Here is a 72089-nt window from a genome sequence, read left to right as displayed (position 1 = left end):
AGTTCAAATCCCCAGCCTGCTGTGAAGCTTGCTGGGTAAACTTGGGCGAGTCATTCAGCCAAGGCACCTCACAGGGTGGTTGTGAGGATAAAAAGGAGGAGGAGAGAATGAGGACTGCAGCTCTGAGCAACTTGGAGGAAACACGGGATAAAAATATACTAAATAACTACAATAACTGAAAATGTACCAAATTAGAAAGAATTAATAGTGTTTATTATTGCCAGGTAGGGCTGTTGAAAAAAAATATTCGGTGAAATTCGGATTCGGCAAAATTCAGCCCGTTTTAATTCGGGAAATGCCAACGTCCGAACTCCCCCGATTCGGATCCATGGAATTCTGCGCCAAGTTCCGAGTTCGAGGAAAAATTTGGCCAAATAAAGCCATTAAAAACACATTCGTGCCTCTCTGCGGCTCCGGGGGGGCATTTTTGGGGGTAGAGGTCCCAAACTTTCAGGGTAGCTTGAGGGGACCCTTCTTGCAAGAACCCCCAGGTTTTGTGAAGATTGGACCAGCGGGTCCCGAGATATGGGGCCTGGAAGGGGTCGCCCCCCAAAATTGCCAATTGGAATAAAGCCACTTAAAGCACATTGTTCGGTGATTGCCCCGAACTTGCGGAATTCGGCTCTTCGTTTTCCTGCCTTTTTTGAATTTGGTTCAGTCCGAACTGAAAACCCCCGAATCAGGGAGAATTCGGCTGTTTTTTCAGTTCGGATGAACCGAATCGACAGCCCTATTGCCAGGTCCCTTCTGTCACCTGGCGGGGGATGGGAGGGAGGTGAGATTCAGGTTGGGAAACTGGGAGATCTGTGGGGGTGGAGCTCGGGGAGGACGGGGACTTCAGTGGGGTACAATGCCATAGAATCCAACCTCCAAAACATACATTTTCTCCAGGGGAAGTGATCTCTGTAGTCTGGAAAGGAGTTATAATTCCAGGGGATTACCAGATCGCACCCGGAGGCTGGTATCCCTATGGCTGGCCCAAGCTAGCACAATCTCATCAGATCTTGGAAGCTAAGTAGGGTGGGCCCTGGTTAGTATTTGGATGGGAGACCACCAAAGAATTCCAGGGTCACTATGCAGAGGAAGGCAATGGCAAACCACCTTCTGAACGTCTCTTGCCTTTAAAACCGTACAGGGTCTCCATAAGTCGGCTGTGACCTGATGGCACTTTCCACTACCACATCAATGTCTAATGGGGATAGGCTTGCCAGCTCCAGGTTGCGAATTACCTGGAGACTTTGGGGGTGGAGCCTGAGGAGGGTGGAGTTCAGGGAGGGGAGGGACTTCCATGGGGTATAATGCCATAGAGTCCACCTTCTAAAGCAGCCATTTTCTCCAGGGGAACTGATCTCTGCTGCCTGGAGGTCAGTTGTAACAGTGGGCGATCTCCAGCCACCACCTGGAGGTTGGCAACCCTAGATGGGGATAAGTACATGGAATATGCTGGCCATTGAAAATATTAATAGACCAATTGCAAATTGTACAACTTGAGATGGCAAGCAGTTTACCTCAAAGGGGAGTTTGTAAAGGCCAATGTCAGGATAAAATGGTGACCTGCAGGATAACATAATTATTTGGGGTGTGTCATTGGCTGCAAATATTTTTAACAGGCAATAATCCAGAGCCTCAGCTCTCATTGTTTTATTAGAAAGCCCATTCCGTCAGCATCCAATTTCTGAAATTAATTAGAAGTCAATTACATTCTGTGTTGCATGTACTTTGGGAGGGAAGTTCCTGTGTCCCCCTGATAGCGTGATGGCTGCTTCAGATTGCAGTCTTGCCTTTGAAATACATTCAGGAATCTTTTAATCTCTCTTTCTCAATGGGGCATTATTTAATAGGCCACGTAACATGGCACTACCACCCTCCTTGCTCTCCTATGCCTTACTGAGTAAATACCTTTGAATGAGTCATCCAGCTGAACGTGAAATTAAAAACACAGATGCGGCTGGTAGCAAACTGAATGCACCTCCGAAGAGTGTTGTTGCCAGATTTAATTTCCTCTGAGGGCATTTTCAAAGCTGATTTAAAACAGCTCATTCTATTTCTTCGGCACTTTCAACAATTCCTGTTCTGGTCCATCTACATCATTCTGTTGGCATCTGACTATAGGTCCTATACAAGTAGGTTTGCTAATCTCCAGGTTGCGAGGCTAGCCCTGCGAGGCTATTGTGTGTGTGTTTTGACACACTTTTCATTTGTTTTGGTGGTTTATTTTCAATACATTTGACAGTAAGACAAACACAATTGTTGTTTTTTGATATTGATGTTTATTATTTTGAGCCACGTGCTGCCTCTTTGTATAGTTACCACTATTTTCAGCATAGGTTCCTTCTTTCTCCAGTTTAACCTCCAGGTGGTGGCTGGAGATCTCCTGCTATTACAACAGATCTCCAGGCGACAGAGATCAGTTCCCCTGGAGAAAATGGCTGCTTTGACAATTGGACTCTATGGCATTGAAGCCCCTCCCCTCTCAGGCTCCACCCTATGTTTGCCAACCTCCAGGTAATAGCTGGATATCTCCCGCTATCACAACTGATCTCCAGCCGATAGAGATCAGTTCACCTGGATAAAATGGCCGCTTTGGCAATTGGGCTCTATGGCACTGAAAGCCCTCCCCTCTCCAAACCCCGCCATCCTCAGGCTCCACCCCCAAAATATCCAGGTATTTCCCAACCTGGAGCTGGCAACCGTATATGCAAGGTTTGTTCTAAATACACACCACATGCTGAGAATAATGTTGTACTCCCTTGTGGTAGAATAAGGGAATAGGAAGGATGCTGCATTTGAGAAGGCCATTCTATCTAGCTGTTCAGAGAATGAAAACTAGGCTTAATTCAAACTAAGCTCCTCTCCCCAGTCCTACAGCTTAGTTCCTGTAGCCTCAAGTAACAGCATGTGAAGGTTGTTTGCAATAGGTGCAGAGTACCTTTCATTAATTTCCAAGTGACCACAACTGTTTTCCACCAGCTTCCAAACCAGACCGCATCCCCCAGTTCCAGAAAACATTCACCCAGCTTCTTTTATGTAGAAACTCAAGTGACATGGTGAGTCCCAGAAGTGTACATCAGTAGCTGACAAACCTCCAGGCTGGCTTCACCTTTCTTGGATGCTGCAGGTGAGACCTTTGTGAAAACAAGGATATGAGAGGATATGTTCATACAATCAAAAGGCATTCTAACTTGGAAGTTCAATGACTAGAATTAAAAATATAGAAAAGCAACAAAAGGCACCCATTGCAATAGAAAGGAGCATAGGAATAAAATTCCAAACAGAAAAGCCTAGAAAATAATGCTGGATGGTAACATTGCTGGACTGCATTTATAGTTAGGGTTGCCAACCTCCAGGTGGGGCCTGGGGGATCTCCTGGAATTACAACAGATCTCCAGACGGCAGAGATCAGGTACCTTGGAGAAAACGGCTCCTTTGGAGGGTGGACTCTATTTATTATTATTGATTGATTTGATTTATACCCCACCCTTTCCCGGCAAAGCCAGGCTCAGGGCGGCTAACAATATACAATTGCAACCATAAACCGAATCTAAACTAATGGGTGTATACCCTATATGCAGATGGCACCCTACCTCATCTGAAAGGGAAAACTCCCACGTGGTGACAGGCCAAAAATGACAATGGGAGCTTAGGAGCAGTCTCATTGCTTCCATGGGAAGGAGGCAGAAAAACAAAAAGGAGGAGGAAAAGAAAACAAAAAGGAAAAAGAAAGGAAAGGAAAAGAGGAAGGGAAAGGGAAGACGATGGGAAGGGATGGGATGGGAATACTCTGCTGAAGTCCCTCTCTTCCCCAAACCCTGCCCTCCCCCGGCTCTGTCCTAGGGTTGCCAGGTCCCTCTTTGCCACCGGTGGGAGGTTTTTAGGGCAGAGCCTGAGGAGAGCGGGTTTGAGGAGGGGAGAGACTTCAATGCCATAGAGTCCAATTGCCAAAGTGGCCATTTTCTCCAAGTGAACTGGTCTCTATTGGCTGGAGATCAGTTGTAATAGCAGGAGATCTCCAGTTGGTACCTGGAGGTTGGCAACCTTAGAGCCAGGGTTAGCCACACCTCTCAGTCTCCACTTTTCCCTGTTGTCCCCTTTTTTCCACAGCCGCGTGGGGGATGCAGCCTCTCTCCTCTCAACTCCACAGCAGGGCCTTACCGACAGCTTGAGGAGTTCTGGTGTTCCTCCATTATTTATAGCAATAATAGAGTTTTTTGTTTTTTTTTAATGGAGAGGGGCCATAAAGCCACCAAGTTCATTACCATGCAACCAAAACTGCTTGTAACTTAGCAGTCATTTCAAAACTAGGTCGCCCGATATAGATGGTGGATGCCCTGAGAACCAACAGAAGGTTGTCGTGTTAAGCTATCCATGGATTCCAGCCAGCATAGCCTCTAATACAAACATCTGAGTGCGGCTGAAGCTACTCAGACAAACTGCTGAAAACGAAGTGTGCAATATCTAAGCCACTGAACCGATGTCCATGCCCCGCGCTCATCCTAGCTACCAAAATATTTCTTCTTCCTTCCCGGTAACTTAGCAACTGCTGTTGTGCAAGACGATTTTGCCCCCAATTGTTGTGACTGTATTTGGGTAAGTATCACGTTTGTTTAGCTTACTGTTGCCTTCGTTTGGTCTGAATCATGCCCAGGATTTGCTAGAACCCTGTTGTCTGTGTAACTCGGTGGGATGTGACCGCTTTGGGACTTCTGCTATTAGAGCCCCTTGCTGAGTATCTGAAATTGCAGGAGATTGTGTATTTGTAGCCTTTCTGATCTCATGCGCTGCATTCCACAGGTTGTGTCGCGCATGTCGCTCGAGGGCCTGAAGCAAATGAAAAACTAAAGCCTGCCAAAAGGATGTGCATCGAGATACATATCTGCCTTACCAATAACAAAAATGAAGGGCTTTTAAAACAGGAAATTAATGTTTATGATATATAGGGCTAAGCAGTGGTTCGAGCACCACCTTTCCTGAAAGAGAAGTACCTGAAGGTTTTTAAAACAATGTAGGTTTTAAAAAAACAATAATGAAAAGGGGAAATATCCAGAATTTCTTCCAAAATCTTAGGCAGGGGAAGGGTGACCCTCAGTAGCAATAGCAACAGGAGAGTGGCAGTTAGAAGAAGAAGAGTTGGTTTTTATATGCCGACTTTCTCTACCACTTAAGGAAGACTCAAACTGGCTTACAATCACCTTCCCTTCCCCTCCCCACAACAGACACCCTGTGAGGTAGGTGGGGCTGAGAGAGCTCTTAATAGAACTGTATCTTGCCCAAGGTCAGCCAGCTGACTTCATGTGTAGGAGTGGGGAAACAAATCCACTTCACCAGATTACCCAGATCAGAGTCCACCACTCTAAACCACCGCTCTTAACCACTACACCACGCTGGCTTAGGGTTGCCAGGTGCTTCTTTGTCACCGGCGGGAGGTTTTTGGGGCAGAGCCTGAGGAGGGTGGGGTTTGGGGAGGGACTTCAATGCCATAGAGTCCAGTTGCCAAAGCGGCCATTTTCTCCTAGTGAACTAATCTCTATCGGCTGGAGACTAGTTGTAATAGCAGCAGATCTCCAACTAGTACCTGGAGGTTGGCAACCCTAGTGGCACTGCCATCCTAAACAGAATTCATTTTAGGGCAATTTAGTGGGACTTACTTAGAGTTGTCAACTCTGGGTTGGAAAATTCCTGGCGATTTGGGGATACAGCCGGGGGGGGGGCAGGATTTCAGGAGGGGAGGGACCTCAGTGGTGTATAATGTCATTGAGAGCACACACCCCCCAGCAGCCATTTTCTCCAGGGAAACTGTTCTCTGTAGCATGGAGATCAATTATAATTCCAAGAGATCTCCAGGTTCCACCTGGAGTTTGGCAATCCTAGCCTTGTCCCAGGAAAGAGGTTTTAGGATTGCACCAGTGAGTGCAATCCTAAATTGAGTTATACTCTTCTTAGTCCAAAGAAGGCAATGGGTTTAGAAGGTTGCAGTTCTGGTTAGGATGGCATGCTAGTCACCATGATCTCTCCATCTCCCCCTTTGCTGCTTCCAAGAAGGAAAAGGACCTGATAACCAGTGCAGTGTAATGGTTAAGAGTGTCAGACTAGTATCTAGGAGACCCAGGTTCAAATCCCCACTCGTGCCATGGAAGCTCGCTGAGTGACCTTAGGCTAGTCATACTCTCTCAGCCTAACCTACCTCACAGGGCCGTTGTGAGGACAAAATGGAAGAGAGGAGACTTATGTAAGTCACTTTGGATTCCCATTGGGGAGAAAGATGGGATATTGTCATTGATTTGAATGAGAGGAGCAATCTGCAGAAAAATGGGGTGAAATATAAATAAGCCAAGGGAAACTGAGGACAGATGGCTTATCCCCCCCCCCAACACACATGCTTTCCCTTCTAAAACATGCTAAGCATCTGTGCTCCTTCCTGCAAGCTACAACAAGATCAAAGCCTTTTTTTTTTTTTTGTTCTATTCATGGACATTTTTTAAAAAAAAATACAACTTCCATTTTTTGTTTTGTGGTAGATTGGGAAAAAAGGGAATGCCAGATGGATTAAACTCTGAGCCGTGGAGAGTGGGCACAGTAAGGAAATACCCAACCTGCTGGATTGCATGCAAACTCTTTTTGCTCAGGCCGTTTCCCCCCTAATTGCTATTTTTATTTATACTGGTACATTGTAAGAAATCTTGAACTCTGAAACAGGCTTGGAATTGCACTAGGGTTGCCAGGTCCCTCTTTGCCACCGGCGGGAGGTTTTGGGGGTGGAGCCTGAGGAGGGCAGGGTTTGGGGAGGGGAGGGACTTCAATGCCATAGAGTCCAGTTGCCAAAGCTGCCATTTTCTCCAGGTGAACAGATCTCTGTCGGCTGGAGATCAGCTGTAATAGTGGGAGATCTCCAGCTACCACCTGGAGGTTGGCAACCCTAAATTGCACAGGTGTATTAGTACTGATTCATATTACCATGACCCTCATACTAGGCAACTAATCTTAATTTATTTATTTGTTGCAGACCAGATTATAGTGTACCTCTAATAAACTGGTTGAAGAGTCGGTCCTCTTGTGGGTTCAGACTGCAGCCGGATATTGCACAATTCACTATGTTTGTAACACCATATCCAATTGAAACATAGCAACTTCACTTGGGCCAAATGCAAGAAAAATGTAATTCAGGGTGTGTACTGCACAGGCAAAGTGATGATATGAACTGGCCTCCAGAGCCATAAATTACTTGGTGGGAGAGAAGGAATACAATTAATTATGTAATCCACTGTTTAGCTGTTAAAAGTTATATTTCCAAGAACCCTGCTGGATCAGGCCAAAGCATCCATCAAATCCAGCATCCTGTTTCCCACAGTGACCAAGCAGATACTTCATGGACCCTGCAACTGTCATAAAGGCAAGACCATGCTATTATTGCTTGTCCTCAGCATCTGAGGCCTCAGCCTGAGTTCTTGAGTCTCTGGTCCTTAAGATAGGGTGGGATATAAATATTTTAATCAATCTGGCATTCTAAGATATACTGCCCCTGAGCATGGACGTTCCATTTATCTTTCAGGGCTAACAGCTGTTAATAGATCTCATTCTATGAAAATGCACATTGTGGACCTACCACAATGCACATTTTTGTTATATCAGAACAGTGGAACGTTAAGACATGCCCATCCAGCAAGGCTCCCAGGATTTCCAAAGTTAACATACCTCATACATGTGATCATTGTGCTATTACAAAGACATATGTCCATTTTGTTTCTGTTTCCTTGCATCTGTTTTCAACCCATGAGGTGGAGAAGAGCTCTCCCCTGCTTGTACTTTGCAACCACTAAAAGAGAATGAGATAGATTTTGGCAACACCTGTGGTATTTGTGGGGGTAGATGACAGTGATTGCTTAGAAAGCCAGGTATTTGCTTTTCAGCAAGCGGCCTCATGGGATAAAGGTTCTGGGACATATCCAGGACAGGATCTTTTGAGCCTAGCAACAGAAGTAGTCCTAAGAAAGGTGGGCTACAAATAAAATACTGAGTTGCTCAGCAAGCTTGTTGCTCTATGAAATGTGAAGAAATGCATAAGTGATGCCAACCGAAGCAGGTCTATCCAAAAGAATTGAAAGTGCCCTAGAAAAGATGGATCAGGAGGACCTGCTTCTTTAGGAAATGCATAATCAGTTATGGATTATTTTCAACTTTATGTAATACATAAAGTTATGTAATACATAAAGTTGCAACATGGATTTTTAATGATCATATAGATGGTGGTACGCAAGCATTTTAAGTTATATAGCTCAATCTATTGAATGTATGAAATCTATCATGCTAGATTAGCTGAATTGTTTGCATGTACTGTAGCAATGGGGTTGCCAGGTCCTTCTTTGCCACCGGTGGGAGGTTTTTGGGGCAGAGCCTGAGGAGGGCGGGGTTGGGGGAGGGGAGGGACTTCAATGCCATAGATTCCAATTGCCAAAGCGGCCATTTCTTCCAGGTGACCTGATCTCTACTGGCTGGAGATCAGTTGCATTAGCAGGAGATCGCCAGCTAGTACCTGGAGGTTACTGAGAGTAAAAACCAGCACGCTGCTCAATATACAATATGCAAAAAAGGGTATTACAAAATGACGAAGCACAGAACAAAACAACAGCAACGACAACAAGGACAGTGAAGAATACAAAACAATCCTAGGAAACCTAGGAACAATAATTACCACTTAATAAATTATGTCTGAAAAGACCTCTAGCCTGGGTAAATTCCAAGTTCCACGGAGGTGGTATGGAACGTTCCTTGGTAAAGTGAAAGTTCGAAACAACCGCGGAACCCTGAAGGGCGATGGAAAGGATTTCTCCAAAGCCGCAAGAGCGAAGAGATGAAAGGGAAACGTCTTCCGGAATTGTAAAGCTTTTCGCAAATTACATTGCTTCTTCAGCCTTAAACTCAATATTTATTTCACTGACAAAATCTTCCTGTCTTAATTAATTTTCAAGCGCCAAAGTTCAAGCTGCTTACTTCTTAGAATCACGTATAGGAGATCAGTTTATTAGCAGGAGATCGCCAGCTAGTACCTGGAGGTTGGCAACCCTATGTAGCAACCTTAGTTTGATATTAACTCAAAGCATGTTTTTTAAAATTTTATATCTTTTTTGTATTCCTGTCATATTTTTGTTTTTTCTGTATCTTTTTATACCTGTTATATAATAAAAATATATTTTTTTAAACGGAGGTCCTGTCACTTTTATCTGGGTAGTAGTTGCACTGTGATGTTGCATGTCCCCACAGAAAAGGGACATGGGGATTATTTGAAGAGCCACAGAAGCTTCTAGAGAGATCATGTATATTGTGGTCAGGGTCTATGGAATTATGACATAAATGATGGTGGTGAACAATTTATAGAAGTATAAATGGAGTTTAACAGTTCTGCAGTACAAGACAGGCTGTTAAGCAATGACAGAGACAATGTTAAGACTAACAAGAAAGGCCACCATGTTTCTTTTGTCCTCCTCTCTCCCAGTAGTGCTTACAACCAGAATCTCCTGGGACACTGAAAAATTCCTGTAAGGAAAGTTTAGATCCTGAGAATGTGCATTCCCTTTACGGTCCACGACCAGGAAAATAAAGAATTGTGCAACATATCATTTCAAAACGATGCTGCATAGTATTGTTTCTGCCCAGTAATGAGATGTTTTCAGCTACTGCATCATCATTTGCTGTAATTACTTGTAACCACATTGGAACTTTGCAATCAACTGATTCGGGTGTTTTTTAAAAAAAACAAACAAAAAAACCCTAATTTACCAAACAAAATTGACATGGAAAAAAAAATCCACAAATAGATGGTAAATACCGTCGTGAGACTGAAAACCTTCTCCATCACAAGCACTATGGGAACATAACCTCCAAGCTAGAATGTGCTAGTGTGCGTTTCACAAGCTTTTACAGTACCACTAGGCGTATAAAGGGGAACTTAGGTACGAAGGAATACCACTGCTGATGAACTGCAGTACAGAAAACAGTTCACAAAATTGGCTGTCCCCGTGACGATCATGGGTATGGGGTGCTAATGACTATATCTGCTGTGCAGGGATTTCCACAAGGCCCCAGCTACCAGTTCAAAAGTTTTGGAACACGTTGCAAGGAAATGCAACGTTTCCAGGTTTCCTCGGGAGACCTTGTACGGAAAGCCTGTGTTCTCCATTCCTTCTCACACCGCTCAAAGAAGGTTAATTGCCCACAGCTCGTTTACAGGCGTTAATTTTAAGATATGGGTAGTAGACATTCTCTGCATGGAGGACAGATTGCAAATTATGTTCAATAATATGCAGTTTGTTTAAAATAGCTTTAAATTGATTGACAGCTGGGAAAAAAACCTAATCCCCCCTCCCATCTGTACAAAACCTTGCTGACTGGCCACCAACATAATGTTGTAAGTAGAACTACAGTGCAATCCTAATAGAAAGTTATACTCTTCTAAATCCATTAATGCCAGTGGGATCAGAAAGGTACAACTTTGTTTAGGATTGATCGGCTAATCTCTTGCAGGTGTTCCTACTACTTGGTATCACATCTCTTCTAACTGAAGCATATCTATTTATCATAACCCGTCCTATCGGTGACTATGTCTTTTCTTTAAAGAAACAGGAATTTATATAAGAACAGTACATCTGAGCATGTACAGGGTACAGATCCCTTGACATCACTGTGTAATATAGGGTTGCCAACTGCCTGGAGAAAAATGTCCTGTCTAGGGTTGCCAACCTCCAGGTGGGGGCTGGAGATCTCCCAGAATTACAACGGATACCCAGACTACATAAGGCAATTATTAATTATTTTAAAACATTAGTTCCACCTTTCCTGGAGAAAAAAAAAGGCTGCTTTGGAAGATGGACTGCGTGGCATTATACCTTATCAAGTTCCGCCCCCAAACCCCACTCTCCCAGGCTCCACTGTCAAATCCCCAGGTAGTTCTGAACATGGAGTTGGCAACCCTAATCTGTTCCTTTAACAGAAGCTTAATGGGATGTTATTTATCTCCATGCTAGGAAAACCTTTAACTGCCTATTTGTACCACATCAAGCCTCTATTAAAGGGGCAGGACATTTTGCTCCAGGCCTGCTGGAATCCAACCCCCCCCCCCCCGAGACTAAGAATTGAGGAGCAATATTTATTTTCAAGAGAGATGTCAAGGCTCCTCTGCAGACCAGAATTCTAGCACCACCCTTTATAAACGTTAAGCATAGCTGTTATCTCCATTGACAGCACTATGAGTGCAAATGCTTTTTTTTTTTTTTAAAGCTTATGGCAGTATCATCTTAGAACGGCTAGGTGTTATGCTAGTAACTGAACCCGACTATCCCCACACTCTTTCTGAGTTCTTCTGATGCCATACCAGGTCCTGTATACGAACAAATATTTACCCTGGAGCAGGCCTGAGAGCAATACACGTGCCAATTGGAAGATCCATGTGGCCGCACTTTTGCACCTGGACATGAGCTTCTAATGAGCATCCGCCTCCTCCAGTAATGCTGGGGCACAGTCCTCTTTTTTATTAAACTTTTTAAAAATTATTTTGTGATTAAACACATACAATTCACGTACATCAAACACTCCTCATACTCCACGTCTACAACAAGATCCTCCTCAAATAACCAATAGAGCGGTCCTAATATAGAATGTACATCCTAATACAGAATGTCATCTAATACTAGTCTTTAAATCTACACAAGCACTTATTTCTTTAGTTAGGCAAATGTATAAACGTACACCCGCATGGTCTAGTGGTTAAGAGTGGTGGTTTGGAGCGGTGGAGTCTGTTCTGGAGAACCGGGTTTGATTTCCCACTCCTCCACATGAGTGACGGAGGCTAATCTGGTGAACTGGATTTGTTTCCCTACTCCTACACATGAAGCCAGCTGGGTGACCTTGGGCTAGTCACACTCTCTCAGCCCCACCTACTTCACAGGGTGTCTGTTGTGGGGAGGGGAAGGGAAGGTGATTGTAAGCAGATTTAATTCTGCCTTAAGTGGTAGAGAAAGCTGGCATATAAAAACCAACTCTTCTTCTTCTCTAACCTATATGTGGTCTGAATTGTTTATCTTATTTAAGATTATATTGACTTAAAATATTTATACCCTTTACTAAGCCTGATAATCAATGTTTCTTTGCTATCATTAAGACCAGATATTTCTTCATATCAAATCTACTGTCTAATTCCTGTATCTATACATAACAGTCCTTTCTTTCAAGATCAAGCTATTTCCGTTCTTCAGCAGCATGCTAAAATGTGAAAGTTACATTAAAATGTTGTTCCCATTGTGCTAACTGATGCTGTGCAACGCAGCTGCCCAAGGCCACCCAAGAATCCAGTCCCTTGTTGGAAAGGAATTTGAAAACTCTGCTAGGCCCAGGTCCAGGAATTGTGGTTCCGGGTACCCCAGCATCCTGTAAACATGGTCATGACAAACATGATCTCTTGCTTGTTCAAATAGGTTCATAGGGATACAGTTAAAAGTTTCCCACTCCCTTGCCGAGTCCCACTCTCATTGTGTTGAAAAGTTTTTCCTGACCCCCCTCCCTGCCAAAACCTTTTCCTTGTGCTCCAAAGCAGGAACAAGGTAAGAAGATTGGGGGGGGGGGGGAGTCAGAACACAATTTCTCAGATGGTAGCAACATCTTGACCCTGATGCCTTTCCCAGAAAATTTCACTGCTACATCCAGAGGGCTTACATTTGCAAGCACCTGGGATGATCCTGAGTTAGGGTTTCCAACCTCCAGGTGGTGGCTGGAGATCTGCTATTACAACTGATCTCCAGTTGATAGAGATCAGTTCCCCTGGAGTAAATGGCCACTTTGGCAATTGGACTCTATGGCATTGAAGTCCCTCCCCTCCCCAAACCCCACCCTCCCCAGGCTCCGCCCCCAAAGCCTCCTGCCAGTGGCGAACAGATACCTTGGCAACCTTACCCCAAGGTGGTGCCCATGGACACCATGACGTCCGCCAACACCTTTCCTGGCACCAGCCAAGTGTTTTTAGAAAGTACACAGGGCCAGGTGAGCTTTTGCTTAGCAAGGCTTCTGATTGGCTATGGGATATTTGATTGGCAGCACAAACTTTTAAAAACTATACTTTGCCAGCAGATGCCACCACAACATAAGGATCCTGTGGGCTGTCAAGTCGCAACTGACTCATGGTAACCCCATGAAGTTCAACCTTGTGCAGCAGGTAGGGTTGCCAACTCCAGCTCATGGCTGGAGATCTCCTGGGATTACAACCTATTCTCCGGGCCACAGAGATCAGTTCCTCTGGAGAAAATGGCCACTTTGGAAGGTTGACTCCATGGCGTTATACCCCATTAAAGTCCCCCCCCAAACAATGTCCTGCTCAGACTCCACCTCCAAAATCTCCAGGTATTTCCCCACCCAGAGCTGGCAACCCTAGTGGCCGGAGATGAGCAGAAGTGGTTTGCTACTGCCTTCCTCTGTGTAGCAGCCCTATTTTTCCTTGGTGGTCTCCCATTCAAGTACTGACCATAGCCGACCCTCCTTAGCTCCTGGGTACCATCTCTGTTTCCATAAGAGAGGCAAACAAAGAAGACAAGCTTACAAGCTTTGCAGACCTGCTATTGAATATATTCCACATTGCAATTCAAGAAGGCCTGTGATTTTTAAGGGTTTTGTTGTCATAATAAACATTGATTAGGTACGGTTAAGGAATAATAAAATGTGGCCTGAAACATCTTCATTTCTCTTTCTAACTGAAGAAAATTCCTGTGGTATCTGAAAGACTAACATATTCATACTAGGATATATTTTTATGAGAGCCCTGAAAGCTTACACTATTATTAATCTTTATGGTACTACAGAATTTAGCTTTTGTTTTGGCTGCAACAGACCAACATACCCCACTGGAATTTCTCTCTAATTGGCATTTTTGATAATTTTATATAATTGTAGGCATCTGGGTAAGGGATAGAAAATCACCCCACCCTGATATATTAAGGTTGAAATTCGGGTTGCCAATGTTCCATCCCTTTAATAAAGGCTTCAGGAGAACATAAGAAAAGCCACGCTGGATCAGACCAAGGCCCATCAAGTCCAGCAGTCTATTCACGCAGTGGCCAACCAGGTGCCTCTAGGAAGCCCACAAACAAGACGACTGCAGCAGCACCATCCTGCCTGTGTTCCATAGCACCTAATATAATAGGCATTCTCCTCTAATCCTGGAGAGAATAGGTATGCATCATGACTAGTATCCATTTTAACCAATAGCCATGAATACCCATCTCCTCCATGAACATGTCCTTCTTAAAGCCTTCCAAGTTGGCAGCCATCACCACATCCTGGGGCAGGGAGTTCCACAATTTAACTATGCGTTGTGTGAAAAAATACTTCCTTTTATCTGTTTTGAATCTGTCACCCTCCAGCTTCAACAGATGACCCTGTCTTCTGGTGTTATGAGAGAGGGAGAAAATTTTGTCCCTGTCCACTCTCTCCAAACCATGCATAATTTTATAGACCTCTATCATGTCTCCCCTTAGCCACCTTCTTTCCAAGCTAAACAGCCCTAAGCGTCTTAACCGCTCTCCATGTGTGGAAGTGAGCAGGTAAACCTTTCCATTACATGGAGGTAAATAATACCACCTGGTAAATAACATCCTATTAAGCCTCCATTAAAGGGATGGAACATTTTTTTCTCCAGGCTAGTTAGCAATCCCAGTTGAAATGTGTTTAATATGGGGTTTTAAAAATCTACAACATACATACACAGACACTGAAGATGCCATCCTAAATAGGTCTACTCAGAAGTAACTTTCATTGTATTCAATTGGGCTTACTCCCCCCTTGATCCTGAAGCTCTCCCATGCAGTCCAATTCTGCATCAGCTCAGGCTTTCTGCACTGCAACCTCAGGCAAGAGCGCTTAAAACATATTCTGGGCACTTTTGCATAGCGAGGGGAATGAAATGACAGGGGTCAGATCATAGACTTATAGAATCATAGAGTTGGAAGGGACCAACAGGGTCATCTAGTCCAACCCCCTGCACAATGCAGGAAATTCACTACTGCCTCCCCCCCACACCCCCAGTGATCCCTACTCCATGCCCAGAAGATGGCAAAAAAAAATTATCCAGGATCCCTGGCCAATTTGGCCTGGAGGAAAATTGCTTCCTGACCCCAAGGTGGCGATCGGCATTTCCCTGGGCATGTAAAAAAGACCCATGAGAGCCAAACACAGACACAACCCTTCCTGCCCTCCCTATCATGATCTGGCTAAGTTCACAGAATCAGCATTGATGACAGATGGCCATCTAGCCTCTGCTTAAAAAACTTCAAAGAAGGAGAGCTTACCACCTCCCGAGGAAGCCTGTTCCACTGAGGAACTGCTCTAACTGTTAGAAAATTCTTCCTAATGTTTCGTTGGAATTTTTTTGGGTAAATTTTGGGTTCGGGTTTATTGGGCCTGATTTTTCCTGGTAAACCCGGAATAAGCCGAATACCCATACCAGTAAATGGGTATTCAGCTTTATTTCCTGGTTTCCCAAAAAAATCCAGGTCCATTGTAGTTATGGGATTTATTTTCAAGGCTAGGGGGGGCTTTTCGAGGTAGAGTCACCAAATTAGCAGCATGGCAGCAAGGGAGTCTCCTTAGATGGACACCAAAGTTTGGTGAAGTTTCGGACAGGGGGTCAATTTTATGGGCCCACAAAGGGGTCACCCCCATCCTCCAGGCATTTGTGAACTGAGCTGTCCATTGGTTTTCAGGTTCAGAAAGTCTGAATTGCTGAGGACTGGTAGAAAGAGCTGATTGGTCAGGCTGGTGCCTCACAGTCTGGGGGCTCTGTTCATATCTGGGGCACAAAGCATGATGTCCATGCAAATTAGCTTCCACACTGAAGAAAATGGCTTAAAATGCAAGAAAAATAAGGCACAGAAACATTTCTTTTGGTGGCAAATGACATCCTGTGAACAGTCCTTTATTATAGCCATCAAAAATCTGATTTCAAGAGATGGTCATGGTGCGGGCAAACAAAGCCACTCCTCGGGGTGACCTTCAGTTTGAGAACAGGTTTTCATGGAAGGGGGTGATATCTGAGCCAGTTGAAGTCATGACCAAGGTGGCTCTTCTGAAGGAGACTGCTCATCCATGCGGGTGAGGAGTCTTCTTCAGAAGCTGGATCAGCAGTTGTTAAAAGCTGGTATTTTTAGTTGGAGGGTGCATTTACCTTTAGCAGTGAGATGACACTCATGTGTAGCAATTAGAGGAGGAGTCTTCAGTGTGGTGTCTGCGGATACGATGGCATCTGCCGACACATTTCCTGGTGCCTAACAAATAGAGTTTGCCAACTTCCAAGCGGGGCTGGAGATCTCCCGGAATTATACCTGATCTTCAGACTACATAGATTCCTGGTTTGTTTATTATTTATTTATCTAGAACATTTATTCCACTTCTCCTGGAAAAAATTGGAAGATAGACTGCTTTGGAAGATAGACTGTATGGCATTATACCCTACTAAGTCCCCCCACCCCTAAAACCCACCCTCCTAGACTCCACTCTCAAATCTCCAGGAATCTCTCAATTCCAAACCTGGAATTGGCAACCCTATGCGACAAAATTTTTTCTAAAGTTGCCAGGGCCAGGTGGGGCTTTTGCCCAGCAAGCTTCTGACTGGCTGCACAGATTAAAAAAAAAAATGTTTTGGTGGCAGCTGCCACCACAGCACAAGTATCTTCATGCCTCCTGTGGCAGCAGTTTCGTGGCTGTGACAAACAATCTGTGTCAGGCTCAAAATGTTTGAGGACCCCTGAGTTAGAGTGTGGGGTAGGTTTGCCAGGTCCCTCTTCACCACCGGCAGGAGTTTTCGGGGCGGAGCCTGAGGAGGGCAGGGTTTGGAGAGGGACTTCAATGCTATAGAGTCCAATTGCCAGGGTGGTCATTTTCTCCAGGTGAACTTATCACTACCGGCTGGAGGCCAGTTGTAATAGCAGGAGATCTCCAGTCACCACCTGGAGGTTGGCAAGCCTAATGTGGGGCCAGGATCTGGGAGGCCCAAGTCTGAATCCTCACTCTGCTATGGAATCTTACTGCATGACCTTGGGCTGACCAAAGGGAGGGGCTGTGGCTCAGTGGTAGAGCCTCTGCTTGGCATGCAGAAGGTCCCAGGTTCAATCCCTGGCATCTCCAGTTAAAGGGACTAGGCAAGTAGGTGATGTAAAAGACCTCTGCCTGAGACCCTGGAGAGCCGCTGCTGGCCTGAGCAGGCAATATTGACTTTGATGGACCAAGGGTCTGATTCAATAGAAAGCAGCTTCATGTGTTCATGTGACCACTCTCTCTCAGCCTAGCCAACCTCACAGGAACGGTTGTCTTGAAGATAAAATGAAGGAGGGGAGATGACGTAAATCGTTTTGGGTTCCATTTGGAAGACGAGCAGAGTGGAAATATCTCAATAAATAAACCACCAGCTAATTTTCCCGGCTGAATTTGTGTCTCGTCACTGGCCACCAAGATTAAGTTAATTCATGCCATTGTATTCCCTATTACTGTGTGTCGGTGTGAAAGCTGGACAATGAAGAAAGATGACAGGAAGAAAGTAGACTCCTTTGAAAGGTGGTGTTGGAGGACAGTGTTACAAATACCGTGGACGGCCCAAAAAACAAATCAGTGGGTTATAGATCAAATCAGGCCTGAACTGACTAGAAGCTAAAATGACTAAACTGAGGCTATCGTCTTTTGGTCACGTTATGAGACAACAAGAGTCACTGGAAAAGACAGGCATGCTAGGAAAAGTGGAGGGCAGCAGGAAAAGAGGAAGACCCAACGAGAGATGGATTGACTCAATAAAGGAAGCCACAGCCCTCAGTTTGCAAGACCTGAGCAAGGCTGTCAAAGACAGGACACTTTGGAGGACTTTCATTCATAGGGTCGCCGTAAGTCGGAAGCGACTTGACGGCTCTTCACACGTGCACAAGCAGCCCTTCCAAAGCGCAGATGCCCCCCCCTCCAAACAGCAACAAAGCGCAACGACGTTGCGAAGATTGTTGGAGACAGGCCATTTATTCATGGAAGGATTTGCCTTGGATTTGCCGCTCTTTCGATGCACTTTCCCCCCCAGCCATATTCTCAAAACTCAACAATAAGCCTCCGTGCAGAGTTTTGCGAATTCGGAGGGGGGAAATATGCATCTAGAGCACTGGTTCCCAACCAGGGGTCCGTGGACCCCCTAGGGGTCCACGAGAACCAAACCAGGGTTCCGCGAAACAAAGTTATAAACCCATAATAAATTAATATTTTCAATTAAAAGTTCTCTATTATAAAAATATATATTCAAATATTATTCTAAGTTTAATGTTTATCTAACATGATAATTCACAGTGGGTCGCCGTGTTAGTCTGTCTGCAGTAGTAGAAAAGGGCCAGAGTCCAGGAGCACCTTCAAGACTAACAAGAATATTTTTGGTAGGGTATGAGCTTTCGGGAGCCACAGCTCGCTTCTTCAGATACCTGAAGAGATCTGAAGCAGTGAGCTGTGGCTCACGAAAGCTCACACCCTACCAGAAAACATTGTTGTTTACCTAACAGTTATGATTAAAGTTTATTTTCAAATCCTCGGGATTTTTATTGTGAACCTTGGGGTCCCTGCACCGAGCAAAAAGGTCCTAGCGGTCCCTGGTCCCAAAAAGGTTGGGAACCAGAGAGGGACAAATCCAAGGCGAAACCTTCCACGCTGCGGGCGGCGAAGGCAGCGGCGGCGGAGCAGCGCAGGAAACCCTCGGTCCCATGCCGACGAGGATCCAGGGCGGGTTTTCCAGCCGACCCGGGAGGGGGCGGCCCCCGCGGCTCCCCGCCCCTCGCGAAGTCTGGAGCGCAGAGCCCGCGCCGGCTCGGAGAAGCAGCGCGCTGCCCTGGCGAGCGGGCGCTGGGCGGACGGACGGGCGGACGGGTGGGTGGCCGGGGCTGGGCTGGGCTGGGCTGGACGGGCCGGGGTTTTGCCCCTCCCGCCATGTAGCGGCGGCCCCGGGCGGCCGTCGCCTCGTCCGGTGGAGCTGTTCTCCAGCAGCCCCGGCGGGGACCATGCGGAGAGCCCCGGTGCCCGGGCTGCTGCTCCTGGGGCTGCTGCTCCTGGACCGGGGCGGCACGACGCAGTACTCGAGCGACCTGTGCAACTGGAGGGGGAGGTAAGAGCCACTTCGCCGGAATCCTCTTTTCTTTTTGGGGAGGGGGCGTCCGTCCGTCGGTCGGTCGGGGATGCCGCTTTGCCGCTCGGCGCCGGCTGCCAAGGAGCGCTTGCCTTTGTCCGGGCACATCCCCGCTCGCTTCCCAGCTTTTGCAGCGCTTGCGAGTCGGGAGCCCCCCTCTTCCCGCCGCCGGGTCCGATCGCCCTGGGGGCTTCCCCTTGGCTTGGCCGCTCTCGAGAGGCGCGTTTTCCCCCATCCGAATTCTCCAAACTCTGCAAGGGGGCTTTCCTTTCCCCCCCCGAGTTTTGAGAATCTGGAGGGGGGGGAGTGCATCCAAAGAGTGGCAAAGGCGAGGCAAAACGTCCCGGGCAGAAATGACCCAGGTGGCCTTTTCTCCCAGCCCGCTTGCAGGGGAGTGGGGGGGGGGTGAACCTTCCTTTTAAACGGGGCGGGCGCTTTTCCGGGCTGGCTCCCCTCTCTCCCTACGCATCGCGCCCCTCTTATCTTTTTTTTTTGGGGGGGGAGGCAGGAAGTCCCGCGCGATACCGATCTGCCGCCTTTACGCCCCTTTGGCTGAGTTGACCCCCTCCCCGCAGCCCTGGAGCAAAGGAATGCCCTCTGTTTCGCGAGCTTCCCCCCCCCCCCCATTGATATTCAGCAACTGCGGCTTGGCTGGCGTTAATAGGCAGGCCGATGCAAGACGCGGAGAGCCCGGCTAGGGAAGCGCTTGTCCCTTTTGCCGCTGCTCCCTGGAGTAATCTTGCGTGCAGGGCCGGTGCTCCCCTTAGGCGAGCTAGGCAGTTGCCTAGGGCAGGGCTTCTGAAACTTTTTCCACTCGCGACCCCTTTTCGCCCGAGACATTTTTAAGCCATCCCAGGTATATGGGCATATAAAATAGGCATACAAATCTTTTACTGTTGCCAAATTTTTTGCGCCCCCCACATTCAGTTCCCCAACCCCATATGGGGTTTAAGAAACTTTGGCCTAGGGCACAGACCTCAGAGGGGCACAGGATTGGCCTGAGGGACACTGTTTTAAACAGATGAGTTTCTTGACAAAAATAAATGCAACTGACAATTTATTGTTGGTTTTAAGATAAGCACCACAACCGTGCTGTGGAGTATAATTAATGATAATGTCCTATAAAAAGTTTTGTGCTTTTATTTTTCTACAAGACATCTGTTTTGGAAAGTTGGTTAGCAATGGGGGGGGGCACTTGTAGTTAGCCTTGCCTAGGGCTTGAAAATGACTGGCACCGGTCCTGGGTGGGGGTCCTTAATCGCCCGATTTTTCTCAATGAAGTTACTTTCTGGAAGGGAGAGGGGCTGCTTAACCCTGTGCTGGGTTGCTTTTCCCGAGGACGCCTGGAGCCGATTGTCCGGGAAGGATAAAAAGAAGTTTATCCTTTTCTTCTGCTGTTTCTTTTCTGATTTATTGGAGGATGCAAGGGAGGGAACCGCCTGATTAACATTCTTGGAGGGTCTGGGGATGAGCATTACCAAAGCAACGTGCAAGGGGATGCAGAGGGAGGACTTGGCTTTTAGCAGACAAAGGTAGAGCCTTTTCCACTGTCCGCCGCACACTCCACATCTGTGCAACCCAACACCGGAGTAACAGCACTCTGCAGATCCTAGCCAGTGACCTCCTGCGTCCGAGCATTAACTTCATTGTAACGCAATAGGCTTGTAAGCCTCCCTTTTATGAGCCACGCTGATGGGGTTTGTGAATATTGTACGCACTTGAAGAAGTAGTAAAACTGGGGCTGTGTTTTAGCTGCTTGCCTTTCTTTAATTTGAGATGGCTTTTTCCTCCCCGAAATTGAACGTTTGAGTTTGGAACACCTAATTGGTTTGAAGTGGTTTTGGGGTGTTTGCTGTATTGGGGTGATGTTAGGAGGGGGGGATGATTCTGGAGAATGAAAGTGTGGTTTTTCTGTGTACAGCTGTTTTCTCAGTAAAGGCAGAAATTATGCAACGTGAAAGGAAGTCTCTGAGAGGATAGGAATGTTCTTTGACTTCTGGAGTTCACCTTCCATGCAGCACCTGTCGTGGTACAATGCTCATTGAAAAAGATACTGTTTTAGACCCCAGTTTCCATTACACCTGTGGCGTAATGTCACTCTAGTTACTTTAGATGTAAATCAGCAGCGCTTCTGGCTAATTCTAACCTGGTATGCTTTGACTGCCACAGCTATGCTAATCTCTCTGGTTGTGCAATCTTTTTAAACTCTTTAGCTTGTCTGCTCGACCGTCTCCCCTTTAATCCACTGTAGAAATGTAAGGCGTTTTCATGGTTTTCCAATTCTTATAGATCTCTTATCACTGCTTTGGAAAGGGTTTCAATTCAGACATGAGACCGCTGCTGAATGAAAGTCATATGCAGCCTGTATTTGGCTTGGGGGGCATTTTAAAAAACGAAGGGGTAGTGAGTGACTTTATGAGAGCCAGCGTGGTGTAGTGGTTAACAGTGAGGGACTCTAACCTGGAGAATTGGGTTTGTTTCCCCACTCCTCCATATGAAGCCTGCTGGGTGACCTTGGGCTAGTCACAGTTCTCTCTGAACTCTCTCAGCCTCACCTACCTCACAAGGCGCCTGTTGTGGGGTGGGGGAAGGGAAGGTGATTAAAAGCTGCTTTGAGACTCCTTAAGGTAGAGAAAAAGTAGGGTATAAAAACCAACTTTTCATCCTCTTCTTGGTTTTTGAATCGGATAGGTCAGGCAAGGAATAGCTGTCTATTTCAGGAATAGCATAAAAACTGAGAGACAGAAGTAGGATGTTCTGGCATTCTTTCTAACTGCTTATTTGCTGATACTGGTGGAGGTTGAGATTTGCTTTTTTAAATTCCAGGTAATTTATGACTGTTTATGTAAAGCATTTATATTCCACATTTCTAAGTACAAGTTAGAGTGTACTCTTAAAAACTCATGGCAAAGTAATAAATCATCAAGTGTGACTGCTCAGTAGCAAATATTTGCATGAGAGGCTTGCTGAATGTTATCAGACAATTTTAGAAAGCCCTGAATGCACATCTGATTTGGGGCACATGGTTACAATTTAACGACTTAAGCACTATATTCCTGATAGTTCAGTTTGCTTGAAGTGGGTTTGTGTACAGTCTGTATCCTAAGCTCACTTGGAAGTAACTTTGGTTAACACCAATGTGGTGACTGTCCAAAAACACACACTTGGGCCTGTCTCTCTGTGTGCATTCACACAAATGTGCATAGAAGTCTTAAGATTATTCCTGGCATCCTTATGGGATGAGTTGTCCCCCTCCCCCACACACAATGGAGACTGAGAGCTAACTTTCCTGAGCCCTGAAGGCCTATTAAATCCAAGGCCAACTGAGCTTAATGTATTACAACAGCCATGCAAGGTAGATCAGTATAATCTTCTTTTGCAGATTTGAGCCTTAGAGAAAGGGCCTTGCCTAAGGCTGGCTTGTAAATTCTTGATGGAGACTTGTTTTGAACCAGGGATTTCCTTATCTGTAATAAATACTCTGGGGCCACAGCCCAACACCAGGTTTCATCAGTATAGTAATGTATTAATGAATGGAGTCTCTCTTGGGCTAGTCAGTTCTTAAGGAAGGCCAGCTACAAGGAATGTAGGTGAGCCAGATTGTTCTCTTCCCTGCTCTAGGGCAGCCCCATTGTTTCCCTCCTCATCTGTCACCAGATATGCTTAGTTTCAGGGGCACATCGTTGTGATACTTGCAGTTGCCCAAAAAGAGAACCACCCTATTTTTCAGTAATCGGACGAACTTACAAAAATAGGTAGTTCTGGTGTGAGTCACATTATCCAGTCCGAATCAAGGAAAGAATATAGAGACCAAACTGATCTCTGCCTCTCCAGAAGGCCAAAGTGGTGATAACTGCAGCCTGCTGATCTCAGTATCTATTACTTAAGCAGTTTAATGTTGCTACCGAAAGAAGAGCCAGTGATGGTTTTGTATATGAGAATGCCAGGTTCTAGGCTGTGAAGTTAGTTGGATGGTCAAGCCACACCCTCTGCCTGATCTACATCGCAGGGTTGTTATGAAGTTAAATTGCTCCTTGGAAAGAAGAGTCGCATACAAATGTAATTCAATACTTGTGTGTACAATCATCCTTAAAAGCCGATGGACTTGTAAGCTAGCTTTCTTTCTTTCTTTCTTTTTTAGCTTGGGGCAATCGAGCCTCGCATACCCTGGGGCCATCAGGTAATGCTTGAATCAGGAAGGCTCTTTGTGCCCAGTCTAGTATTGTGCAATCCACTGCTGTCAGAGTTGTCTCCTGTAATAATAAAGCTCTTGTTCCTTTTAGAATGTTTTTGACTCCTTACAGCCCCCAAACAGCTTGTTTCTTCATGTGATCTCTCTCCTGTGTAAAGGATTTCATTGAGAAGCATCGTGCGTGCTTGGCCATGCAAGCCTTTAACTTCACTGTTCTACCCTACAGCCATGTAGAAAGTGCTGCTGCAGGGGCAGAAACTGCTGTGGGATAAACAGGTGGGCAGATGGTGCACAGGTACAGGGCGGCATGGCAAAACAAGCTGCTCTTTGACTGTGTGTGAGCTGGCCCCCAGAGATTGCTGCAACAGGTGAGGCGTGTAGCTTCACCCGCAGTTTGTGAGCAGATGCAGTGCATTAGTGACCACATTATTTAAGCGACGGTAATCATGCTTCGTAATTAAAAGGCCTGCGTTGTGAGCCTCCCAAGACATTTGCAATCATGATAATAGGGGTGTAAATGGCAGTCCTCCTCCTAAATGTATTTTCTCCTACTTTGTAGCCTGCTTAGTACCATTTCAGCATGTTCCTTGTTCCTGCTTGTTATAAAACGACAGGTTGACCTGCACAAAATGGGGCAGCTACATTGCCATATTCATGACTATCAAGAGGGTGTTGCCTCTTTTGTTTTCCATTTCTGTATGAGCATGATTATGTTGAGCTTTAAAGTGTTTCCCATTTATGCTAACTATTCTGAGCTGTCTCTTGCCTTAGATCTCCCACTGACAATTTCTAGCAGTGATTTCATGCCTTGGGCCCAATCAAACAATGCTCCATGAATTGTCTTTCTGCCTGCTGTCCTTCAATTGTGCTCTCAAGTACAACTTGAAATAGGATTTGCCAGTTGCAAATGTCGAGAAGGGTGGAAAGCTACTTGGCTAAAGTGAGCTATGAACTATGGTCTCCAAGCCTTGTGGGCAGAGATTGGATCCCCTTGTCTGTGGCAGTGCAAAAATGGCCTTAAGTGACAATCACAACATAGATTGCTGTAGTTAATCTCATGAATTGGAATGTGGGATTGTTTAAGATACGGAGGGAGTAGATCTTGGCATAACTAGGAGGATTGTGAGATCAGCTGGCAGTTGCTCCTAGTATGTGGATTTAGGGGTCAGAGAAAAGCCTCTGTTTTCCATTCAGTCAGTGCAACTAATATATCTATAGATGGCATTAAAATAAATCAACTTTTTTGTTCTCTTGCATGTTGGACAGCATTTAATTTTATTCCTGTCACTGTGGTAATGAATATTCTGACTTTTTCGTGTGAAGACATAGCTGCATCATAAGTGCCTTTGCATTTTCAGTAAGCAGCAGCTTTAATTAGGTCCTGAGTTATTTAGCCAAGTCAGCTCAGAAGCGTCAATATGAAATGTGTTTTGGGTCATCTCTTGCAATAGGATTTTAGTGTATAAACATTTAATCCTTCCAACTTTACTTTGCCCCCTTGATAACATGTGGGATAGAGTGGGCTGCAAAGGAAACCCTACCTACTTTTCTTCTTGATAAACATTCTTCCCATGGGCTTCCCACGGATATTGCAACCATTGGCAACACTGCCCTGTGCAAGCACCGGGTCATTCCTGACCCATGGGGTGACGTCACATCCCGACGTTTCCAAGGCAGACTGTTTGCGGGGTGGTTTGCCAGTGCCTTCCCTGGTCATCTCCCCTTTACCCCCAGCAAGCTGGGTACTCATTTTACCGACCTCAGAAGGATGGAAGGCTGAGTCAACCTTGAGCTGGCTACCTGAAACCAACTTCTGTCGGGATCAAACTCAGGTTGTGAGCTAAATGGAATTAAATAACTGTACATTGAAGTTGTTCCTATGATGTAGATAATTTGGGGTTTAATGTGCTGTGGGAGCTAGGGTTCAACTGTGGAGCATGTGTAGCCCTAAAAGGATGCCTTTTGAACATATTTGGTCCTCATCACTGAGTGATGACCACAATACACTTGGAAGTAAGGACCAGGACTTGGTTGAGAAAGTAAGCACTGATGTGCTGGTTGAGTGGCATCCTGGCAAAAGTACTTCATCCTTATTTGGTTTAACTACTGTGAGGTAGGCGGCAGTTTCTGTTTCACAGAATGGGAGGTCTTCATTTTGAGAATAGGGTTGCCAGGTCCCTCTTCGCCTCTGGCGGGAGGTTTTTGGAGTGGAGCCTGAGGAGGGTGGGGTTTGGGATGGGGAGGGACTTCAATGCCATAGAGTCCAATTGCCAAAGCGGCCATTTTCTCCAGGTGAACTGATCTCTATCGGCTGGTGGTCAGTTGTTAATAGCAGGAGATCTCCAGCTAGTACCTGGAGGTTGGAAACCTTATTTTGAGGAGGAGTTTGGATTCAGCATCGACTTAACATGCTGCCTACCCAGATCGTGCTGGCATTTGGAGAACAGTGTTCTTGCAGATCATTGCCACACACAGGCTGCTGAACAGCTATTTCTGTACACAAGGCAAACAATGCCGTCTGCATCAAATGCCCCATTGAGAGTTGCATTTCTCAAATATGTCAAGAGTTTCCTTGTGCCACAGGGCAAAAGCACAGAGGTCAAGAGCCAGCTCCTTCTTGCACAAGCCTCTATGCTTTTGATGTGGCTTTCAGGAGGGTTTTGCAGCACATGCGAGCAGACAGTGTCATGATTATTACTAAAACGTGACCTTTCCTGGTGCTTCCTCATGTAACCTCTGAACAGTGTAGTATACTGATATTCCCAATACTGTCAGTCAGTTCCCCCTTAAATGGAAACCATATGTGGGCAAGTCTTCCCACAGCTAGTTTAGCTGTTGATTAATCTTTATCTGGAAATGGTGTTACATCTTCCCACTAAAAACAAAATGGTTCCCGATGGAAAAAATTGCTTTCCCCCGCCCCCCCTGCATAGCAAAATAATTTTAACACTTTGAATTAATCTCAAGTGCCATAAGACTCATTTGACATCGTGTAGCTGTTCTCTGAGCTTTGGATCCAGTAGTAACTTCCATGGATAGAAGGGATTTCCATCATCAGACTTCTTCCGCTTCCTGCTATAGCCCCAAATGCTCCCTGAAATGTTGTTCCTGGGGGGAGGCAGGGGGACTCCAAGGGGCAACATGAGGGGGAGTTGGAGGTCTTCAGCAAGAGAAGGTAAAAGCTTGAAATCCCTTCCCTTCTCTTTGTAGGAATCCTCTGCTAGAACCAAGCCACAAATGTCAGGAGCTTATGATGGTCAGTGTGATCACAGTGCAGGGCTAGACTATTGGGGCTCAAAATTTCTCCGCAACCACAGGTTTCACAAATGATTTTGGCTTTATCACTTCTGTCCGTCGATGTACATAAACTGAACCTTGCGGAGATCCAGCAAAGTGTCAGTTAATGGAAATTTAAGGGATTTTGAGAGAAATGTCGACACTTGAATTCATAATAGAAACCGTTTCCAAGTGTTCAGGACGCCTGTCATAAAGCATACTTTATTGAAACATTCCACTGTCTTCATAGCCGTTTGCACAATTTCTCTGACCCTGAAGAGTATAGTATGTAGTGTCTTCAAATAAAATGCATTCACTCTTACAATAACTTATCTTTGTCTTTTCCCCCTAGTGGATTAACGCACGAATCTCACAAAAAAGATGTGGAACAGGTCTACCTCCGCTGTTCTGAAGGATCCATAGAATGGATGTATCCCACAGGAGCACTGATAATCAACTTGCGACCAAATCTTTTCCCTTCCTCTTCCAAACATTGGACTGTTTGCATAAAGCCCCTTAAAGACTCTGCAGGAGCAAATATTTATTTGGAAAAAACTGGAGAACTGAAATTGCTGTTCCGGGATGGAGACCATAGCCCCACAAGAGTGCATTGCTTCAGCTTTGAACAGGGGGGACTCTTTGTTGAGGCTACCCCTCAGCAGGACATTAGTCGGAAGATTACGGGCTTCCAGTATGAACTGATAAACAAGGGGACAGCATCAGATTTGCACATGGTTTATGGTAAGTTGTAAGATACTTGACAGTTCTCATCTCAAATGTTTAATGTGTGTGCAAAACGAATGTGTAAAAGCAGTATTTTTACTTGTTTTCTGGAAGTGGAAAGTTGTAAGGAAGGCTATTCATCCATACGCAACAACAGGTTCTCTGCTAAGGAAGTTGGATGTAGCAAAGTTAAGATTTTTATTTTTAAAAGTATATTTCAACTTTTTCCCTGAATAGCTGTGGGTACTTCTTTCCTCATAGCAAGTCAGTGGTCACCATTTTTCTTGTTAGAAGATGACAACTTGAGATTTTATTAGACATTCTCCCAGATGTTTTGGTTCCTTCCTTCCTCTCCCTCACTCCGTGTACAGATTAGAATTGTTAGGTGGGTTCCAAATCATGGTGGTAATGCCATTGTGATTCAGAAGAAGGGTCCTCCATTGTGAATTTAGGACGAAGTCACATAACAGGCTTCCTACAGGAATATCCTTTCCAAGCAGAAGATATACCTGTATGTGAGAATTGCGCACACCTGTTGTGCTGCAGGTACAGTAGCTTAAAGGTGAGCGGTGCTACAGCCACTGTTAAACAAGTGGCAACTCTCTTCCTTTTCCCATTCCTTTTGATGTGCTGCTATACTTCCTCAGTCCTGCTCTGCCTATTCATTACGCTTTCATGTTCCCCCTCGAGTTTTTCTCGCACAGACATTGTTGAACTATTTCTTTACAAAACTCTGCATCTTTATGCTGTGATGTTTCTTTCCACTCTAAAAATTGTGTTGAACTTGCAGGCTGGCCAGAAAACTACTAATGTTGATCTCACAAAAGATGTGCTATAGGATTCTTTTATTTGTAACAAGTTTTAGGGGGGAGTTAAGTGACTTTGTACACTTTTAGACAAATCTATTTATTGGGCAGGTTTGCAGAGAAATCCTTTTATTGGACAGGCTTGCAGAGACAGGTCGACACGATTGCCTTCAGTATGTAGTTTTCAGAGCCCAGACTTGGTACTTTACAAGAACAACTGATAAGGCTTGATTTTCATGAAGCAGAATGAAAAATACCATGTTGCTGCATCATTTAACAAATCTGTATTCATACTCAGTTTTGCGCAAACTTCTGCAGTGATCAGTTTTTTTTAGAAGGCAGCAACCATTTATGCCTCAAGAACTCCCCATCCCTGGCAAGTGGAGATCTTCTGTTCATCAAAGAAACTGTGGCTTTCTGTATGTCGAGTTTAATGTGTCTGTGGTTATAGATGTCTGCTTTTGGTGACCTTATATGTATAGTTTGCTGATCACTTTCAGCTGTCATGAGCAACTGCAACACCTTCTGTAGCGGATAGATGGCGCATTTGTCATTACAACTATCAATCTGAGAACAAACCAAACAATCTTATTGCATTGCCTGCAGTCGTCTTCTAAAGCAGTAGTCCTAAAGAGATCCTGGAATCTCAAATGTTTCTGCAAGGACTTTAGTTAACCCTGATGCTACCTGTGCTTCCAAGTTTGGTCTTAAAGAAACTTTGGTCTTAAGTTTGGTCTTAAAGAAAGCTTCTTCAAGGGCAAGGTTCATCCTGAGGGTCATTTTAGTAGCAAACTGCAAGCCGGAAGACTAGTCCAGTTATGTTGTATATCATGTCACTTTCATGTTTTCTGTGAGCATTTACATATCACAGCTGGTAAATGTGGTGCACTTTTTAAATCTCTCCCCCACATCAGGAAATGCAAATAGTTACTTCAGTATCCCAAGAACTGGATTTCTAAAGCATAATTCATTTGAGATTCTGGTTATATTCCATCCATCACCTCTGGAGCCATACAGATAGAAGCATCATAGTTAAGTAATATTTTTTAACGTTAGACAATTAGTAAAAAAAAAAAATACTGGGCTGTGAACAAATCTTTTTGAAAAAATAAAACAGGAGACCAGTAGCACCTTAATTTTGGGGGGAGAGGACTCCTCTGGGATTTTACTGTTAATATATAGCATCAAACCAAAAGACCGTAAGACTGTTTTGGGGGCAAAAACAGTGATAGATGATAGTTCACACTTTCAGATACATCACGGTTGGTTGCGGTGATAGGACTTGTTGTGGTTGGCTGGCTGAGTTTCACTAGAGAGGTCATAAACGTACTTGCTTAATTGCCAGGATCATGCGCTCCCTCCCTCTTCTCTGCTCCTCTCATGCATCACACTGGGATTGAAGACAGAAGTCTTTAGCGTAACACCAACCAGACATGATGGCCTGCTATCCAACCACGTGGTTCTAAAAGGTTATGGACACTTGTCTTCAGAAGATGGGCAGAGCTCTGCTGATTCTTCCTATAAGAGCAGACTGCCCCCCCCCCACTTTGCCTTTTATGATCTTGAAAGTTATTAAACCCTAGGAACAACATTTTAGGGATTCAGTGGGCTGAAGGAGGAAAGTTCCACTCCAGGAGCAGATCTCGTTGGATAGAAGCCACTGTCTGAATGCCAGTACCTTCACTAACCGAGGTTTGTCCATGGAACTGGCATTCTTAACCACAGTTTAATCCTGGTTGAGAATTCCAGTTAGAGAAAGAAACCAACCTTGATTGCTGAAAACAGTTGCATTTGGATCTTAAAGCTAATTGGAGTTAGGGTGAAGACCTTTTTTCTTTTAGTTAGAAGAGGAGATGGGAGAATGCAAGCCTGGCAATTAACCAGGTTCATGTCTGTAATGAACAAACAGAATTATCTGAGAGATCTGATTTGCGCCTGTGTTTGTGGCTGCCAGATAATGGGTTGGAATTAAGGGGATTATGTGGAGCGGTCTATAGCCAAGGTTATCTGCAGACAAGATAGTTCTTCAATAAATTTCTTTGATTTTGAAATATGAAAACATCAGATTGCAAACAAGAAGCAAATTTGCTGAGTTTGCAAACCTGATTTTGAAATGGCCACTTGCCAAGTGATGATTCAGTTCTCCAGAGCTGCACGTATCTTCTTGAAAGCATCCTTGTGATTTGGTGGAAGTAGATGTGACCCTATGGTTCAGCTCTAGGTGTTCAGCTCCAGGCATATGACAAGAGAACCATATCCTGTAAAGCCGAATTATTATAAAGGAGGAACTTAGATGAGGAAGGCCTAACCTGGGTGGCCCAATCTCTTGGAAGCTAAGCAGGGTCAGTAATATTTGTATAGGAGACCACCAAGGGAGTCCAGGGTTGCTACCTAGAGGCAGTCAATGGCAAATCACCTCTGAATGTCCCTTGGCTTGAAAACCCGACAGGGTCGCCATAAGTCAGCTGTGACTTGACAAGACTTTCCATTATCAAATGAAGGCAAAGCATATCGAAGTGCTATTAGAATTGTAGGTGTGCAATCTGGGTTAAATTCATATATGTAAGGAAGGCTTAGGAGCCTCGTGGCACAGAGTGGTAAGCTGCAGTACTGCAGTCCCAGCTCTGCTCACGACCTGAGTTCGATCCCAACGGAAGTTGGTTTCAGGTAGCCGGCTCAAGGTTGACTCAGCCTTCCAAGGTCGGTCAAATGAGGAGCCAGCTTGCTGGGGGTAAAGGGAAGATGACTGGGGAAAGCACTGGCAAACCACCCCGTAAACACAGTCTGCCTAGTAAACGACGGGATGTGACGTCACCCCATGGGTCAAGAATGACCTGGTGCTTGCACAGGGGACCTTTACCTTTTCAAAGGAAGGCTTGCATCAATCTTGGCCTGAGAAATATGTGGTGTTTCTCTTTCTCTTTGAGTATCGAGCCTAGTATTTTAAAGAACAGGACCAAAAGGAGAGGGGTCGAAGCCTTGATGCGGCTTAACCCAACTTTCTATTTGTTAATCTGACTTTTTCTTGTAGTCATGTTCCCGTCAACAGAAATGAATTCTTGCATGTTTTCTTAACACCCCAATGGCGTTATTGAAGCCTACCTTTGTTTTTTTCCTTGTTCCTTTCTTAATTCAGCCATGATCAAAGGCTGTACCAGTCATCTCATTAATACTTTAACAACGTGTTCTGCCCCCCCAGGATCATGACACTGCAGAGTGCATCAGCAAGCTGCCTTGAAATCGGCAGAGTGCCAAGGGTTTTAATTAGTAGACCTGGTGCTTTATTAGTTTATACTCCTCCTTTCCCACTCAATCTGGGCTTTGCAAATAGAGCCATAAAAAAATACAAGTTCCCAAGTGAGTTTCATAGAGCCTTGAACGAACGCTATCCTGTAAACCCAAGTGACTACATCTGTTTGTTTAGCCATTTTTCCTCCTTAGCAATTCATCACCCAGTGCTGCAGATTTATTCTTCCACATTAGACGAGATGGTAATGTTACGAAGGGATCCACAGCAGGAAGCATGCTGAAAAGCAAAACTTCTGGTCAAAACCACAGTAACTTCACTTCAAGGCTTGCTATGAGGTAGACTTGCACATAGCATGAAGTTGCCTGATAGTGAGTCCCCACCTTGGTCAGTATTATCTGTTCTGATGGGCAGAGGTTCTCCAGGGTTTTAGGCAGGGGACTTTCACAGTACCTCTCTGATCCTTTAAACTGGAGGATCGAACCTGGGACCTTCTCAGTGCAAAGCAGTCGCTCTGCACTGAGCTCTGCTGAAGTCTGAGCACTTCACAGAAAAATCTTCTTGTGATGGTTAACAGCAAGGGTTATATTTAGTCCCGGTGTAAATGTATCTGGCTTGCTGGTTCACTGTATGTTTGAATGAGTTCGAGGCAGGATTTTGTGAAAACTTTCCAACGTTGGATTGCTGTGACTGGAGATACTGTGTATCTAGATTGCGCCCACTACCAGTTCTGCTGATGGAAACATGAGCTCAGGCCAGGGTTGTGTAAGAAGGAAGAACAAATGCAGCACATGATATGATCAGAAATTATATGTGGGTATGTGTGTATAATGATAGAAAGAAGTAGTGGCTCTGGTTTTCTATGTATGTTGCCACCTTCCATAAGGATGGAATTACAAAGGGTTGTATTGGAACTGATTGTGAAAGCACTATTCATAGAGACACCCTAACAGTGCAATCCTAAGGAGAATTACCCCAGTCCAAGCCCATTCATTTCAGCGGGCTTAGACTGGAGTAACTTTGCATTGGACTCCTCTGTCAGGCCTCCTGTTAAGAGACAGAAGCTTCGTCATGCTGTGGTCGCTCTATGATTCCTGCTGTAGCTTTTCCCCCACAGGCTCTACGGGCAGAATTTCAGGTTACAAATAACACCAGCAGCCCCATTTTGAATTGCCCTCCTTCACCCTCCTATATCTACCCCAGTCCGCTCCGCTGTCAATGTCCTTTATAATGTGTGGTTCCACACCTCTAGCCTACATGCCTAACTGTAGTTGGTTCCCCTGGGGGCCAGGAAAAGCATGTCATAAGGAAATCAATCAGGAAAGGGGGTAAGTTGTACTAAATGTCATAGAAGGGGAGGCTGGTTATGGGGCTACTCCTCCAGTCTAGTGTACAACACTTCCATCTCTTAACAGAAAGGACAACTCAGTACCTTTCTGCAGTATTTTGTTTTTCAAAGTCTCCACCAAAATCTCAAGAAAACTCTTCCACTGATACGTCCATAAACTGTTAAAAGAGAACTAAAGTAGAAAATTGCTTCCCTTCCAATCAGCCTCTTTCTCACACACCCTTTTATACAGTTTAATCTGAAATGGGAGTTTCTATTGAGCAGTTGTAAAGTTAACAAACGGGGGGGGGGGGAGTTGAGTGAGCAACCCTTACACAAGATAGTAACTGCTGCACAAGAAACACACTGCTGCCTCAAGTTTTTTTTTTTTTTAAGTGGAAGGAAAGTTGGGGTCTCTCACTGAACTTGAACAATCTCTCTTTGCAGCTGTTCAGCAAGGATTCCAATCCTCTTATTCATGTTGAAAAGCACTTTACTCTGTGAGAGATCCCTCCATGTATTGAAAGTGCTTTAACTCCTAGGTCTAGGTTTTCATTGCAAAACTGCTTCCCTGTGTCTTAGCCAAGATCTGCAAACTTAATTTACTGGAATTGAGAAATATAAGCCCCTGTTACCTTCAGGGGTTGCTCTGTATTAGGCGAGTCAAACTTTAACAAACATTTCTTTTTATCTTGATGAGATCTGCTCATTGTAAGGCAGGTTCTGCTGGTTTATGGGTTTCCTACATTTTAATGTCCGGTAGCTGGCTGAAAACACTTTTATAAATGCTTGTATTCAAACGTTGATTGAGTTAAGAACAATATCAAGCCTTTCCCCTTAAGTTGTTTTAAGTTCTGAGGAATGTTTTCCTCTGGAAACTACTTTCTGTGTAGTTCAAGGATATATGTGAGGCGGGGGGGGGGGGGGAGATGAAAAGACCATTCAGATAATCTTCCCCTCCCCAACCATCTGCATGTGGTGACCCTAGGGGTAGAGTGTGATAGTCTGACTACTGAGGTCATTTCCCCTGGAGAAAGGGGCAGCTTTGGAGGATGAACTCTAATGTATTACATCTTTGCTGAATTCCTTCCCCTCCCCAAATTCCTTCCTCCCCAGGCACTGCCCCAAATCTCCAGGAATTTCCTGAGCTGGAGTTGGCAACCCCAGTGTGTGCTAGGTAGAGGACTGTAACACAGGTCCATGAACTGGAAGGTGCTTGTGGCTATTTGAATGCCAGATCTCTATGACCCCATGAGCCAAACCCTGCTTCCAAGTGAGGTGTGAATTAAAGGTCTAGGAGTTCTGTGCTCAGATAATCATGGCAGCCCGGTGCAGATGTAGTATTGCCCATCTCTTAACCATGATATACTGATGCAGACAGAATGCTATACCACAGGTAGTGCTTGCACGAGAAAGGGAGGAGTTTGCACAAGAGGAAGGGGAAACGCAGCCCCATTCCAGTCTCTTAGCTGTGGCTAAGAGTAGACAATATTAAGTCTGCATTGGGTATGTTCTGGTTGAGCTATTATATTCTGAATGAAGGGGCACATGCAGATGGGGTATGTTTCCCTGGTATCACTATGTATGGGATTTGGGGTTGTGGGTATATTCTGAACAGGTCCTAGATGGCCTTTAGCTTCCTTCATGCCTCTACAATTGTCAGCTAATATACTTGATTTTTCCCTTTCTCGCTAGATGCAGTCTCTCTTTCTTATATCAAATAGACATCCAGCTGAACCTTGTATTATTATTCATCCCTTGCCCCATTCTCTTGGACTTTAATTTTGTTGGCAGGAGAGGAAAGGGCGGAAGGATGTGTGAGCAAATAGTCACTTGCTATAGCTTATTTGAAGCTGCACAGGCCCCTGGAACCCGCTTTACAGAGCTCTGCCTGCCAAAAGACACATAATGACCTTTTCATGGAGGAGGGGAAAAAAGCTATATTTTTCAGAGCCAAAGCAAGGTTACACCCAAAGGCAGTGGTTAGAAGAAGAAAACTGCCCTCCCCAACAGTGATGCATCCCATTCCATAGATGCAAAACAGGTTATGAAAATTAATAAATGGATGCTTTCTTTTGCTAATCCTTCATACATACTTGCATCTTTTTAAAAAGTTGATTTCTGCCAACACACAAAGATAATGTGATTCAGATTAATTGCTGGAATGGAAATGTAAACCTGTAACTCTTACATAAGTATCCCAGTAAATTCTGAGCCAGCTAGACCTGGCTCTGCCTTATCTAATCATCACCATGTTTTCTTGGCTGGGTGGGTAAAAGATGTGTGCTCATTTCAGCACAGCCATTTGGGAAGGAGATGTAAACCAGTTGGGAGTATGAAACCAAGAGGCTGGGAAGTAGGCATTCAGAATAATGGATTGGCTTGTATGGGTAGCTTCCGTCTCAAGATACCCATACAAGCCAATCCATTATTCTGTATGAAGGGTATAAACAGGATCTATATGTGCCCTTGCCATGAAATGAAAGATTAAAACCCTTCTCAGGCAAAGTGACCCACCCATTTCTGAACGTCGCAGTGGGTGAGACCCCTTAATATAACTTTTAACTATAGCATCGGCTTTTGTAGGGGTAGGCTTGCTCTGCTGCATGTATCAGATGGAGTAGGTTACATTAGAGGAGAAAATAAACTTAACAAGGTTAGTGGGCAAAAATAAATCCTGATGTTTAGATAAATGCAATTCTGTGTTAGAGGATCTCATGAATGTAATCCAAGGTAAATAGAAGGCCTAAAATGGTGCTGGAGGAAAGCTATCAAGTTCTAAAGAGTCTCCCTGATGGCTCACAAAAGAATTTTCTTAGCTGGCTCATAGTTTCTAGTCTGGTTTACAAAAAGCTTCAGCATCCATTTTTTGCTTCAGAAGGTGTCAAAGGTGACACTAGAATTGTGATACTAATGGCATAGCTGGAGGAAGGCAGATGAGGGGCATGCGTATGCTGAAGACACATCCAACTTTGTTGTTGATGTGGTGGAAGCCAGAGCTGAAAGCAGTCAAGGGGTATTAGCCAGATTATGGTCCATTGGCATTCCAGCAGGTTTCATTATGGCTCATGTGGCGAATATCTCCTCCCCCTTTAATCTTCTGCATGCTAATTTCTCAGACTCAGCTAACTTCAAAATTAGCAGGAACGGAGAGTTGTCAGTATTTCCAATGGGCTGGAATCAGTGGAAAGGATAGTAGTTTCCTGCTCTTAGCAAAAATACAATTTTGCAGTAGACAACGTCCGAACCATTCAAATAAGCCAATGCACTGTAGAGAAGAAAATTCTGTTAATATGTTTACAACTATTTTGCAGAGCTATGAATACTGGAGATGGAAGAGTATATGGCACAGTATCTGAGTTAAAGTCACCTTGGGAAGGCAGATTGTGGCCATCTCTAGTGTGTTTACCATTTCCTTCAGTCATTCGACTGGATACCCAAGCCACCCTGTACAGTCCTAGAAGAACCTGCCTCATGCACAATTCTAGCAGCCTTGAATATCTGCAAGAAGTTCCAGGACTTTGCCGTGTCTCTCCTAGAATATCACAATTAACATGCAGTTGGCAAGCAGCACGCCTGGCAGTTTGAACCTTGTTAAAGAGAAACAAATGGGCTCTAAATGTGTCTTGGGATTACTCATGGCTGATTCTGCTAAACCTAAATGGAACTGACAGTGTTAAGTTAAAGGAGGTGCTGTGTAACTGAGGGGTCTGTTTAAACATCCCTGGTTGGGGGTGTTGGGGGAAATACTCAGGAGAGCTATCAGCATAGGCTGTTGATGTTCAAGTTCTTTGACCTATCTCTGCAACCGAATATATTGTACAATAAAGAAATCCACATAAGCTTGCTTAATTCTCAATGCTGTTGAAGTTGCATGATGCCGATTGCCTTTCATCAGAACATGGGTTGTTCATACTCAACCACGTGCAGTTTTGAAATCGCTGTATAGGGAGGTATGGTTACTGTTGCTCTGAACAAAGCCTAAGAATAAACCAGGCAAGAAAATAATCCAACTCCTGAGAAAGTCCAATAATTGACTTTACACATGATTCTAAGTTGAACCCCACTGTAGTGATTTGAGTATCAAACTAGGAATAAGACGACCCGGTTCAGATCTCTACTGTGTGAGAAAGTACTGGGCGGGAGGGGGGGGATGGACAAGTCACTCGTACTCCAATTTACCTTACAGGTTCATTGTGAGGATGAAATGGGTACATGTGTGGGGGAGAGGTTAACCATGCTTGTCACACTCCAGGGAGAAAGGATGGGATAAAAAGGAGTCATCGTACAGTCTTAGAAATACATTACCTTATAAAACAAGTGGGAGCAGTTCAAGCATTGTCTCTTGTAGAACCTGTATCATCTCTTTGGGGCTTGCGAAAGAGAATTCCTAGTTGATTGCGCCTTTGGTTGCCAACAGTAGTTGCAGATGATTCAACTACTCTCTCCAGTCTTCCTTGATTACAATTCCAGCTGTTGCAATAGACTGCTGAAGATTAAATTGGGTAGGGAGGGAAAAGCTGAGACAAACCAAAACCCATGCCTTCTCACACCTATGCCCTCTTTTAGAAACAGAACTCGTGAAGGATTGCTTAGGATATTTTAAAGACTCCCTTAATCTTTGATCTTATTTCACTAATTTACTTTCCAAGTTTAGCTTTAACCAGCTCTTTGTCGTTTAATTCAATTCCACTCTGATCTGGATTCCGCATGGGGTTGAGACACTTTCCTGGCACTTTTCCAGCTTGGGTTAATATACACCAGCTCTTAGTTTTTATTGTCCTGATACCAGAGGGCAAGGGAAAGTTATTCTTGTGCTGGAGCAGAATACCAGATAAGAACTTAACAAGTTTCAGAAGTGAAGGGGGTAGGGAGCTTGGGTTGAGCTGCCGTCTTAAAGCAGGGTGATGATTATTCCCCCCCCCCCCCCGCGATTAATGGAGCAACATCACGCTGGTCTTTCTGTCAAAGAAGAGGCTACTGTAGATGTTCCCAACTTTTTAAGTGGAAGTTGACCTAGGCCAAGGATCCCCAACCCCTTTGAGCCTGCAGGCCCCTTTGGAATTCTGGCACAGGGTGGTCAGTGCGAACACTACACAAGAGACAGAGATAACCACAAAATGCCAGGGATTGAGGTTATCCATAACTCTTGACAGTAACTCTTCAACATTTCAGGCAGAAACTTTATCAGGATGCCTTTTAAAACAAACATGTTGTTTTACAATATTTTCTTGCACACACAGTTTACTTTCAGTTGCAGCATGAAGATCCTTGTGCTGTGGTGGCAGATGCTGCCAAAGCAACATTTTTTTAAAAAATCTGCAAGAAGTCCTATCTCACCCTGCCCACTTACTAAAAACACATGGCGAGGACCAGAAAAGGTGTCTAAGAAGAATTGGTTTTTATACCCCACTTCTCTATACCTTAAGGAGGTAGCTTACAATCACCTTCCCTTCCCACATCCGTCCCCTTGTGAGGAAGGTGGGGCTGAGAGAGTTCTGAGATAACTGTGACTAGCCTGAGGTCACCCAGCAGGCTTCATGTGGAGGAGTGGGGAAAACAAACCAGGTTCTCCAGATTAGAGTCCACCGCTCTTAACCACTATACCATGCTGGCTCTCTTCAGGTGTCATGGCACCCATGGACAACATGTTGACAACTCCTGACCCTAGGCAGCAAGTTGTGATCTTAACAACTATTGGAATGTTTACTACACAAGTGGGAGAGAATTAATTTAGGGTGTTTTCACCATTCCATGTCATTGCCTTGGAATAATAGTGCATATGATGCCTACGTGACAGCCAATATGACCTGATAGCAGAACTCATTCCAGTATTCAGTGATTAAATACTGGCAAAATGGTTGGATGAAAGGCAGCAACCCTCGGAGAACTTGCTTCATTTCCATGACTTTCCCACTCCAGTCTATCACCCACCACAAACTGTGAGAGTCTGTAGGCCATTGATTCCCACAAGTTCAAATTTTCTTGGTATGGTAACCCACTTAAACAACAGAGCATTCACAAATAAAAGCTACAAAAGCCTGGGGTCCACTTTCATGGGCTTTACAACACACTTTTGAGTTGGGACCCACAGAACGGATGCTGCTGCTCTAGGCAATCTGCGTGAGCTGAAGTGGGTGGGAGGTAGATTATGACCAATATCCAGTAGACCACACAGTGTCTGTTGGTTGCTGGGCTTATTGCAAAAAATGCATGATGAGGTTGACTTTAGTCCCGCTCAGCAGGACATTGTTTATGGCCTGGAAGAGTGTATATGCAGGACCATGTAACACACTTAAGCCTTTCACTATGAAGGTAAAATTCAAGCTGAAAAGAGATGGATAGTTTAAAACATACTGCTGGACTGTGGGAATTCTAGTGAGCAAATAAGTAGACTACAGGAGAATGAAGTTAGACAACAGCAATATTAGACTATTTTAGGCCTACATGATTTGTGAAACATCAAGGTGGATGCAGTTCTTCAGATGCAAATTGCAGCCTTCAGTGATAGGATCAACACATTGCTGGATATTTGGGTGGTGTAATCGCTCACCTCTTACATCTTGTCTGGACAGGAAAATGCTGGAGACGAATTATTGTAATGGTGTAGTACCCCACTATGTGGGTTATCCATCTTCACCGTGCTTGATCTCCCTTTTTATTTCTTTTGATTTTGTCAAGGCGTGCACATAAGTTAAGTGGAGAAGGGGCGAGGTTGGAAATTTTCTTTTTCAACAACTGCTTGCATTGCTTCACAAGATGCTGTGAGAATCCTGGTTTTTAAACCATGTCAGAAAGGGGTTTATTCTTTCCTACAAGTCTCTGTTGGGCTTTGCCCTGATTTAATCGTTTCTTGGAAGCAATCGAATAGAGCCTTCAAAAAAAAATGACAAGTATTCAGTGGTCTGTAAATCTGTCTGCAGCAATAAAGTATGGAATTCATTTCTGACTCCCTTCATTTCACACATTTAGGAGTTCAGGCTGGCATACATGAATTTATCCCATTGAATCCTTTGTCGTAAACCTGTGAAGTAGGTTGGGCTGAGAGAGGGGGGACCTGTTCATGGTCTTCAAGGCGAGGCAGCACTGGCGTTGAAGTCCATTCTTCCCTCGCCAAGTTCTACACCAGCTGCTGCACTATTTTCTTCTTAGGAAGGGGGACCGCTCCCCTCCCTCCTTTTTCCTGGCTTGGACTAAGTTCCTACATATGGGATTCTTGACTGAGATTTCTTAAAAGCCATTTAACTGTAAACGAAATACCATAATCCCAGCAGGAAAAAGTCTAAGGATGCTGGGATACTTTTAGATGGTAAATATTTAAAAGGAATGGAGTTCTTGTTTTCTTTGCCTTTTCTTTTTATGACAAGGAGCCACAAGACTTAAAACAAATGAAAGGGAATTTGAGATTAATAAATTTTTCAACTCTGAAAGGACCATTGAGAACACCTAGGTCTTGTTTGTATATAACGTTTTCTTTGGGCCCCCAGTTGTAGCAGCAAACTTCAGGATCCCTGCAGAGAGAGCTTAAGCTTTCCACAGGTGTTAGTGGCTCTGATTTTCAGTGGAGTTTTTGTCAGTCTGGACATTCAGCATATTCATCCTTTAAATCGCCTATTTTAGTGTTTCAGGTGTGAGCTCCTGTGTGACTCAGGCCTTTAAAATTCATTTGCCTATTAAACTATGAAATTTGTTGACGTGTTCAGCTGAAATTGAGGAACAGAAGAAGTTCCAAAATATCGGGAACAAAGAAGGGTCCTGCATTCTCTGAAAGCAGTGAGAGAAGTAGGATGAGTAGACTACTCCTTCCTTAGTCAGAAGGGGGTGGTATGTAAGGTTGCCAGGTCCTTCTTTGCCACCTGCGGGAGGTTTCTGTGGTGGAGCCTGGGGAGGGAGGGCGGGGTTTGGGAAGGGGAGGGACTTCAAAGCCATAGGGTCCAATTGCCAAAGCGGCCATTTTCTCCAGGTGAACTGATCTCTATAGGCTGGAGGTCAGTTGTAATAGCAGGAAATCTCCAGCTAGTACCTGGAGGTTGGCAACCCTAAAGGGTAAAGGTCAAGGTCCCCTGTGCAAGCACTGGGTCATTCCTGACCCATGGGGTGACGTCACATCCCTACGTTTCCAAGGCAGACTTTGTTTGCGGGGTGGTTTGCCAGTGCCTTCCCCAGTCATCTTCCCTATACCCCCAGCAAGCTGGGTCCTCATTTCACCGACCTCGGAAGGCTGAGTCAACCTTGAGCCGGCTACCTGAAACCGACTTCCGACGGGATCGAACTCAGGTCGTGAGCAGAGCTTTTGACTGCAGTACTGCAGCTTAACACTCTGCGCCACGGGGCTCCTAGTGGTATGTTTATGAGAACTAGTGTGATAGCGTGTCGGACTAGGTTCTGGGAGACCCAGGCTCGAATCTCTGCCCTGCTGTGGAAGCTTGCTCTCAGCCTAACCTCACAAGGTGGTTATAAAGATAAAGTGCAGAAGGGGAGAATGATGCAAGCCACTTTGGGTCCCCCATTGGTGGGAAAGGCAAGGAATAAACAAAGTAAATAAATTAAATAAAACATCCCACATGTTTTTCCAGTGTGGATACAAAGTGGACACCTTCGCTATGGGAGGGATATAAAAGTCTCCTTGCCCCTTTTGGATGTCACCCAGATGATGTAAACCATTCTTTGTCTTGCTGTTTCTGAAGAACATCCAAACTGGGAGTGCATCATACAGACCTTAGTGTCCTATACATTTTTATTGAATTTATTTTATATGTACCTTGTTTTAAATGTTTTAATGGATTGATGCTTCCCCCATTTTGAAACTCTACTTGGGTGGGAAGGTGGCACAGAAATATTTTAAATTAAAGTTAATTTTTTTTGTTAAATGTATACAAGAGGGGAAGGCACGAAGGAAGTGTTTGAAAGAAAAAAACACTGCACCCTATGGAAACAATTTTCTTTAACTGAGAGTTTGCCAGTAGGATGACAGCGCTATCCTAAACAGAATTACACCCTTCTAAGGCCATTAATTTCAGCGGGCTCAGAAGGGTGTAACTTTGCTTAGGTCTGCACTGTATAACCCTAAGCCTTGTTATGTTCTTGCTAATTGTAGCTGTCTTCAGTGCATTGACTTCTCACCCAAGATAGTGGTTGAGAATGGTTCCTTTGCTCCCCTTTCAAGTTTCCCTTGAAACTTTAGATACGGTGGAACATGGCCACTGTGCTAGCAATGACCTAATTAGTATAGCCTTGCCTTTTTCCTCTCCCCCAAGATTACCCCCCAGAACTGATAATTCTTTATACTATGCCTGCAGGCAGTGCATAAACCAAACCTTCGCTGTCTCCCTGATGGAGCCTTCGGCCACCCATCTCTGTTTCTCCGGCACCTTTCTCTAATGCCCCGAATGGCTCCAGCACCACAGTCCCAGCAGTTGTGTTTGTGCATGATACTTTTGAGTTTGAATTTTCCCTAACCAGAAAGCCTGGGGGTGTTGTGGGCAAGTACGAGAATAACAAGCTGGGTTCATGACTGTCACGGACAAACAGAAGCTGTTTCTGATATCTGAATGCGGGCGATATTTCAGGGGTTAGAGGAAATAATTAATGTATAATTTGATGTATTTATTCATCCAAACATTTATATCCACTAGCCAGGGACAAGCTGTTGTATTGGTTTCGGAAGTATCTGAGCTACAAACAGGAAGTTTAGTTTAAGTTAATGATTTAGACATTTTATTTCTCTTGTAAATAGTGATTTGCCAGTTAACAGATTTTGTTTTTTTGCACACTTTTAGCCTGAAAGGGTCCAGAGGCAAATTCCAAGATTAAGCTTATTCATCCTATTTATAAACCATCTTCTTTCCATAACAATTCCCAAGGCTGTTTGCAATACAGAATACTCATAAAAGCATCAATGAAACAGTCATACCTTTCATTATAAAACGTAACCCCCCAAAAAGCTTAAATACATAAAATTCCAAGATCTAAGAAGTTTAAAACCAGCAAAAGGCGATGCATTAAAACAAAACAGGTGTGGCTAACTGAAATAGTAAAAACAACCAAATTCCAGTGGAAAACATTTCTCCCTGTGTGTAGCATTAGAACCACCCTAACAACACGCGTTCTCTTATTTTTGAGTACAACGAGTGCTTTGCAGTTGTGGTTTTTCTGGCCCTTGAATACACCCTACCTAAAACAACTCCCAGATGTTCATAGTTCCCCACATAAAGTTTTCATTCCAGTCAGATTTGATCATAATTGTTGTCAACCTTGGGGGAAATTGGACTTTTCTGAACCCGTATGTAATTATAGAAGAACAGCCAGTGTTGGAATAGGTTTCCTCCCATAATGAATATAATCAAGTCCTGACCACTAGTATTCGAACAACTGCCAATAGTTCAACAGCTTTGCCTTTGTCCAGATTTTGCTCCAAAATAGTTACTTGATGTTGATTTTTTAAAAAAATCTATGTTAAAACCATGCATCTGGTAATGGAGCATGTGTTACATTGACTTAATTAGGGATTACATGTACATAACCAGGAGCAGAAGCCCTGTCAACTTCTTAAAAGCAAATACATGTAAAATGCATTATTTCATGCTTCCAGTGTGATTCTTCCTGACTGACATTCCCTATAATTTACACAGCTTTGTCTTATAATCATTATGAGAAAAACTAGTTCTTTTAAGCTTGGTATGGATGTAAAACCTAGTTTTGCCAGACCCCAGAACACAAAGGAGAATAGGCTTCACTTACTGCTTTCTTAGCATCTTCTTAACGTTAGAAACTGGACATTGCTGAAGAGATGGTAATGGCTACTTTGGCTCTTATGTCTCCGTGGGTCCATTTTTCTCATAGTTTGAAGCATCCTTTGCTGTATAATCACAAAATATTTGGCTTGGAAAACTTGTCACGTTTGTTATTTTTGAAAATTACCTTTCCCCCTTCCTTAGTCAGCTGTTGGAAACATGAAGGGTGATAGATTCAGTGGATTGGACCCCACGATCCTTCAGTGGAATGCATCCTTCAGTGGAATGCATGCCTCTTTTCCATGCCCTCAGCAGCCCTTTCTGATTCTGGGGGACCCACAGAGATTAATAGTCATGTTACACTTACTAGGAGAAAGAGGGTAAATTTGTCCTCTTGTCGGTGGGATCCTGCCCATTGCCTTTTACCCTAGGTTACTGTTCCAGAATATATAATATTTACTCCAATGCAAGACTAGTCCATGGTATGCTATCAAAAAAGATAGTGGTTGTCTTACAGATTGCAGTTATTTCCAGTAATTTCTTTTTTTTGCGGGGGGGGGGATAACTTTTTTAGGGATGTTGTGTTGCATTTAGGGTCGTTTTCCTTTGGAGTAAATACAGTAGTAGCAATGGATAGAGATCACGGCTGGCGAGCAAGGTTACATCATGAGGGTACGAAAGCTACATTTAGCATCATGTGATGTAGTTGATTACTAGGGTTGCCAGCTCCCTCTTCACCGGCGGGAGGTTTTTGGGGCAGAGCCTGAGGCGGGCGGGGCTTGGGGAGGGGAGGGACCCCAATGCCATAGAGTCCAATTGCCAAAGCGGCCATTTTCTCCAGGTGAACGAATCTCTATCGGCTGGAGATCAGTTGTAATAGCAGGAGATCTCCAGCTAGTACCTGGAGGTTGGCAACCCTATTGATTAATCATGGGTAATTGCCCATGGGAAAATATGAGAAAAAGCCCATGGAGTTTTGAGCATATGCATTTTTCCCCTGAGGCATTTTTAACATCTACAAAGGAGCAAGCTGAAGGAAAGACATGTGCTGCAAGCTTACTGGTTAGCACAAATGGTAGAAGGCACTTAACTGCAAGCACCCTCGGAAGCGACAGAAACTTGGAGGCAAGTGGCTAAAGGCAGCTGGGCCTACACAGCCATTTCAGGAGACGGTGCAAAAATATCCCTTCTCCCCCCACCCTTTTGTAGAGAATTAAATAGAAGGCTTTCAGATGTGCTAGTTGGCAGTGGGGGTCAAGGGGTGGTAAGTGGGGGTAAGGGCTGCCTCGGGTTACTTCAGGTCATGATACCCCATCAAAGGAATTCCCAGTTGATTTGGCAGCGAGCATGCACAAAGCCAGCATTATGCCGTGGTTTCGCTAACAGAGCTGGCATCCGGGTTTTGGAAATGCAGTGAAATTGCTTTCCCTTCTCTTGCCGATTGGATTATTGGGGAGTGTGTTAGGGTTTTTTTTTTTTTTTTTAAATTCTGATCGTCGGGAGTATCTCACCTGTTGCCCCAAAGAGAAAATGCAGTTTGAACGGTTTTGAAAAATTTGTGCAACATTGTGGGAATCGGGGCTTTGCTTAAGCATATAGCATATCTGTCAATAAAAAAGGATTGTTTATACATCTTAGTTGTAAGAGATGAAATGACTTTCCATGGCAACGCTAGAAAATCAATGTAAAAGTGCAGGAACGTACTCTTCATAGGATTTGTTTTTTCTTTCTCCTGAGAATGCTTAAACACAAAGAGCTTTTTTTCTTTTCTTTTTTGCCAGTCTGAATATTTTTGAACTTTGAGTAGCACATCTCAGGAGTTCTATGTCTGGTTTTACCTTCTCCCCCTTACAGATCACAGCAGTGTTTTGTCAGCTTATAAATACAGCGTCTTAAAGGTTGGGGATATTTTGGTCTTACTCTTCTTTTATCTTACCATAAGCAGTTTTAGTGATGGCATCGAGTTACCTGGGCACTATCCACGGTAAAAGCTGAAAGGCAGAGTTACTCCAATCTAAGCTCATTAATTTCAAGGGGTTTCGACTGGAGTAACTCTCTTTAGGATTGCGCTGAAAGGCAGTAAGACGTTTGAGACATTACTGAAGTAACTTGCACACCGTCATTTTCCCCATTCAGTGCAATGTAGAAGTTACTGCTTTACACATCACCCCTACGGTGATGCACCTTGCACACTAGCAAGTGAAACTTTGCCGAGCACACAAGTTCTTGATGTATGTTGCCCCAGAAACACACATGAGGATGTATAAATGGCTTCAAAGTTTAAGTATTATAGGAACCAATGAAGCCATGAAAGGTTGTTTATATTAGTCTAGTCAGACATTATTCTCTGGGGTGAAATCGCAATCTGGTAAGAGTCTTAGGTGCTTGCCTGCCTTCCCTTTCCCTCTTAACCTCACGGAGAAAGTAACAAGTAAGGTGGGCTGAACATTTACTGGGTATTTGAATGTTGAAATTCCCCTGATTCAGCGAGCCATTTTCCTGATCCAGTGATCCCTATTCCCTTCTCTCTATTAGAAATGGATGCCAGAGTAGGAGAAACCTTGCGTTTGAATAAAGTATATGTCCGTCAATTTGTTGCTTTCTTTGCATAGCAAGGGCTCTGTGCATATCAGAGAGGATTGTTAACCTGAGATTTCTTTGTGGAGAACACTCATCTAATCAGGCCATGAGATTGTGAGCCCTGATCACACTGACTGAGGAGAAAGGTCCGGTTCACATTATATTCTATTTTTTTCAGTGTTTTCCTCCTCAACTTTCCTCCCCAGCAGTCTCCTCTTATGAGACTATATTATGTATAATATTATATATTAGAGCATGCAGAATACAGCGTCAGCATTTTGGTGATTTTACGCTGCTATATCCTGCTGGTGGACAGCTTCCTCATCAACACTTCCTCATCAGCACTTCCTCATCTGAGCATATTGAGGACCGGGAGAAGTGATGAGCGCATGGTCCACACTACTTGGTTTCATTAAAATCAGTATGCTTAGGGTTAGGAAGCTCTTCTCCTTTATAACTGGAAAAAATGTACTCATTAAATAATTTGGATCATAATTGTGAGGTGAGGTATAGAATTCCATTCTTTCATTTTCTCTTAAGGACTTCAGCACTTGTAACTACTGTTGGGATTTTTGTTTTAATGCACAGCAATCCATTGTATGTTCTGCTTTTGTAATAAACCTGGAAGCATAGCACAGTTGATGAATTTTCATTTTTATGATGGATGCAGATGCTTTGGGGTGACAAAGGAGGTCTTCCCCTCTTTTTCCTGATCTCTGGGCCTCCAGTGGGTAGATTTAATTAGCATGTTGCTAGATAGGGCAGACCTCTGAGAGGGAAGGAATTCCATAACTGAATAGGGTATTATAGAAACATCTGCACTTCTAACAGCACTACCTTCTCGACAGAAGTAGCTGGCTGAGTACAAAGAGCAGCTACATTCTTTCCTTGATTAGATTAGCGTAGGGTCTCTCTACTGTTTCCAGCCCGCACAGTTCTTGAGGCTGTAATAGATCTGGCCTTGAGTTTCCACTTGATCTTCTTGTTTTCAGGCACATGCGTCAGCTTTGCAGCACAGTGTAACTTTGATGCACTTTTCTTAGAACGTCAGAAGTGGCCCAACCACATAAGACTATTATATGCATATGATCCTGGTTCTGAAAAAAACCTTTTTCAGTGAACCTGAGTTCTTTAGGACTTCCTGCTAAAATAGCACTGAAGTAACTAACGGGTAGTTCACACATTAATTTTCAGTTGTTTTTTCTCTAGGTGAAGTGAATGGGTGAACTGCGTACTATGTGCACAAATGTGCTTTCCAGAGATTTCTGTAATTGTGGCAGGCCTGCAGTTTGTGTGCCAGATAATTATTGTACAGAGGAATTTCAGTAGCCAGAGAGAGATGGCCAAAAATATGCTGATGTATACATTACCATAGCTGGAAGTGTTAATAACCCTATGATTTATGGGCTTGTCATTCCATTGATGAGCAACAATCTAGCAGTGAAAAGCTGTTAAACCTTCTTTGTTGTGATTGTATAAGTTTCCATATACTCTGCATAATTATGCATGGGACTGACTTGGATTTAAATTACCAAAGAGCCAAAAAGATGTGTGGTATTGGAGAACCAATTGTAGGTGTGCCATTGTAGAAATTTGCCACCATGGCAGTTATTAAGGATCCATTTCCTCTCTGTACTGTACCATATCATTTGACTCTCCATGCCTCCTATTTAGGAGAAAGATGTGTATAAGAAAAGAAAAACCACTCCAAAGATAATAAGAAAATAAGATACTATATAACCCTATAGCCAAGAACATTTGGAATTGAGGAAGATGTTTTTATATATCTTTTAAAATTACTTAAAAAAAGAAAAAGAAAAGTTGACCTGGAAACTATGAACTCCCTACTTGCATATAGTTTTCAGTGGTGGCTAGGACTTGGCCCTTAAGACATTTTTGTGAAAACTGCTTTTGCCTGGATTGTATATTCTCAAGGGACTCAATTGTCCTTCTGTCTTCTAGCTCCCTGCCGACCTTGCAGTGACACAGAGGTGCTCCTGGCTGTCTGCACGAGTGACTTTGGTAAGTTTTACTGGCTCTCTTTACTGTTGTTTCCTTCTGCCATCTCTCCGAAACACCGTTCTTCCCTTATTGTGGTAAAGTGCCAGATCTGCCCTGAGGGTAACTTCACAAACAGTCAACAAACTGAAAACCCCAGATTGTGACCAACAAGGAGACCTTTTCTCCTCCCCTTTGGAGTAAACAGAGTGTGTTCAAGAGCAACAAAAGGATCAAGGGTGATGGTGGGGAAGGCTTTATGGGCTTTAGCTCTGAAGAGCTTCAATTAAAGCCATTGTATTTGGCTAACGCCCTTCTGCAGTGGGCAAAGGGAGACCAAGTACAGTAATAAGGGTAGAAGTTCAAAGGTTTGTAGAGGGCAGGCAACAGATATTTTTCCTCTCAATGTCCCTAGATAGAGCCCTAAGAAGAAATCAAAGGGCCGCACCAATAACAGGAAATAAAAATGAGGCTAGGACCAATGGTACAAATTACCAAATTAGAGAGATACTGCCTTGACTAGATACTAGCATATGGTAAAGTCCTCACCTTAGCAACTTGCTACAGAATTTATGCTCATAAGAACTACTGCAATAACTACAGATTTCCCTAAAGAAGCTCCTTGGGCGAAACGCGCAGGGGATTTTTATTTGGAGTAATAAAAAAAAATCTTTTAACCTATTTTGCACCATTGGCTTTGGCCTTATTTTTGTTTCCTAGATAGCGCCCTGACAAAAACTGAAGACAGGCAAACATGGCGTTCATCTGCGTTTTTGAACGGGGATGAGTTCAGTAATTGCTCTATGTTGGAGATGAGATGGAGTCTTTCCCCATATACTCCAGATATAACAAAACCTGAGAGAAGTTGCTGGTTAGGAAAGGGATTATATGATGGCTGCAGAATTATAACTAACTGCTTGTGCCATCGCAGCTTAAGTTGATCCACAAAAACGGCCTGTTAGTCACAAGATGGCAAAAACAAACCTGATCAGTTCTGTAATTTATTTACTTCATTTATGCCCTCCCTTTTCTCCCCTGAGGGGGGACTAGGTGGCTCACAGCATTCGCCCTTCCTCCATTTTGTCAGTTTATCTAAGAGAGTAGGCAATACATGTATTGTAAGCTTACTGATGTCGTATTGCTGCGGATATCTTTTGCCCAAGGGAGAGCTTGTGTTTGACTACTGAGCGTTTGGATGTCCGCAAATTTACTATGATTATAGTTGGGGCAACACAAGTTGTATTTTCTTATCTCCACTGTGCCTCCCAAGAGACAAATAATTATGCCTGAAGTGACTCGTGAGGTAGCTGTTTAACTATCACAAAGAGGAAAATAACATTAAAGCAATTTTCCCACGCTTGGAATTTACTGTAAATGTTGTAATGAAACAGCTGGGCATGTCTGGTCCTGGGCATATGCTGCAGATATAAATAACATTCCCCCACTACTACAAACATAGTGGGCAGTATTCTGAACAGAAGAAAGTGGAAGTAACGTTCAGAGCTTGCAATGGGATTGGTTCAAGTCGGCCTTGATGGAAAATGTTGCCCGGGCAGGTGGCTGCTTGCTGGGGGTGTTTCGCCGTGGCAGAGTGCCAGACAATTCAACTTTAATGTTATCGGGCCATTAATAGAATGCAACTGAAATGTTCCCTCTGAGCCTTGCTTAGGAGTATTTAATTTCCCTTACAGTGCTTCCTAGAGGCACCTGGTTGGCCACTATGTGAAAGACTGCTGGACTTGATGGACCTTGGTCTGATCCAGCAGGGCCTTTCTTATGTTCTAATGCTTGCCCATTTGATGTTAACTTCTGTAGGATGAGTTCCTTGCAAAAAAGGAGATGATTGGGGTCTCCCTTTTTCAGTCTTCTACAGCTGAGAGATGTTATTGTTTGTACGCACAGGTGATAACTCAATTTTCTATATTTCACAAAGCCTGAAAAGTACATTGTTGCTTGCAGCAGATGTAGCTTTATGAGCACTCAGTGCTCTGTCGTCCCCCATAATAGCCAGTGGGTCACACATGAGTTGCTTTGGTAATGCTTATAATTTATATTGAAGACTTCTGCATGAAGTACATGTATTCAAGAATGGGTAACCATAAACGATGTACTGCCCCCCAAATATCAGCCTATCCAGAATTACATTAATAAGAAAGAGAATGGTTGGTGTCTGTGTGTATTATACATTTGTGTATTTGCCTACACAACGCTCTCTAATCTAATTGTATATTTTCTCCCTAGTTGTCAGAGGTACCATCCATAATGTAATTAATGAGGAAAAAGAGCAAGATTCTGTAATCGATGTGAGCGTGAACAGAATCTACAGGCAGAAGACAAAGATCTTCAAACCTGCAGAGGAAACTGGTATCTGGGAAGGACAGATTAAGACCCTGCTGCAATGTGGGGTGAAACCAGGAGAAGGAGACTTCCTCTTCACAGGCCGCATGCACTTTGGGGAGGCCAGGTTAGGCTGTGCCCCTCGTTTCAAGGACTTCCAAAGGATGTACAAAGAGGCCAAGGACAAAGGGCTAAATCCATGTGAAATTGGCCCAGACTGATATGGCATTTTTCACCTGTAGGTTACTCCTTGGCCAGAACTAATTCTTAGTTGCTGCAGATGCGCTGACCTAAATGGGGACTAATAACAGAGTGGTGGAACAATCTGATGTCCAGAATGAAATGATCTCCTTTATGGGAGTTCTTAAAAGAAGACTGGATGGGCATCTTATCAGGGAAAGTTTAAGTCGACGACTTTCTGCTTCTGGAGGCTGGACTTTTTTTTTAACCTTTGAGGTACTTTCCAACTCTTAAGATATTATGAATACAAGAACCACACAAGCCAACCCTTCTGGCCGATGATACTGTTATGCTAATACGAGTGACTGAGGTACGAATTCAAAGGATCCAAGGCTTGAATGCAATCCCACATCTTGTCCATATGAACGAAATCATCTTTGCAGCTTCTTTAGGGAGAGAAAGCAAACGAAGAAACGAAACAACCTCCATGTCTTAAAAATACCAATTGACCGATGAATCTTTGTATCTTTGTAATACTAAAGTTTTAAAATGTGTTAAGCAGATGTAGCAGTTTTGCATGGTCTAAATGGACAAAAGCATGGTAGAAGCCAGTGAAACCATCTTAACATTGATGCTTTGTAAAAAGCTTGGTGTACAATTTGAAATTGTTTCTTATGACAGAAATTTATGAAACCAAACACTTGCTTTCTTTTTTTTAAAAAAACAACAACAACAACACACAAATAAATAAAAAATATGAGAAGGTACAATTGCCGCCTGCAATTTTTGCTCAGGCTGGTGAGTTGTTTCCATTCAAGAGAAATTAAAAAAAAAAAAGTTCCTGGATTTGATCTGACGTTCTGGTTTTTTCACCTCATTTTACCTTGCACAGTTCGTTCTACTTTCACCCTAGATTGTACATGCATACCCAGTATTGAGATGTGCTCCAGAATCCTGTACTGCTTTCAATGCACAAGTAAAGGTCTCAGTCCTGAACTTGTAACACCCAGAATGGTTTACCACTCTTGAGAGAGTGTCTCCCTCGTTGAATATCTCCCTCGTATTGGTTTAAGAATGTGACCTTAACAATCTCAGCTTTGCACAATTTGATAACCAAAGGCACACTGAAAGAATTTGTGGAGTTCCTTCCCATTTATGGAACTTATTTTTCCCTGGTGGTTTGCGAGGGGTGAGAGGAGGAGAAGGAGGTTGTGGGTGGGGAAGGAGCTGATAAGGGAAGATAGAAGCTGGTGGAGGGAGGAGGCCTCATGCTGGATGGCTAACTGTTTCACTTCTTTCTTTTTTTGTGGGGGTGCTTTAAATTCAGGCTCATATGCTTTTTAGGTATCGCCTTCCCTTTTTTAAAGGGGGGGTTGTCTTAGAGTGGGATATATGCTTAGTATCTCATGTTCCACTGTAATCATCCATCTAAATATATTGCTACCATCTAGGATTGTCATAGAGGGCCTGGAAACCAGCAGGGGGTCTTACGAGTAGCAGGGGGGCCTTGATGGTATGCAATGATTTTGTTGGTGATGCACTGATGACACTGGACACATGAAGAGTGACATCAGCATATCTCTGGGGAAACTCTGGCATTTGGGCATAACTCCATTTTGGCCAAATGCCAGAGGGCTTACTTTAAGTTTACCCCTGGGAACATGTGAAATTGGGTAGGAACACATTATCACAAGTGTTGCTAGAGAAGAATTTGTAGTTTCTGAAAGTGCCTTCTCCAAATGGCTGTACTAGCTGTAAGATATGTAGATTCCCCCGCAGTGCAACATAACATGTTTCAGCCAAGTCTGAAGGAGGGGCTGTGGCTCAATGGTAGAGCATCTGCTTGGCATGCAGAATGTCCCAGGTTCAATCCCCGGTATCTCCAGTTAAAGGGACTAGGCAAGTAGTTGATGTGAAAGACCTCTTCCTGAGACCCTTGAGAGCTGTTGCTGGTCTGAGTAGACAATACTGATTTTGATGGACCGAGGGTCTGATTCAGTATATGGCAGCTTCATGTGTGCTCATGTGTTCAACACTTCATAGCAGCAGCTTCTATAGCTGATCCAAGCCAGCATCCCAGAATTTATTCCAGATCTCAGCAGTGAGTGTTGGAACCCAAACCTCCAATGGACTCTGTCTTTGAGTTTGAGTGCGAGCAGGATGCTGCCCAAAGCAACAGATCTCTTGCACATAGTTAAAAGCTCTGGCTTCCATAGGTTGCTGTTGCATCCCAAGTTTGCTCACCTGTGATTTGTGTGTGCCCTCCAAACCAGAACTGACAACCATGGTTTGGAAGGCAAGCACAAACCACAATTTGCAAACTAGTTTAGATGTGGTGGCAAACTATGGTTTGGCCAAACTTGGAGTTCAAGGATGGAATTAGACTGTAAGGGGCAGGGAAGGCATGAGAACCTGGGGCAAAGATATGATAGTGAAACTGAACCCTAGATCCTTGTACAGTAGAAGTGAATTTTCTGTGCTGTTTATATGTTGAGTTCCAAAGATGTAAAGCAGATGTAACAAAGTTCTCTGAAATAATGGATTATATGGTCTTTTGGTGAAGCTATGGTAGTTGTTCAAAGTCACATAGCGTGACTCTTTCTTTGAGGAATGTGTGTGTGTGTCTCACACACACCCCTCTCCAACCTTTTCTCTCAATAAGAGGCACTTTTCCCAATTATGTACCTATTTTCCAAAGAAATTCAGATAACTTTTTTTTTACCTCTTCCAGCCTATTCATAATGCATCTATGTGACTTTTGTTGGAGGTTGGCTTTCCTCCTGATTTTGACAGCCACGCTGCACACTCAACTGGGCAGTTGTGTATCAGCTGCCAGCAACGTCCCCGAGGTCTTTGTCTTCTTTACGTTTTATGCTTTGCCACACAGCAAGTTCTCTTGTGTGGGAAGTTCCTAAATTGCTGACATGCATGGCTACATGCCTATTATTCCAATACTGGCAGGTGCACACATAAAAATTACAGTGTGTGTGAAGGAGGAACTGACAGAACAGTAATTGAATAGACAAACTAGTTTTTTACAAATGTCTTTAAGAGGAAGTATAGTCTTGAGCTTGAGCCCTGCTGGGTGACCAATGAAGCTGCACCCTGTCCTTTTACAGTGTGTTGTCTAATTAGTGTGTTGTCTGCCTACATACTTAGCTTAGCACCACACACATCCAAGGGTGTGTTCGTAACCTGTGGAAGAAGTCATGTTGATGAATTGGGAATCATGGCTTTTCTGTGTATTTGGGAGTGGCTAGCTGACTGGTTTACTTGGGAGCAGATGAAAAAGAAACTATCCATTGTGATTTCCCCCTTTTTTCTATAGTAAATCTGCATTTTGCAAAGACTCGACGTTTGGAAGCTTTTAGAATGTGAATTCTAAAATGTGACCATACTTGAATATGAGGGGGTTTTGTTTTTATAAATATATATATATTAGTGCATCAATGGATTTCATTCTTAACACGGCCAAATTCTGTGGATACTTAAATCCAGATATTGGGGTCATGGAAGGACCAGCCAGATCTTTCTACAAGCCTAAGAAAAGTCCCAGGGTTGGAGAAAAATCTGAAATCTTAAAAAATATATACATTGGGGTGTTAAGATCTTCAAATGATGGAGACAGAACCTAAAGCTTAAAAAACATACCCTCTGTGGCTGTTGCTAGATAACCACAACAATATTGCCAGCCTTCAAGCCTTGGTTTCTGTTAGTAAAGACAGAGGGAGGGGGCAGGGTGCTTTCCAGGTTGTTTTGGCATTTGACAGAGGATTCATTGGGGCCAAGCCTGGAAGCAACCGTGGGTGACTTACATGACTCATCCAGGACTGGCTGCTTGCTACTGTTTTAATAACTATCCCACAAAAGCCAAAGTAATGGTTAGAGTTTCAGGGTTAAGATCTGGAAGACCCAGTTTTGAATCTCCATTCTGCCATGGAAGCTCACTGGGGGACCTTGGGCTTCTCACACATTATCAGCCTAACCTACCTCAGGTTTTTTGTGAGGATAAAATAAAGGAAAGGAGAATAAAGTAAGCTGCTTTGGATTTTGGTCATGGAGAAAGGTGGAGTGTAGATGACGTAAATGTAGATGAAGATGGAGGAATATAAAAGGTAGGATTGTGGGTGGGTGCGTGGGAAAGAGAAAAGGAAGGAGGGAAACAGGAGGATATGGGGATTCCCAGGTGGAGGGAAAGAAGAAATGATGTAGGGATGGGGTACAGGAGAAAGGTGCCTTCACAAGTCTTTGAGGGATCCTCCCTCCAGCATGGAACTGAGCCCAGCACCAGACGGTGTGCAACTGAAATGTCTTTTTTTTAAAAAATAGTGTGGGGAAGGGATACAGGGGAAAGTGAAATACCCTTTCAAGTCCTTGAAGTTCCCCACCATGCAACTGGCCCAGAGTTTTCCTGGGGAGAGGTTACCAGGGGAAGAGAAGGAAGGAAAGCTGAAGATGGAGCAGGTAAAAGTAGGTTGGCTGGTGGATGGGAAAGGTTGAGAGTGAAGCAGATAGACTGCTGGAGTTGCCAGGGAAGGAGAAAAGGATTTTGCAGTGGGGTCCTTGTGGGTCCCTGCTTGTACTCTTCTAATTAATAAACTTAAAGTGATAATATTCTGTTGCAGTAGTCAAGACACCAAGTGCGACCGAACGCATGCAACTGGGTGCAAGGAAGGATAACAGTTTTTAATCCCTTTATCAACTTTCAACCAGTGTCACTTACACTGAAGATGAAGACATCTTAGCTAGGAAGCCTAGAATAAAAGAAGAGTTCTGTTTGCTAATGATGAAAAATTCAACATGACTTCTGCTTTAACCACCTTCAGTCAGAGGAAGGATCTCTTGAGTCTGATTGGAGACTAGACAATGAGTTGTAAATGAGCAGTTAGTCCAGTCTGATGTACTTGCGCGCGTGTGTGTGTGCACTCCTTGAACTGGAATATTAAGGGTGTGGCAAATAATATTTTTCCTGGGGATAGATTTGATGGGCTTGTTTCTGAAAAAGCTTGTGCAATACTGCTGCCCTTCCAGATGTTGGGAGGGCCATGGTTCTCTGGAAAGACATTTGCTTAACAGGCAGAAGGTCCCAGGTTCAATCCTTGGCATCTGCAGTTAAAAGATCACAGTTAGCAGTTCTTGAGGAAATAATTTTTTCTACCCGAGGTCCTGAAGAGTTGGATACTACTGAGCTAGATTAACCAATGATCTGAAGGTATACAGTAGCTGAATATGTTCATATTCTGATATACAACATGTTCTGGGGAAGTTGCTTAGAAAAGAGTCACATCTGTGACTAGTTTTCCAGCCAGTAGGATTGTCTTAAAACTTATTCTGGTTTGAGCCCCAAAAGACGTGTTCTATAGACCATAACAGGGGCCCAGCATGGATTTAAGGTTGCTGACAAACAGATCGTTCTACATGTTTAAGCTCCCTGTAGTGGGAAAAGAGCCCTCTTGTAATCATCAACGTCAAATGGCTGTGGTAACTGTTGGTAGTCTGTGGATTCTCTGCCTATGGGTTGCTGGACTTCCTACTGGCATCTGCCATTTTTGAAGAAGCAGTTACCAATCATGACTATGAAGTTTGCTTAGCAGTCTTTACTGAGGGACTTTGTCAAATATTTTAATAAACAAAATAAGCCTGCGTAATTGCTGAAAACCCTTCCTGCTTCCTAAACCACCAACTTCTTGTTTTAATAGGGCAACTAGTACAGGTGCCTAGTCTTCAAATCAGGTCAGCTGAGAAAGGAGACTAGACCAGCTTTCAAAAGCTGAACCGGGTAGCTTTCTTATGAACTCAGCCGTGATTAGGAGCCATTGCCAACAGCTAACAATTAAGCTCTCTGTCTTTAATGATTCCTTAGCCTGTTTAACTACTGCTCTCTGAGAAACAGCAGGTGAAATGTGTATGAGTGTAACAAACTACTTCAGCAGAGTTTGCCCGAAGCGCCTTTCAATAAGGCACATCTACCAGGGCTACAAGCTTTCCTTGTTGCAAAAATATTACCTTCAACGTGGGGATGGAAAGGTAGCCAGTTTTGAATTGTAGCCTCCCCTTTGATGGCAATTTTGCTCTGTGGCAGTTTGGTTGTGTCTTCCGCACAGGGAAAGGTTTGTGTAGTTTCCCCATGCTGCTGATACAACACATCAGCACTGAGGCTTCCACGTGGCAGGTTTCCCCATAGTTTCCCGGCCCTGTTCCCCTGGCAGGGGCCATTCCCTCCATCTCAGGCACCAGGGCTTTTAATTTAAAAGAAAGAAACAAACAGCAGTTGAATATCCTTATATCATCATAACATTTTAACAATCTGTGTCAGGTTCTCTGAATTGACAGCTTTCATTTTAAAAGGTAAGCCTTTAGCCCCTTTTTGTGGCAAATATATCTGCAATGAAACAGGCTAGAAACATACTTTTTAAAAATAAAAGATGAGAATTCAGAGATGGCAAATTGCCAATTAATTTTAAATAAGGCAGGGGGAGACTGTGGGGATAGGAAGGGAAATCTGCACTTTCCCACCCACACAGCATACATACAGGCTTTGTTGAAATCTTTCCCAAAACTTTGCAACACAGCAGGTTTGGGAAAGATCAAGTAAAAGCCAAGGAAAACCCTTGATTGGTTCTTGTAGGTTATCCGGGCTGTGTGACCGTGGTCTTGGTATTTTCTTTCCTGACGTTTCGCCAGCAGCTGTGGCAGGCATCTTCAGAGGAGTAACACTGGACACTGTCCTTCAGTGTTACTCCTCTGAAGTTGCCTGCCACAGCTGCTGGCGAAACGTCAGGAAAGAAAATACCAAGACCACGGTCACACAGCCCGGATAACATACAAGAACCAATGAACTCTGACCGTGAAAGCCTTCGACAAAACCCTTAATATTTTAGGGAAGCAGGGTGGAAAAAACTCTACTTCCCAACAGCATTGAACCCAGGGCAAATAACCATGGAAATGGCTATAGTTTTGAGCTCCCTGCCATGAAATTTTCACCTAATGAGCAGGGTATTAGTACTATTGAAATCCAGTATGGTGTAGTGTCATGTTAGGATGTAGGAGACCCATATTCAAATCTCCACTTTACCATGGAAGCTTGCTGGATGACACTGGGTCAATCACACACTTAGCTCAACCTACCTCACAGGGTTGTTATGAGGATAAAATGAAGGAAGGAGAACAATGTACTGGCCATCTGCCAAGTCTAATGAGTCATTCTCTGTGGTATAGTGGATGGAGTGTAGGACTAGGACATGGGTTGACTGGGTTCAAATCCCTCACTCAGCCATGGAAGCCTGCCAGGTGACCTTGGGTCCGTCACAATCTCTCAACCTAACCTACACTCACAGGGTTGCTGTTGGGGGGAATAAGTGGAGGGGGGAATAGGGGAAAAGCCACTCTTAGTCCCTGATCAAGGAGAAAAGTGGGATATAAATAAAAAATGAGGAATATAAATAAAATAAGGTAAGAGTTAGAGATGGTAAATTATAGCCAGCTCTGATCCAAATATATATTAGATATTGAATGAGAGGGCTGATAGTCTTTTGCTGTTTCAACACTTCGCATTTGATGCCGTGCATGGTTGTCTTGATTGCTATACCTGCTAACCAGGCAGTTCGTCTGAGGAAATTGATGGAGACACAATATGAAGGCAATGTGGTATATGGTGAGCAACTATAGATGGAAGATACCTGGATTTGAATCCCTGGTCACCTATAAAGCTCAATGAGACTGAAAGTTGGTGACTGGACCAGCCTATAGTTGTCAGGGTGTGATAATTTCCATCAGTGGAGCTGGACTAGAAGACTGCACAGTGGCATGGGATGAAGGACAAAAACTTACACCTTCTTACATGATGGGTGTTGGTACGGTGATTTGGAGGAAAATTAGATCATTTGGAGGAAAATACATATTTGGGTCCCCACTGGAGAGAAATGCAGGGGATAAATGAAGTAAAATAGCTAAACGTTAAGTTCCTTCTCTTTCACTGTCATAAAACTTCCTGGACTAAGGGCCCAACTGGACCGATGTCATGAGATCTGTAATCAGATCTCAATAGGGTTGCAAACTTCCAGGTACTAGCTGGAGATCTCCTGCAATTACAACTGATCTCCAGCCGATAGAGATCAGTTCACCTGGAGAAAATGGCCACTTTGGCAATTGGACTCTATAGGGAGTCCCCTCCTCAAACCCCGCCCTCCTCAGGCTCCTCCCCAAAAACCTCCCACCAGTGGCGAAGAGGGACCTGGCAACCTTAGATCTCAATGGTTTGTATCTGTAGCAGCATCAATATGCATGGTATTTTACAGAGAAGATAGAAGGTTCCTGCTGTGAGGAGCTTACAATCATAAATCTGAGACAAGAAGGACAGCAACGGGAGGGACAAATCCAGGAAGAATGCATTCCTTCCTGGTACGTGTGCTTAGGCATCAGTGATGGAGCAGAACTGAGGGATCGTGCCAAAGGCACAAATGGGAACTGGGAATTTTGGTTTGTGGGATTTGAAAAAAAAAAGTGATTTCAAGTGGCATCTTATTTCATTTCATTATTTTATTCATTTATAGCCTGCTTGTCTCACTGAGACTTAAGGCAGATGACAAAATGTAAAGAATATTTCAATCAGACAGCAAGTACTTCCAATAAATAGGATTACAAAACTGGAAAACAATCTAGATGACACCAATGAAAAGGGCGGGGGGAGGGGATAAACTGTCCAGGCATGATGTGCCATAATGCAGAAAGTAGGCTGCAAGGGGTAAAAGACAATGCAGTTAAAGGAAGACTTAAGGGCAGCCCCTGGGAGAGCATGGCCCAATTCAGATCCTGTCCGGGGCACAGAGTGTTTATCCTTCTCTCCCCCTCTTTCAGTTTCCCAGTACAAATCCCTCCCTGACTGCTATCTGAATTGCTGGGGTATCATACAAACACCATATTTATAGAAGTCTCTGGAGAGGGAAAGGTTTCTATTAGGACAATGGCACACAGAGAAGGATTAACTCCTCCCCTCAACCCCAGGGCCAGTCCTGATCTGAATTGGGACTCCCTCAGTTGTTTTGAAGCCTGGAAAAAAAAGCCACTGGAGTTCTGCCATCATCTCTAGTTGGCCCCAAGACACATCTGGAAAAAAGAAAGTTTTTGGCAAACAGTGCATGTCTAAACAACATTATTATATGCATTTACACATAGAGGTGGGGGTGGGTGGGAAGAGTTTCTCACTTACTCAGCTCTTGCCCCTTGATCTTATTCATGTTATAGGGCTAGTCAAACAGGACTGTTGAGTGGGATTATTATTATATACATGAATTCCCTGAGAAGGACCTTACTGGAATCTGGCAGTGGATTTTCCTGCAGTGAATCTGCATTATAATTCTGTTACAACATTCCCATTCCTATAAACTCAGGAGGAAAATTCAGAATGGCTATGCTATGAAGGGGGATTCTAGGAGGTTTTCTGGAATTGAAGACTGCTTTTTCTGTAGAGTTCTGCGCAAATACAACCTCACACACTTTCATGGCATTCTAGAGTGATAGGTATGGGAGGTTAGCCGTATTGGTCGGCAGTAGAAGAGCTAGATTTGAATCCAGTAGCACCTTTGTGACCAGCACAAGTTGTGGGGTGTAAGTTTTTGCAAGTCAACACTCCTTTCATTAGAGACAGGATGTAGCCCTAACAGCCAAGGATTAGGATCAGAGAATATCCTGTGTACTGAAAAAAGGCTGGTTGCAAAACATTTGGGACTGCAGACATTACAATTGCAGTGAGAGGTACGCACCACCCATCCTGGAGTAACTTTTAATTACTGGGCAAGTCAGGGTTGGAGTAATATATCAAATGATGTAACATGCCCTAAAACTAATGGCTGAATCAAGGTACCAAGTTCTCCCTTTGATTTGCAAAGTTCGCTGGAGCCACCCAGTTTCATTTAGGGAGACAGGAGGTGCATGCACAAGTCACAACAAAATTGTGATTATGCGTCTGGATGAATAAGTCACTGTGGACCATATAGAGCTGTATAGGATCTGAATAGATTGCTTTCTGGGTCATTATTGGACAGTGTCTAACACATAGGGTTGCCAATCTCCAGGTGGTAGCTGGAGATCTCCTGCTATTACAGCTGATCTCCAGGTGACAGAGATCAGTTCCCCTGGAGAAAATGGCCACTTTGGCAATTGGACTCTATGGCATTGAAGTCCCTCCCCTTCCCAAACCCCACCCACCTCAGGAACTGCCCCAAAAATCTCCAGGTATTTCCCAACCCAGAGCTGACAGCCTAGCGTTGCCAACCTCTAGGTACTAGCTGGAGATCTCCTTCTATTACAACTGATCTTCTGCCAATAGAGATCAATTTACCTGGAAAAAAAATGGCTGCTTTGGCAATTGGACTCTATGGCATTGAAGTCCCTCCCCTCCACAAACCCCACCCTCCTCAGGCTCCACCCCAAAAACCTCCCGCCAGAGGCAAAGAGAGACCTGGCAACCCTACTAGCAACTAGGGTTGCCAACCTCCAGGAGGTGGCAGGCGATCTCCTGCTATTACAACTGATCTCTAGATGATAGAGATCAGTTCACCTGGAGAAAATGGCATTGAAGTCCCCCCCCCCCAAATCTCCAAATGTTTCCCAGCCCGGAGCTGGCAGCCCTAGTAACACATTGGGTTTCAATTTGGCATTCAAACTAACATCCAACTATGATTATCACAGGGTGACTTAGGAGAAGTGCTTATCATTCAGTGTAATCTACCTCACATGGTTGTTGTGAAGATAAGACTTGTAAAGCACTGCTGATTCTATGACCTTAGGCAGATCATGAGGGAGGGTATCTTGGCCATCTTCTGGGCATGGAATAGGGGGTCACTGTGTGTGTGGGGGATAGTTGTGAATTTCCTGAATTGTGCAGGGGGTTGGACTAGATGACCGTGGTGGTCCCTTCCAATTTAAGATTCTATGAAAGCACTTTGCAAAGTGTGATAGAAATGATTAAAGGAAAAGGAAGCTTCCAGACATGAGACAGGGTTAATTAATTAGTTTATTTTATAAGCACAGAACAGAATGGACTAACTTGTACTATGTCAAAAACAAATATCTCTAGGGGGAGAATGTGAAGTTCAAAGGTTTGTACTAGAATAAAATACCTCCCCCAAAACCCCATCCCCACAGAACATTTTAAGAACATGTAGTTAATTTCTTTCTACCTTAGGATAACTATATCAACATGAATAGTCTGTAGTTAGTCTGTAGCAGCAAAATAAAACAGATGTCCAATGGCACCTTAGAGACCATCAGAATTCATTCCAACAATTGTGAGTCAGACAGGGCTGCCATCTCTGGGCTGGGAAATTCTTGGAGATTTGTGGGAGGGCAAGGTTTGGGGAGCAGAGGATCTTCAGCAGGGTATAAGTCCACCCTTCGAACCAGGTGGATTGTCTTTTCATAACACGACCAAAGTATGACAGCCTCAGTTTAGTCATTTTAGTTTCAAGAGAAACTTTCCACACACTAGTTTTAACCCACTAATTTCTGCATGTGATTTTTAAATGCTGGATTTGTGTGTGTGTGTGTGTGTGTGTGTGTTACATAAGATTGAACAGATCACCTTTTGAAAAATAGAGGGGGTTGTGCCTTTGGCAATTTTCTGGGCCTTTCCAATTGGCCATGTGTAGAAACAGTGATGGTATTAGATAAATGCAACTGAGGAATCATCACAGGCAGTCTGAAATATGGAGGGAAGGAAAGGAACCAACCTTTTAAAATATGGTTGTCAACTTTGGGTTTGAAAACACCAGGACATTTGAGGGTGGAGCTTATGATTAGGGCTGCCAATCTCCAGGTGGTGGCTGGAGATCTCCTGCTATTACAACGGATCTCCAGGTGACAGAGATCAGTTCCCCTTAGGGTTGCCAGGTGCCCGGTGGTGGGAAAACCTCTGTCAATCCACCCCCCCCCGCCCGCCGACCAGCTGAAGGTCAGCAGGCAAATGTGCACTCGGAAGTGCTGCATCACGAGGGGCCCCTTACGATGCGGCACTTCTGGGTGTAAATGCATCACAAGGGGGCTTTTACCACTCAAACTCCCAGTTTGAGTGGTAAAAGGCCCCTTGCAATGCATTTACAGCCAGAAGCACCGCATTGCAAGGGGCCTTTTACCACTCAAACTGGGAGTTTAAGTGGTAAAAGGCCCCTCATGATGCGGCACGTCCGGGTGTAAACCGGAAGTGATGTGATTGTGTCGGTGCGGCGGCACACAACACAATCACATCACTTCACCTCCACCCCAAAAACCTCCTGCCGGAAGAGAGGAGGGACCTCGTAAGCCTAACCAGGGCTAGTCTGAAAGAACTAGGGCATGTTGTACCATGTTTCCATAGCAAATTACATCAAGAATGTTTTGTTAGGGGAAAATTAATGGCCACTATGTCAACATAGCTCAAATGGGTATCCACTCCCCATGCGGTCGGCCCTGCCACCCACTTCATACCTAGAGACTTCCAGGACTACTGAGCATCCCCAAAATTTCTATGAGCAGGCACTGACTAGAGGCAATTTCCTATCGGGGCATAGACATAGGTGAGACTGGATTTCCTAGTTCTGACTAGCACAGATGCTTCTGCTCCTTTTAATACATCCGTAGAAGGAAAACTTTATAATAATATATAACATTGAGAACGTTAATATAGATCTGTGCAACTGCCACTCTCCTGGCTTTGCGTAGAAAAAGCCTGCCAGCAAAGCAGAGCCAGTGCCTGGAAGATGATCATATGCCTGGCAGCATCAGGAGCACTAGATTTCATGTGCAGTCTTGTCTAATGACGGCAGCAATTAAAAGTGGGAGGGAGAGGAGGTGGGTGGGTAGGGTTTGCAAGCCACTGGCAGTCAGGTCACAGAACAGGTCTCTCCAGTTAAGGAGAAAAGTGCTGAGTCAAAGTCAGGCTAGTTTGGACTGAGGTTTGATTTGCATTCCTCTAAAGGAAAATTCAAACGCAATAACTAATTTTACTTGTCAATCGGAGGTTGGAGAAGAGCATATGCAAATGAGGATGGATGCAGCAAAGAGGACTTTCCCTCTTCTAAAGGAACCTTCTGTGCCAGCGATTCACAAATTCTAAGTGCAACAAGTCAAAATTCGGACTCTTCTAAACTCCACCTCTTGGCTTCCATTCTACCCATTTCGCAACAGTCTGGTTTTGGTATAGGTAGCTGCTCTCTGAGCAAAGACATTCACCAGAAGCAAATACTTTCTTTGTTTAAAAGGTAAAGGACCAACAAGGGTTTAAATGGGACATGGCCAAGGCCTGTTTGATCATTGGAAGTCACTGAGATGGCCATCTGTCAGCAATGCTGATTCCATGACAGGCAGATCATGAGAGGGAGGGCACCTTGGCCATCTTCTGGGCATGGAGTAGGGGTCGCTGGGTGTGTGTGTGGGGGAGGTAGTTGTGAATTTCCTGCGTTGTGCAGGGGGTTGGACTAGATGACCCTGGTGGTCCCTTCCAACTCTATGATTTTATGTTTTCAATAAGACAACATAGCTTTCCTGTCAGTTCACTGACTCTTGTAGCCATCATGCTTTTCAGAAGGTAGTCCAAAGCTACTAACTTTGTGTAGTCTTACTTTTTTAAATTACGAGAATTGATATGGTCCATGGAAGTGAAGTTTTAAAAAGCAAGGGTATATACACAACATCTCTTAACAGTTAATAGTTATCTAACTGCTGTTAAGTGAACTTGACTATTCATTGTTCATTAAGACTATATGATGGCACTTCCAGTTTTTTCCAGAAGTGACATCAGTGAGCCAGTGCAGCTTTGGGGAGAGGATGATCTAGGATTTGCAAAATCTCTATAGTTAAGTCACAGAGGTTTTGACAAATCCTAGAGCATTCTGTGTCATGACATCACTTCTGATTTTTGTCAGAAGTGACATCAGCATGCCAGCACAATGCTCGTGTGCACACCCATACCCACCACTTCCCTCCCATTGGCATTTCAGGTAGCAGCAGGCAACAGCTGGGTTTTCCAGGAGGTCTTCTGCCATAGTGGGGAGAGTTGCCAGCCCCCTCTTTGCCACCAGCGGGAGTTTTTTGGGTGGAGCCTGAGGAGGGTGGGGTTTGGGGAGGGACTTCAATGCCATAGAGTCCAATTGCCGAAGCGGCCATTTTGTCTAGGTGAACGGATCTCTATTGGCTGGAGATCAGTTGTAATAGCAGTAGATCTCCTGCTAGTACCTGGAGGTTGAGCAACCAAAATAAACACCTCTGTACTGATACCACCGGTAAGGAAAGGAGTACAGGAGAGGCTAGTATAACCAATTAAACACAGCTGGTGTATAACAAGGTGTATTGGGTGCATTAAATGACAACTAACAATAACAACGACAAGAAACTACATACAATACTCCACCAGGTATTGAATAGTCCACCAGGGGTACTAGTATCACAAGTTCAAGGACATGTGAGTAGGGAGGAAATCTTCATAACAAAGTTGCAAGGGAAATCTTCATAACAAAGTAACAAGGGAGACGATCGTTTCTATTCTTCCCTTTGTATCCCGAAGGGAACGGCTGAACCTGTCTGTACAACTATGTTTTTAAAATGATGTATCCTGAATTGGAACCGTATTACTTATATTCTACATAGTTGTTTTTTCATCCCTATGGGAGTATGGAATATTTTTGTAATTGATATGACTTCAACTAAACGGGGCTGAAGAAGAATAGAAACGATCGTCTCCCTTGCTACTTTGTTATGAAGATTTCCTCCCTACTCACACGTCCTTGAACTTGTGATACTAGTACCCCTGGTGGACTATTCATAGAGTATTGTATATAGTACCTGGAGGTTGGCAACCTCAGTAGTGGGAGACTTGGCAACCCTATTACAAACTAACCAGGAAAGATACAGGTCTGGAATGAAGAAGCCAGAAGAACGGGTGGTTTGTTGCCAATCAATAATAATGGGAAGGCGAAGAGAAATCCAAGTTTTTCCATGCAGAAAGGAGTGGCTCTAAATATATTTACAATCTGAGTGCAAGAAATAGTAATTAGACTGAGACATAGCAACAGACTGACATGGAGAAAAGCAGAGAAAGGAAATTTGGAAATCGGGAGAAAAATGAGAATTGGCATGAACTACGAAACAATGCCTGAGAAGTTCACCAACACTCAGAAGCTACCGCAAGCATCACAAAAAGGTTTGATCAGGTTTACCATAATTAGTCTTGCTGGTGAATATTCACTATTACTACCTGAAGGGTAAAATTCACTAACTTTTCTATACTCAGATATTTACAGAGTTATCTCTGCAGAGTCAACCCTGTATAAACCCATTGTGATCAACCAGCATAGACTGAAGTAACTCTGCGTAGGATTACATCATAAATTTCTTAGTATTAGTAGTACTAAGATTGGGGGGAGGGGTCTTCAAGCCCATTGTTTCAAATTTCATAATCAATTCAGCATCCAATAGCAGATTTAAACTGTGAATCTTAGCCTGCATACATCTATGTGTCGACCAAAAGGATAATGTGTTATGGCCATAGGTAAAGGGGATCTGAAGAGAGATAATGTCTTAAAAATAGCTGTTGATTTTACATGAATCATCCTATTTCCAAAATCAAACCTAATATTATCTGCTGACTTTGAATGAGTCTGGATAGTGCATATGAATTGCTTCAACCAAAATAAAAGAAAAATAAGAGTTTTTGCCAAGAAAAGTATCAAAATCCCTCTATCACTTTCAAAAGACAGAAATAGTTACTTTTAACACTCACTTTCCTGAAATTGTGGTTTCCCCTAGGTTTAAGAAGTAGTCAAAAAGATGAAGTAGTCAACCACTGAGTTCCCTCCTTGACTTTGTAGGTAGAGTGACTCACTTCCTGTTGGCCTTCTTGAAACATTTCTGGAGTGATTCAGCCAAAAAGCCTGACTAAAAAATGAGCTGACTCAGAACAAGTCCAATACAGATCCAAGACTGCCAACATTTCTGTAGTTAATAAAGCAGGAGGACCGTTAAAAACTTTAAGGAGATAGTATAGATAGGGTTGCCAGGTCCCTCTTTGCCACCGGTGGGAGGTTTTTGGGGCAGAGCCTGAGGACGGAGGGGTTTGTGGAGGGACTTCAATGCCATAGAGTCCAATTGCCGAAGTGGCCATTCTCTCCAGGTGAACTGATCTCTATCGGCTGGAGATCAGTTGTAATAGCAGGAGATCTCCAGCTAGTATCTGGTGGTTGGCCACCCTAAGTATAGAAGAGCCCACCCTGACCTGCCTAGCCCAGGCTAGCCTAATCTTGTCAGATCTTGAAAGCTAAGGAGGGGCAGCCCTGGTTAGTACTTGGATGGGAGACCACCAACAAAGTCCAGAGTTGCTATGCAGAGGTATACAAGGGCAAAAACGCCTCTGTACGTCTCTTGCCTGGAAAACCCCACTGTGTCACCATAATTAGGCTGTGACTTGATGGCACTTTGCACACATAGAAGAAACCATGTGCTCTTTTTTGCCAAATATACTGTAGTTTGAAAGCTACTACATCAGGGTTAATTGGTTTTTCCTACTACTAGACACACAGCATTTATATGGTGACAGCCAGCGTGGTGTAGTGGTTAGGAGCAGTGGACTCTAATCTGGAGAACCGGGTTTGATCCCCCACTCCTGCACATGAAGCCAGCTGGGTGACCTTGGGCTAGTCACAGCTCTCTCAGCTCCACCACAGAGGGTCTGTTGTGGGGGAGGGGAAGGTAAGGTGATTGTAAGCCGGTTTGATTCTTCCTTAAGTGGTAGAGAAATCGGCATATAAAAACCAACTCTTCTTCTTCTATAATGATATCAGGAGATATAGCAGCAAATGATCAGAAACAAAATGGTGTCAATGCCCTGTTTGTAAAAAAAATTTCCTCACCAGTGCCTGTTGTCAATCAATGACCATCAACACTACACTGCTTCTGCATCTAATTAGAATATAATTCCTTTATCTCAATATTGGGAAGTTCTCTGTAAAGATCTCCTCATGAAGAATCAGGCTCCAAAGATACAGGGAATTCAGGTTCTGCCCTCTTGGCTTGGCTTGAGTTGAAAAGGCAGGTAAAGGCTGGTATGGCTGCAGCTGCTGCTTCAGGGCTGGATTAAGACCTATCTAGTCCCACTTGTCCAATACCAATGCGCTTCTTTTGTGTAAGCAACCTGATTTGGAACGGGCGATGCTGACTGATAGTGCTGTATTTGGTAGGTGCTGCAAGGCTTCCATTTGTTGGCACCAGTGCTAACTCCCGCTGGCTTCTTTTCTTCTTCTTTTCTTTCCCACCCTGCCTTCTTTGACAAGGCTGTTAGAAAGCCTCTTACTAGGCGTGTCTAACAAAAACCCCTTTTGCCAGTGATTGAACAAGACATATGCAGGTAAGAAAATATCTAGCTGCTAGAAGTGGTGAGAAAAAAGAACGGATCCCTCTGTGGTTCTCTTTGTTATCATACCTGTCATCTGACAGTAGCCACCTCTTTAGGAAACAGAATCCTGGTCTAGATGGACTCTTGGTCTGATTCTTCCAACTCACCATTTCTGTGATACATTTTTTCTACAGCTTCTCTGCATTTCTTCCATCAGTTCCCTGTTGTCCAACTGGGCAACTTGCTTAGTTTGGAGGCACACATTCACATTGCACCAGGAATGTTTCTTTTGATAATCCTGGTATCGCTAGAATCAATATTAAAACTAATAAAGCAAGCACCATAACAGCATGAACAAGATGTCCACACAAACAATAGGATTTATCTTGGAAACAACGGCAGGTTTCTGTTTTGATATTTTTAGCACAATCACAATGGCGACTCCAGTTTCAAACTTATCTTGTCAGTCATCAGGATTAGAAGTGTTTGCTTTAAAAGTCGCTATACTCTGAATTGCGACCAAAGCTTTAAGCAGCCTTGTGTGACAGGAAGGGGTGAAACTGACATACATCCGGCACACCGTGAATGCCTTCCCTTTACTCTTCCTTTGTTGAATAAGGGTCAGTAGAAAGATCCAAAGCAGGGTCACCTTAACCTTTCCTAAAAGCGTCCCCTCTGGATGTGAAGGGTGTAAAGTGATGGCTAATCCACCCACTCCTTTGGCAGACTGTTCTGTCAATTAATGATATGGAGGTTGCGATTTATGCCTCAATTAATTTGTAATTTCTTGGCGCCTTGAAAGGGTGGTGGTTCAAAGTATGTAAATGTTTTTGCAAAAGCAGATAATGGGCAACCCATATGTCTTCTCACCTTTGATATTTCGAATTAGAGACTCAAGGCTTGTTCATACAAGGTTTACAAATTGCCCAAGACAGGATACGCTCTAGCATTGGCTAAGCGAGAGATATTAAATACCTTAGAACACATGCAAGGCAATCTGCTTTTGGCATAATTCATGTCTCCCCAAATGTCTCAAGTAAAACAAAGTCAGATGTATCTGATCTCTCTTTAGACAAGCCACATCCCAGCAGGAGGGTTGTATTTATTGTGTGTTTATCCCACCCTTCCTCCAAGGAGCTTAGTTTGGCATACATAACTCTACTTTCATCCTCAATTTTATCCTCACTACGGTCCAGAGAGGTAGGTTTCTTCAGAGTAAGCTTTACTGAGAAGACTTCAGCAGGATTCTGAGTAAACCTGTTTAGGATTGCTTTATCGGCTTCTTCCCAGAGTGGAGATTTGAACCTGGATCTCCCTGGTCCTAATCTGTTATTCTGGCTACTCCACTACACTAGCTATCATGCTCTGCAGTGGCCAAGAAACTGAAGCAGTGTATGCTTCCATATTTCTTGGGAGACATGATAGATCCCCAGGAATCTGAAGATTCAATGATCTTATCCACACAGGCATTTCCTTTTATTCCCTTGCACAGATTTCCTGCCAAAGACTATTACTAGCTTTTTCTTTTCCTAGCCCCTGAACATTTTTTGGTTTTTGCTGGCAGTCTGATGCAGGAAAAGTGCAGGGTTCCCCCCCCCCCTAGAGAAATCAGTCCTTGGGAATGCTCCCTCCCTCCTTCTGCACCCCCCAGGATTCTTTCACATAATCGAGTCTGACGTGATAGCTCTCATTTTTCTGCTTAGGTTCACCTGAGCTGCAACAGAGATGGTGCTATGAAAGCTACCTGCTGCCTCCTGCCAAATATTTAACTGAGCCCTGGCTTAGTTTCCTGTGTGCTGTCACAACTGCTTGAAAAGCTGTAGTTGCAACAACGTGTGTAAAACTGCTCCATCCCATGGTGGTCAGCATAGCTGATTTGGGCTCAAACCATTCTTGGAAATGAGCCCAAAGACTTGGGTTGCTTTTAATCCAGTACTTGCTTGAACTGTTCGGCTGGGCTCTGAGTAGGGGAGCAGAAAGCAGTCAAAAATATCTCTACCATGAAAATGTAATTTAGCAAGGAATCCAGGGTCTCTTGTTGAATCTTTGCTTTTTATTTTAGAAAATGACTTCCTCGTGGCTTCTGAATTGGAGTATTCTGTATGCTGCATTTTTGGGGTGCAGAATTTCCTGCCCTTAGTTAAGATTCAAACCCATTTCCAGGATGCCAGCTGCTTGCACCTCTTCATCTCCATGGCTGCCTTGTTTCTGCGAGCCCCATTAATGGGTCAGTGACACCGTAATCTCCAGACTAGGTTACTATGGTACATTCTGCCCATTAAAGCTAAACTTCGTGGAGGAAGACCGGGAAGCTTCAGCCAGCATACAATGCAGTTTTTGTAGAATTAATAAGTGGTAGGAAGTTACAATCATAATACACTGAGTGAATGGCCACAGGTCACACTGCTCAGATTTCACACCAGAGCGTCCGTAAATTCTGGGTTTGGTGGATGCCAGCAGAATGCTTTCTATGAAGTAACTAGGCTTTTGGGATATACCTTTTCCAAAAGCTCTTCATAGGTCTTAAGTTGACTTATGAGTTCCTGGATTCTGTATTTGGATACGTGTTTATAAAGAAATTGGGCTTTCCCCCATGGTTTTTGGGATATTCTCTTAGGTCTTTTATGCATGGCTGTTTCATTTGCTGTTACCCCTTCGATGACTTCGGGTCTTTGTGCTGATGATGTATGCGGTTTCTGACCGTCAGAGGTCGCCTCGTTCCCCCCTTCCTTCCCCCATGTTTTGCCCATGTTTTCAAAAACCTGTTTTACCTCAAATTTGAAAACGTGGGCAAAATGCGGGGAGACGCAGGGGGAGAGCGAGGCGACCTCTGACAGTTGGAAACGGCATACATCATCAGCACAAAGACACAAAGTTGTCAGAGAGGTGACGGCGAATGTAACAGCCATGCATAAAAGACCTTACAGTGTGAACCTATTCAGAGTTATTCTAGTCCACTCTATTTCCTCCAAACTAGTTCAGACTGGAGTAAGTCTCCATAGGATTGCACTGTTAATTTCTGATTCCTTTATGTAAAGAAATGTAGGGACTTTGAAAAGGAGTGTGCCATATATTTGTAAACTTAGTGGGACTGAAGGGGGGAAAACTCATAATCAGAAGAGAATTATTTTGAGATTAACCTGAAAATGTACTTTCTTTAACGAGACATTCCTTTGTTCGTATAAAAAGATCCTCTCTGACTTCTGTGACACAATCCAGTCTGGCTCTCATTAAAGATCAGTTACCAAATGTTTCCACTGCAATGCTATGGTTTAACTTTAGCTTTGGATCATTTCATTCTGATCCTTCTGGGGATATTCTACCCCCCAAAGTAGTTTTGTGCTCTTTCCCCACTGAAAAATGGGATGATTGAGGGACAATATGAGGGAGTCATGTGTGTATTTCCTGTGAATTAGTAAGTAAAGTTTTTAATGTGGCATTGAAGCAACACAAAGCGGCTATATTCAATAACTCCAGCAGCAAGGTTTGCAGAACGGCTGTACTCCTCTTGGGTTCCACTGACATTTCTGAAAGTAAAAGGGGAGTTCTTTCCACTGCAGATGTTTTTTCTTGGTCACAGCTGGTTGGAATCCTTGAAGTCTAAACCAACAGGCTTTATTTGTGGGTTTGTAAACTTTCTGAAATGTAGCTGGCGTAGGGCTGAATCCTGTGACTGCCTTCTTCTAAGCCTTTCTTCAAAGGAGAAAGACTTACTCTGATGGAAAAAGGCTCAGTGTGGTGGAGAAAAGTTTTTCTTTGTTATAGGGAGGGCGTCTTAGGATCCAACCCATAGGCTGCACTCTTAAGAACACTTTCCTGGGACTTCTGAGTACAGCTGATTAGGATTGCTCTCAGAGTAATTAGCTGTCTGTTGATTGCTTTTCCTGATTCAAGCAAATAAATTTGAGGGAGCTCTAGTTCCCTTCCAATTACATTTAAGGTTGTCTTATGCAAGGCTTTCCAACAATGAAGGACGCAAGAGGAAGCTCTTGAGAAACTGTCTGTCTTCCTAATTTATTTCAAATGACATCTCCACCTCTCCTATCCTAGGCACTTTTCCAAAGCGACTGGATTCTAGGCCAGTTGGAATTTCATTCGAGGCCCACATAAATCACACGAGGAACGAAATGGCTCCAGATGCAAGTATTCAACATGCTTTCATC

General features: G+C 43.9%; 1 protein-coding gene across 2 annotated transcripts; it reads left to right on the top strand.

Moving 5' to 3' along the window:
* Positions 1-19043: 19043 nt before the first annotated feature.
* On the top strand, positions 19044-51080 carry METRNL (meteorin like, glial cell differentiation regulator). Of its 2 annotated transcripts, XM_056865102.1 has the most exons (5): positions 19044-19147; positions 23310-23348; positions 26989-27377; positions 48015-48074; positions 50292-51080. In XM_056865102.1, exons 1-5 carry the CDS (start codon positions 19044-19046, stop codon positions 50606-50608), a joined length of 909 nt encoding a protein of 302 aa, XP_056721080.1. In that variant the 3' UTR covers positions 50609-51080. The 2 variants fall into 2 exon arrangements, with proteins under 2 accessions (XP_056721080.1, XP_056721088.1); XM_056865110.1 differs by lacking the exon at positions 23310-23348 and having other exon boundaries at positions 19062-19147.
* The last annotated feature ends 21009 nt before the right edge of the window (positions 51081-72089 follow it).

This window comes from Euleptes europaea, chromosome 1 (genome assembly GCF_029931775.1).
Source record: "Euleptes europaea isolate rEulEur1 chromosome 1, rEulEur1.hap1, whole genome shotgun sequence".
Taxonomy (NCBI): domain Eukaryota; kingdom Metazoa; phylum Chordata; class Lepidosauria; order Squamata; family Sphaerodactylidae; genus Euleptes; species Euleptes europaea.
This window is presented reverse-complemented; position numbering and strand designations above follow the sequence as displayed.

Bases quoted from the DNA above. Each gene is read 5' to 3' on its own strand.
- METRNL (XM_056865102.1), top strand. From the start codon at position 19,044: ATGCGGAGAGCCCCGGTGCCCGGGCTGCTGCTCCTGGGGCTGCTGCTC. The intron at 27,378-48,014 runs GTAAGTTGTAAG...TCTGTCTTCTAG, and splicing joins AGATTTGCACATGGTTTATG to CTCCCTGCCGACCTTGCAGT. The intron at 48,075-50,291 runs GTAAGTTTTACT...TTTTCTCCCTAG, and splicing joins TGTCTGCACGAGTGACTTTG to TTGTCAGAGGTACCATCCAT.